At 45.0% G+C, this 72,089-nt stretch overlaps 1 protein-coding gene across 1 annotated transcript; it reads right to left on the bottom strand.

Moving 5' to 3' along the window:
- Positions 1–30,526: 30,526 nt before the first annotated feature.
- Positions 30,527–61,970, bottom strand: LOC144763490 (voltage-gated potassium channel KCNC2-like). Its single transcript, XM_078649130.1, has 3 exons — positions 61,923–61,970; positions 60,478–61,146; positions 30,527–30,595 (listed from the first exon to the last, which is right to left on the bottom strand). Exons 2-3 carry the CDS (start codon positions 61,075–61,077, stop codon positions 30,527–30,529), a joined length of 669 nt encoding a protein of 222 aa, XP_078505256.1. The 5' UTR covers positions 61,078–61,146; positions 61,923–61,970.
- Between the last annotated feature and the right edge of the window lie 10,119 nt (positions 61,971–72,089).

Genomic DNA, 72,089 nt, shown 5'->3' with positions numbered 1-72,089 from the left:
CAAGGCTGTCTCCATGCCACATTGTGGTGCTATGTTATGACACAAAGCCTGATAACGCCCAAGTGGGCACAAACATAAACAAGGTATGCTGAATCATACATTTGTTCGGTCTCGAATGGTTCAATTGGCATATATCACCATCACCCAAAATGTGCATTCACCTGAAAATAAAGAATAATAAAAGATATTATAAAAAATATCGTTCCAGAAGGCAGCAATTATAACAGTACAAATAATGTATTTATGCAAAGAGTTTCTATTTAGTTTATAAGGTTCCCAGGCGGAGTTCATTAAGCTACATTGCATACGTACATCACTACGGATAATATCACTTAATGTAGATGGATTGACAATTCTTCGCTCGAGTTAAGGCCCTGTGGCATCATGGTTTCCATATCAATGATATATTTGGACTCAAGTTTTCGAAGTGCCAATTTGCGGTCCCCCCCACGGATGTTAATAGGGATTTCGTCAATGACAACCATTCTCAACAGTTTCTCATTTTGAAAGTGTTGTTCGTAAAAGTGTCGGGCAACAGGATACTGTTTGTTATTGTGTCTGATAGCTCTTATATGCTCGAGAACTCTGTTTTTGGCACATTTGATCGTGCTGCCTATATAGGCCTTGTTACACGGACACAGAAGGACATACACACAATACATAGTGTTGCAGTTTAGTTTCTTTTTGATAGTCAGTTTCTTATCTGTGCCTGCAATAGACAAGATTTTACAATCAGAGCTATTCCTGCAAGCCTTACATTTCCTACACCTAGTAAAACCCCCAACACTCGCATTGCCCTTCATTTGTTTGTTAGTGATTAGGCTAGGGCTTAGCTCATCTCTGAGAGAATTACATTTTTGGAATGTGATCTGTGGTGTAATATTGAGGTGTTTCTCCAAATTCACGTCAGTTAGTAATACGTGCCAATGTTTGTGCAGTATTTTGCGTAGTTGTGATGCCTGCCCTGAAAATTTGGTTATAAACCGCAAGGTATTTTTTGCTGGAATGTTTCTATCAGGGTGGAGTAGTTTGGTTCTGTTCACCACATCCACTTTGGCACAAGCTTCTCGGATAGTCTTCTTGCTGTACCCTCTTTCTAGGAATCGACCAATCATGGTCTCTTTCTCCAGTTGGTAGTTCTCTTCCGAGCTACAGTTACGTCTGGCCCTTAATAGCTCACCATAAGGGATACTATACACCAGTTGCCTCGGATGAGAGCTTGCAGCATACAAGATACTGTTACCTGCTGTACTTTTGCGGAATAGTTTCGTTTGCATGGTGTTATCTACAATCTCAACTAAGACGTCTAGAAATTCAATTTTGGTGTCACTCATATGATCAGTGAATCTCAGATTAAAATCATTGTCATTCAGACATTTGACAAAGTTATGTGCAGATTCCAAGTCCCCATCCCAAATCAAAAAAATGTCATCTATGTATCTAAGCCACAGAACACAGCGATCATGATCTTCCAACTGGGCGGCCACCCGCTCCTCCCACCAGCCCATCGCCAGGTTGGCGTAGCTGGGGGCAAGGCAGGTGCCCATCGCTGTGCCCTGTGACTGTCGATACACCACCTCATCAAAAAGAAAAAAATTGTTTTCTAGACAGAATTTCATCATGTCAAGAATCATTTTGGAATGGGACATGAAAGCCACCGGCCGTCTTTTCAGAAAGTATTCCACCGCTTTTAATCCAAAGTCATGTTTAATGGACGTGTACAAGCTGCACACGTCCAGGGTAACCATGATGTAATTGGTTTCCCAATGTATTCCCTCAATGATGGTAAGGAAGTGGGTGGTGTCTTTAAGGTAGGCGGGCAGACTTACAACATATGGCCTCAGATAATGGTCAATGAACCTAGATGTCATTTCTAGGAGCGACCCAATGGATGACACAATGGGTCTCCCTGGTGGATTAGTGGGGTCCTTGTGAACTTTAGGTAGCAGGTATAAAACAGGGATGCGGGGGTGTGGACATTTAAGATAATTCAATTCCTCCCATTCTAGTAACCCCTGTGCTTGCCACTCATTAAGCATTTCCCCATAGATCCTATTCGATTCATTGACATCTGATCTCCTAGATATCGTGTAGCAAGTGGTGTCTGATAGTTGTCTAAGTCCTTCCCTTATATATGCCTCTTTGTCGAGAACCACAACGTTACCTCCCTTGTCAGATGGCCGTATCACAATTGAGGTGTCTAATTTAAGTCTGTCCAAAGCCTGCCATTGTTCTACAGTCAAATTTTTCTTGCCCCCAGGTGTTTTGTAGTATCTTATCCTTTTCAAATCCTTCAGTACTCCCCTCTCAAAGACATCAATAGCGTCACATTCCACTGGAGGTAAAAAAATGGATTTGGGTTTAAATCCACTACCGGGGTTGCTGTCACCACTTAGATTATACTGTGACAAATCAACATCATCACTGTTCACATTATCTTGTGATGTCAGTACATTCAATATCATTTCTATTTAGGTTACTATATACTTCATTTTCCATAACACTACCTGAGTGATGTTTAGTATCAAACCATTTTTTTAGTTTCAATTTTCGTGAAAAATAAAACAGATCAATACGAGTCTGAGGAAAGTTAAAATTGGAGGTAGGGCAAAATGACAAACCTAGTCCCAGTAGTTCAGTCTCTTCCATCGTTAGCATCCGCTTGGAGAGGTTCATCACCGTCATACTTGGGCCTTCTTGCCCCTTGTTACCATTCCCACTGGGGTTGTTGTTTCTTTTCTTGTATCTTGTTTTGGCTTGTTTGTTCCTCTGTTTTTGCCTCTGCCTCCTCGTCCACCTCCCCTCTGGGAGTTTTGACCTTGTTGATGAGAGTGTTGTTCTGTCCTTCCTTGATAGATCATCTGGAACTGATCTAAAAAATTCGGCATCTTTTTTTGTTTTGGTGTGGCAAGTGTTGATTTGGCTAAGCCATCCGAAATATTGCCATCAGATATATCACTTTCTGAAATGGTAATGCTTATCTCATTTGTCAGCGATTTCTTGAGACCCCCTCCATTTTTCTCAAAGAGGTGGTCATACTTTTTGTGAAAAGTGAGTGTACGTCCTGAGCGTCTGTAGCGTGACCAAGCCGAAAGGTGAAACGCGTTGCTGTGCAGTCGGACATTCGAATAAACTTACTGCAAACCGAGCAAGGTGTCCGTGTTGTCTTTCCTGGAGTCGGGGAGTGCTGATTGATAGTACACAGGGCTGCCGGTGCCCTGAACACGGACCGCCCTGCCAGACGGCTTCCTTCGAAACCGGAGTTTGCGGTCTCTCATATATATATATATATATATATATATATATATATATATTCACTGAAAAAAACATAGGTTTCACACCAGTTATAGTTAGGAATTAGCATTTAAAAAACCTATTAAATTCACTGAAAAAACCATAGGTTTCACACCAGTTATAGTTAGGTGGAAAATTTACTCGCATAAAACCATTGAAATTCCCACGTTATAGTTAGTTGGACTCACTATAACTTGCGCGTGCAATGCACTGCTGATGACGTCACATATTACATCACTCATTACATGGTCAGTGACATCACTCATGACATCACTGATGACATCTCAAATGACATCACTGATGACATCATCCAGTGAATGTGTATCTTTCTGAAAAATACATATTTTTTATATATGTATATCTAAAGGTTGATGGAAGAATACATGGGTAAATAAATGTCTAAATAGATGTTTTTTGTGTAAAATTGATTGGTTAACTGACTTATTAAATGTATCTTAGTGAATACATATATTATCGAGTAATGTTTAAATATTTAAATATCTGTATCTGTGTCTCACTTTGTGTATAAGTGGCTGCATGGGTTGGTGAGTAGCTACATGAGTGTGTATATGGGTTATTAGTTGTTTTTTTGAGTATCAGTATCAGTGTCTGTATGGTTCGGTGGGGGATATTACTTAGAGCACAGATGCATGAATGAGTGACTCACTATTTGTATGTATTTTGAAGACAGCATGTGTGCAAGACTGTATGGGTGGATGATTGTGTGTATGGGTGGGTTAGTGAGTATGTGTTTTTATAATTGATTGTTTAAGAGAGTAAATATGTTTCCGTTTCTGTAGAAGTATGTGTAGTGGTGTGTATATAGCAGTATATTCAAGTAAATGTTTTTTTGATAGTTTATTTGCATGTGTGAATTTGTGTGTGAGTAACTATATGGATGAGTATTAGTGTGGAACAGGATGTATAGGTGTATGAGTACATATGATGAGTAAGTACATGCATGAGTGACTATATAGAACTGTTGGTGAATGAGTGGATGTGTATGTAGATGTTGGAATTACCTAATAAGTTGTTGTAATTGGTATTGGTTTCTCCTTTTTTAAGAAAATGTTAGTTTCTATTTTTGAATGTGTGTGTCAAAGGTTATTTTATGCTGATAGGAGGTCTGCCACTTTGTCACAAGGATGTTGTCATCAGTGATGTCATTTGAGATGTCATCAGTGATGTCATGAGTGATGTCACTGACCATGTCATGAGTGATGTAATATGTGACGTCATCAGCAGTGCATTGCACGTGCAAGTTATAGTGAGTCCAACTAACTATAACGTGGGAATTTCAATGGTTTTACACTAGCAAAATTTCGACCTAACTATAACTGGTGTGAAACCTATGGTTTTTTCAGTGAATATATATATATATATATATATATATATATATATATATATATATATATATATATACACACATACAATGAAGAAGCGGGCATGGACTTCAAGATTTGCAGTGCCAAACTGTGGGTTTATTTACAGGTTAATGAAATCTGTCCATGGTGCATTTCAGCCACTATATATATATATATATATATATATATATATATATATATATATATATATATATATATATATATATATATATATATATATATATATATATATATATATATATATATATATATATTACCTACTGGCGATCGCCAGTAGGTATATATAGTTAGGATTTTTTCTCTATGGGTTTTTTGAAAATTCTATGTCTAATAACTTTGGCGTTTGTGGACGGAATTGGCTGAAATTTTCAGGAAAATGGCACATTTTGTTTCTGAGCAGCCCTTGAAAATTTGGGGGGGGTTCGTCAAGGGGGGGCCGAGAAAAAAGGGGGGTCCCAAAACGTGTTTTTAACATTGAGTTTTCCATAGGGCGGTTGGCCTCACTTTTAGCCCGAACGGCTGAATGGATTTGCACGAAACTTGGCAAAATTGTAGGGACTGGTAGCCCGATGTGCCTTTTGTAGGTCTCAATATATGTGCTCCAGTGGATTTTGAGAAATTAACGTTTAAAAAAAGATATATATCTGTAACAGCGGACCTGGCAGCGTCCCAGGACGCGTACTTTACGCGCAACGGAGCTTTGTGAAGCGAAGCTGATTGGTTCTCCGGCGTCTGTCAACATTCCAAAAAGTCCGTAGCGGCCGCCATCTTGTCTCTCGGTAGGATCGAGAGACAAGAGGAGGTCAAAACAAAGGGGGAAATAACTATAAGGGGGCATAGTAGATCCTCGCTGACCCCCTAGGTTTGATGTGGAGGTTTTAAAAGGGCCCCGCGGGGCAAAAAAAAAACAAAATAATAATAATCGAACGGCTGAATGGATTTGCACGAAACTTGGCAAAATATTAGGGACTGGTAGCCCGATGTGCCTTTGCTAGGTCTCAATATATGTGCTCCAGTGGATTTTGAGAAATTAACGTTCAAAAAAAGATATATATCTGTAACAGCGCTCCGCTTCGCGTACTTTTCGCGTTACGGAGCTTTGCGAAGCTGATTGGTTCTCCGGCGTCTGTCAACATTCCAAACAGTCCGTAGCGGCCGCCATCTTGTCCCTCGGTAGGATTGAGAGACAAGAGGAGGCCAAAGCGAAGGGGGAAATGACCATAAGGGGGCATAGTAGATCCTTCCTGACCTCTTAGGTTTGATGTACCATTTCGCCAAGTTTGGTGTAATTCCGTTCAGCCATTCAGGCTGTAGACGTATGTAAATGTCCTATGGAAAATTGCATGGGGAAAACACATTTGAAAGTGTTGAAATTTAGAACCAATATAAATGTTACTTTGGTTTTGTATTTGTGTGTGATGAAAGTTAATTGGTTATGTATATATGTCAAATGAGAGGAAACCACAGCCATTTTGTGATACTACTGTCTGAGGTACATTTGTGAGGAATTTTTGGTGGTGAATTTCTGGTGTTTGATTTACACAGTACTAACACTTCTGCTACTTTTAAAAAGGTGAGTTGTTAATTTGTAAGGGGAACTATGTTGTACACTTGAAGATAATTTGAAAAATGTTTTCTGTTATTTATTTGCAGTCCTTCTGTTATACTAAATACTTGATAAAGTTAGTTTTATATTATGTATTACTAAAAACGATAAATGAAAGTGATTATTTTTTTCTGCAATTTACAGCAAGCAATTTCAAAATAAAATGGCTCACAATGAAGAGACCGTGGCAATTTCTTTTGAATTGTCCAACACATTGATTGAAATTGAGAGCACCAATAATGAAATATTGTCACAAGGAGGACATGACTTGTATGATTCCATTAGATTGATTGAAATGGACAGCACCAAGAATGAAATATTGTCACAAGGAGATGACTTGAATGATTCCACTACATTGATTGAAATTGAGAGCACCAATAATGAAATATTGTCACAAGGAGGAGATGGCTTGTATGATTCCATTAGATTGATTGAAATGGACAGCACCAATAATGAAATATTGTCACAAGGAGGAGATGACTTGAATGATTCCACTACATTGATTGAAATTGAGAGCACCAATAATGAAATATTGTCACGAGGAGATGACTTGAATGATTCCACTACATTGATTGAAATTGACAGCACCAATAATGAAATATTGTCACAAGGAGGAGATGACTTGAATGATTTTTTTGATCAATCTCTTGATGGCGAATTTATCGAGTGTTTGGAGACCATAGAGTTACAAGAATCATCATTGGAGACTTTTAATGAGGACATTGCTGATGAGGACATGTTACTAGTTCTTTCAAATTTAGAAAATTCTGAAGAATAAATTTATATTTAGAAATCAAAAATTGTTTGAGACATTATTCATTTTTATTTTTAATTTATGAGGTTGTAGCGAAGTGATTGTAGTATAAAATGAGACTTATAGTATAGAGTGCAACATTTTTATGTTACATGGTAAGTTTACTCATATTTACTTCCCTTCTGCCACTATATTATCTCCAATGTGTATTTGACATGTCTTCTTCATCTCCGGCCTCCTTTCTCTCACTGTGTGTCTCCGATGCATCTTATCGCTGCTATTTTGTGTAATTACAGAGGAGAGTAAAATAAAATAGTTCGGAACGTGAAAAGGGGGCAAAGTAGAGTACTCCTCACCCCCTAGGCCTTTTTAGGCGGTCCCAAAAGGATCAGTTTCTGCTTTCCTGAGAGATTATGGTATGAGTTCCATATACCACAATAACTTGCATTACAACATGCAAGATATCTATCTCCTATTACCAACTTTTGGAGATATTCGCGCTAAGCGCGAATATCTCCAAAAAGTAACACCTGCCCTGAGCAGTTCTTAGCCATGTTATCCAATGGGAGGTGGATAACATGGCTAAGAGCATTAGCTCGGTAATGCATGAATATCGCTGAGTTTTTAGCGATATTCATGCATTGCGGCCGTTTATTATCGCATTTGCGATAAACCTTGATAATAGTAAGGTTTATCTTCGATAATTTCTGACGATGCTTAGTGGTAAAAAATTGGTTGGTAAGCATCGTTAGCGATAAATATCGCTTAACTTTGGTAATATGCCCCAACGTCTGTTAACGTTCGATTCGAAGGAAATGAGGAAGTGTTGAAAAACATTGTCTGCGCCATCTTGCCTTTTTTGAAATGCCACACTTTTGTCGTGCACGGCAGCCATTTTAGATGTCTTGACCAGACCCACTCTCTGCACGCTGTCGATTCGTAGCATGGCTCCTCACCCACGCAAGCATCTTCCCTAGGCACTGGTCACCACCGCTCTCTGTCTTATGCATGGGCAATAAACCTCCCCCCATCTGCGCTGCTCTTCCCTGAGAATCACACTCTGTGCCCGCCCGACACCTCCCTTTCGCCCTATTCACTACCGCACCCTCTGACACTCCTCTTTCTCTGTGTCCGATTGTCCAGGCTATCAGCTAGCCCTGCAGATGTAGTTTATGGCCCCAGCTGTAAAGAATCACCCCTCTTCAAAGGAGTTATAGTAGATCAAGGCCCACACCCGATGAGATCCGTCACACCACACGTGTTCCTACTATCTGAAAACCATCCTGTATTGTGATTGGGGAGGGGACCGAGCCTGAAGCGGAAGATTCCAGGAATGACTCTTTGTACATCAAAGTTTTTACAATTATGTGTCACATTAAAAATATATAGCACTCCAACAAAGTAGTAGGAATATAAAACTTTAATAACATATAAATATATACAACAAAACAAAAACAGTAAAAACATTTAAACAACGAAGAGACCGTGGCAATTTCTTTTTAATTATCCAATAGATTTATTGAAATTGACAGCACCAATAATGAAATATTCTTGTCAGTAGCGGTCTGTTGTGCGAATAGTTCCAAGGCAGCAGAACGCGCTGAAATCTAGATGGCACGAAAGTGATGTCTAGTAAGTTGCCGCCCAGCAAAAAACGGCGTGGGGCGCCGCGGGGGTGAGTGAGTCCAGTAGGCACCACAGCTATTCTTACCGGCATTGCAGAATTACTGCTGGGGACAATGCCTGTGCTGTAGCAGGGTCACAGCAGAAACAAAAAGGATTCTGTTGAAGATGTTGTTGGTTTTCAATTTGAAAACAGTTCTGGTGTCAACTGCTATGCTAATGTAGTGGTTAATGTTTTGTTTTCTCTAGAAAATGTAAAAGAGGGGGAGGCAGTCCAAAGTTCCGTTAAAAGGGCAAAGGAAAGGATCGGTGGTTTGAACTATCAGTCAAAAAGGGGAGGGGGTGCAATAATTTTTCCTACCGGGTCACACTGTGCTTTCACCGGAAGTGAGGTCTGCAGGATTCTAGTAATTCAAAGTGAGGCTGGCGCCAGCATGGGAGCGCCGACGTCCCGCGGATACAGTTTCGTCACTCCACGGGCGATCATGGCAGTCATTCCCCATCGGGGGTCGGAGACTCCCGCGGCTCCTCCAGAATCTTCAAGGTCGTGGAGGACTACGGTGGTGGAGTCAACCAGTGACCGGGCCATTTCTTTATGCTGGGCCCGCTCTTGCCAGGTCGACCGCCATTTTGAGAGTTCGGCAGCTACCGGCGATCGCGGGGTCACATGAGCGGACGGGCTCCACCCTGCCGGGCGAGACGTTGCAGCATGGCCACAGTGGAAGAACCGTTTTCCGGGCGCCTGGAGCGCTGAGGGTGCAGCTGGGAAGTCTCCACCTGGGGAGGCGGGAGAGGCCTGTTCGCACCGTCTCTCCCTCCCAGTGCACCCCACGGCGTCTCGCTTGAGATTTGTTATGGCCGGACCAGGCGATGAGGACGAGGGGGGGGTCGGAGGCATGTGCAAGACATCCCCCCCCAGTGTTGTCGCAGCCATTATAAAAGAAAGAAGTGTCCCGTCCGTCTTCGGGCCGGGCTTCCGGTGGATGTCGGCCGGACGCCCCTGGCTCTGGCCCCATGAACGGGTTTCTTGGTTTATCGGCTGCAGCCGGATCCCGTCGGCCTCGGCCCCCCGACCGTTGGTGGTCGGACCGGAAGAGCATGTGGCGGGACTACCTGCAACTCTCAAGGGCCACCGCGGCCGGACTGGGAGAGAGAGGGGAGGGTCGAGGAGACATTCCCCCCCCCTGCAACTGTTCAGCGTTGTAAAGGCAATCCCCTGGCCGGGTCCCGCTGGCCTCGGCCTCTCCTTCGGCTACACCCTACGTTAGGATCTCCTGGCCGAGGCGTGGCAGCAGGACCTGCCTTATATGGGCTGCTCCCGGCTGGGCGTAGCCGGAACCCTGCCCCACCTTGGAAGTTTCCAGAGTGGGGGTGGATGTTCTACTGACTTGCATTTTCCCTAGTCTATCGATTTTTTTGGCGTGGCAGGCGGTGGGACAGCGAGGGGTGATTTGGTTTCTCTTACTGTTTTTCTGGTCTCTCACCACTGGCATATTTTAATGTTTTCTTGTTTCTAGGACATTAATAGGTTTTATCATTACGTTATGTTATCGTTTCTTTGTTCGTTGTTTAATAAAAGTTCATGTTCATCAGTGGCCTACTGATTTTCGTTTTCCTATTTTTTTCTTTCCAGGTTGTTTCATGGTAAAGTTTCTGTTAACAGGATACAGTGATCACTTCGTTATTATTGCATATGTCCTTTTCACTAGGGGTGCTCTCTGGTCGGGCCAGATGACGTATCTCTAGTAAATGGTCCGGGTGAAAAAGGTGCATCAATCAGTGGGGAGTAGATAGGCATGACAGATTACAACGGGGGAGAACGGTCCGCATTACGTACCCTTTCACTACTTGCAAAGATTTTCCTACGTTTATTTGCAAACAGGGAATACCTCCAAAAAGAACTAATTCCCAAACAGTCAATGTTCGGACAATCAATCAATCAATGAGGAATGAAATAGGTACGACGTGTTAAAGGCTTGCGTTACCTACCCTTCACTATCTGCAAAGGGAGAGAGAATATTCCTATTCTTCCTCGTTTGCAGGTAGAGAAGATCCTTAAGAGAATTAACTTCGAACAATTCAATGCTCGATTGAAACAATCAACAAGGGGTACTGTGAACACAAATGAACGCCGCTTATATACATACGCATTGCTATTTTCAACAGGTTGTTCCTAATGTTTCTATTTTAGCGAGGTCAAAAAGAGATCCCATTAGTGGCCTACTGATTTTGCTCGATTCCTTTTGTTTTTTTACACGATTTTTCGCTATCTGCAAAGACTAAACAGAGTATTGCGACTCTGTGCTTGTTTGTAAATAGAGAATGAACCAAAGAGAACAATCAATCAAATGGAGAGAGAAGCAGGCACGACGGATTACAAAGGGGGCAAAGGGCTGCGTTAACTACCCTTCACTATCTGCAAAGAGAGAGTACTCCTAATAGAAATGAGGGGTGGGGGGCAGCATTCAAAGCAGATCAGTGTGCATAAACACGAAAATGTTTTTACTTACCACGTACTTGACATTCGACAGCTTATGATATTTGCTATTAAAAAACCATTGAAATTCACTGAAAAAACCATAGGTTATAGACCATATATAGTTAGGAATTAGCATTTACAAAACCTTGAAAATTCACTGAAAAAACCATAGGTTATAGACCATATATAGTTAGGAATTAGCATTTACAAAACCTTGAAAATTCACTGAAAAAACCATAGGTTATAGACCATATATAGTTAGGAATTAGCATTTAAAAAACCTTATTTTACTCACACAAAACCATTGAAATTCCATATATAGTTAGTTGCACTAACTATATATCGCGCACCCGCAATCCACTGCTGATGATGTCACATATTACATCATTCATGACATGGTCAGTGACATCACTGATGACATCACTGATGACATCTCAAATGACATCACTGATGACATCACTGATGACATCTCATTTGACATCAATGACCACATCACTGATGATATCATTCATGTGACAATACAATGCATCTCCTCACACTTTAATATAACCTCTGTTACACCCAGTGTTAAATACAGAGTATAATTTTTGAAACCATTGACACACCAATACTAGTTACTACATACGCACTCAGTGATTCCTATGTTTACACACACATTCACTCATTTACCCATACAATCATTCATACATACAATCACTCATCTTTACAACACTATCATATGCACTCATACACCTATACAGATTCTCACACTCTGTCACTCATCCATGGAGTTACTCACACACCTAGTCAGTCCTGTAAAGAATCAATCACACTTCCATTTTCTAATCTATACAGTTAAACATAGAGCACCTTACATTTTGAAACATATACTAACACATAATTACTCTCTTATACAATCATTGATACAAGTACACATTGATCTGCACAGAGTCACACACCTCCCAGCCAGCCACACACACACTCAGTCTCCCATACAAATACTTGGGCAATCAATCAATAACCCATATAGTTACTCATATAGCTACTGATCAACACATGCAGCAGTTTACAGAACAACAGACATAATGATGCACAAATTAAGACAGTTTAGTCACTAACCCATGCACTCAGTGAGACACATTTAATCACTCACTCATACAGTCAGTCACGCACCTACTAAATCCTTCATCCAGACACTTCTACATCTACTCATTCTTCAATATGTAAAACATATTTAAACTTTACAGAAACACACAGTCACTGGATGATGTCATCAGTGATGTCATCAGTGATGTCACTGACCATGTCATGAATGATGTAATATGTGACATCATCAGCAGTGGATTGCGGGTGCGCGATATATAGTTAGTGCAACTAACTATATATGGAATTTCAATGGTTTTGTGTGAGTAAAATAAGGTTTTTTAAATGCTAATTCCTAACTATATATGGTCTATAACCTATGATTTTTTCAGTGAATTTTCAAGGTTTTGTAAATGCTAATTCCTAACTATATATGGTCTATAACCTATGGTTTTTTCAGTGAATTTTCAAGGTTTTGTAAATGCTAATTCCTAACTATATATGGTCTATAACCTATGGTTTTTTCAGTGAATATATATATATATACATACACATTTCCATGCGGCCCAAGGGGGAAATAGGGATATTATTTTAGTGTTTGCCTTTGTGAGGTTTAACTGGCCAGGGAGATCTTTGAGTTCTTCAACAGCACCTATGACAGTCTTTGGCTGTTCATTCTACAACCTTAGCCTGCCAGGAGAACTTCTTGCACAAATGGTGCTGACAATCCTCAGCAAAAGAAAGCTAAGGTCAGTAGCGGCCCGTGGAGGGAGTTGCGGTGAGGCAGGCAGAATTTCGTAGCGCGCACTGCATTGCATTTTGCGATGCAGGGCACGGAACGAAATTCGTTTTTATTAATTTAATTGTTTACTTACCTGTAATCATCCATATTCCGGTGTTTATCACCCCCCACACTGCCCCTTCCCCGCCCCGCCTGCCTGCCCCACTGCAACTCCCTCCACGGGCCGCGGCTGGCAAAGGTCATTTGAGCAAAACCCGAAAAAATCACTAAGAAAATGTTTTATAAAAGACTTAAATATATCTAAACAGTTGAAACATTCACAAAATAAAGCACTGAATTACTCCCTTAAATCCGCATCCATCAAAGTGGGCTCACGTTTTAGAGAAATTAAGCAATATGCAGAAAAGCTAGTTGGCAATTTGGTAATTTTCAGCCACTGTAACTTTCACGACCAACTGTGTCATTTTTTTCATATATCTTAAGAGAGACAGACAGATAGACAGACCACATTTGAACACTTGACAAAAAAATATTGACTTTCTACTGGATGAGTGTCAGCCTTATACTAAATGTACAAAACAATACGTAAATAAAATATATGACTGCATAGATTAAAATGCAATATACTAAACGTTGGTGTCAGACTTCATGACAACGACACATTCTGTGAGAGGTTATTTTCACTGTTGCAATTTAATTTGCACCTAATGATTCTTTTACCAAGAACTCGAATTTCAAATAATATGTAAGTTGTTTTATCTGCACACTATGAATACAATTTCATTTGCATCACCATAAAAATTGTAAATTTAATTGGATGTGTTCGTGTTGTTAAACGAATACTGAAGTTTTCAGGGTGGAAAGGCATCAAGATGTGTTCGCTTCTTGTCACGGTCATGGCAACAGTGTTTTTTTCAGATAAATAAACGACTGTGAGAAGGCTGTTTGAACTGCAAGCAGGAATCGGCAACTTCTCTGTTGTCATGGTAACGGATGCAGCAGCCACAACAGCTGATGAACAGTGACACAAATTAAGCAGACTAAAATGTCTTGTTTGAATTGATAGACAAAGCAATCCAACGTGCACTGCCCAAATGTTGTGGCAATGTATGCGGTGTCGGACTCAAAATATACTAATTAAGCTCAAAATTCTCAACACGCAAGGTCGTCTTGAAGGTAGAGGCTTTTAGACATTCCCGGAATTATGCAGTGAACAGACGTAATGTGCAGCGTGACACCTCAAATTAACAAAGCAAAGTGGGTGTAGCAGGTAAACACCCAGGATTCCACACAGAGCCAGATGCAGCACAGTAGGCGTTTGCTTTCGCGTGGAATTCTTCCGCCAAATGAAACCAGGCACAAAGAATCAGTAAGCTACAGACTGTGGTATTTGCCCCCTTTATATATGTTATTTCTGAGAAAGGACACATTTTATTTGGCTTACCAAGGGGTGATAGTCTAAGGATAGAAATTATTGCTGAGTGTGCCTTGAATACAAATTTCACGCAAGACATCACTCGCTCACCCTAAAGAAACTCAAAGTACCCCATTAAATAAATCCATATGACCAATGGATGTTAAACTACAAAAATAACTGGTATTTCAATTAAATCCTGCTACGCTTCTACACTGTCACTTGTCATAACATCTAGCTTTACATTGGTCACTGATTGGCGTTTAGGGTGTTTTAAGGACCTATGGAACAGCAAGCCCTGGGCATTCCACTGGGCATTCCAGTGCCACTCAGGATGACTATTTCTCTTTAGAATAATATTGTGGTGGCCTGTCACCAGGGAGTGCTAGAGAGGTGCCCTGCCACCTGTGGCCACCATACCACTGCAATGGCCTCCGCCCACATTTGCTATGTATTTCATTTACCAGTGAGTGCTTCTGAAAACTTAAGGTGTCAATTGAACAGTGGCAGTGCCCTTGTTGGATCTCTCTGCCCTTCAGGTTTTGCTTCTCATGACAGGAGTCAGAGGGAGCAAGAAGGGGCTAAGCCACGATCCATGTGCAGAGCACTACTTCAAACAGGCACAATACATATTATTTGGAAGATATACTGCCTATGTCTCAGGCACAGTGCCATATCTGCTAAAATAGGGCTGTCAAGGCACTAATCAGTAAATCTCTGTGTTCAACTAGAATCCACACAAAGAAGCTGGGGTTGTATCCCAAGCCCTGTCCTGGCTTTTGACCGAACTGGAATATCCATCCAAATCAGAAGCCGGAAGAGAGCTTGAGGCGGGACTTCCTCTCATTTATTCTATCCCTGCTGCCCTGTCCTACCCCTATGCTGCAGAGGAAGAGTCCTATTTTGCTGGCTCATATTTTCAGATTCCAGCACCAAAATCCTTCCCTCCTACTGTCATCAAGGGATGGAGACCCCCCCCAGCACCCTAATCAGAATACAGTACCAGTGGAGGAAAAAATTTAAGTAAATAAATGCTTGAGTGCATGTGTGATTCAGTGAGCATGTGAGTGTAAGAGTGTGTGTATTTCAGTGTGTGTGTTATACTTGCAAGTATACAGCTGGCCCTAACATACTGGAGTAAATATTTCGATTAACGGGGGGTATCTGTGGCATACGGTGGGTTGGGCACACATGACAAAATGCCGGTGCTGGCACAATGAAAAGAAGGATTGGCATATGAAAAGGCACCTAAAAGTCTTGATATATAGGACACGCTGTAACAAGAGACAAAAGGCAAGCTCCCTCTGCCCCACATGTAACTACCACTCCTACTGACGGAAAAGGATGCAGAGAGATCAGCAGAAACCAACAATAAGACCACACCCACTCCTCTTACAAGGTGGCACCAGGTGGACATCCAGCACCCAAGTTTTTTCCCAGCCTTGCAAGATGAGCGCTGCAACAACAGCAGAGGTCCTAGGCCACCTGCCCCCTACTGTTAACACCACCACATCAAGCCACAAATTAAGTACAGGCTACTCTGGAGAAATGTAATGGGTTTCTCATGTATCTCCTACCCCTGCTCTGCTCATGGTGAAAGGATGTACTAACATACACAAAATAACATTGTAGAAGAATCATAGTGAAATGAAGGGGATGTTATTCACCTTTTTCAGAGCGACATCTCAGACTACTCAACCGTCACTTCTGTAGCATATATGAGCTCACCTAGAACTCCTCGGAGATGGTGGGAGTGAGGGAGTGGTGTGGAACATGGAGAAGAGTGGGGGCGGTTGGCATAGGTAAGTTGAGGATGAGGCCTGGTTGGTTAAATGCTCCTTTATTCCTTACTTAGTGGTCAGGTGGATGGGTGTGGACCCGGATGTGATGGGGTCCCGGGTTCCCGCACATGAAAATCCAAAAGCAGGAATTCTGGGCCACTTATAATTGGATGGAGCAGAATCCCACAGAGGAAATCATTCACTCCAAATTTATCGGCCCCCTCAAATGTACAATTAGGGTGCATTATACCACAGGCAATAAGTGTGAGACAATAATTCCTAAATAAACTCCTGGCCTTAACAGTTTTGAATATATTTTCCTATATATTATTAGAGCTCCTAGTTTTATAGGATTTATGGGCCATTTGTATCATTTTTGGAAATATCGATTTACTAATTGTGATTCTCTGCAAATCCCATTTAGGTAATCTCTGCAAATCGCAATTAGGTAATCGCTATTCCTAGACCACCATGTCCGTGATTGCTTTTAAATAAAGGAATCCTTTTTTTTTTAATGCAGCCTGTTTACCTTTTTTTTTTGTAAAACATTTTTTATTGCAGATTTCAATTTAAGCAATACAGGTAAATTGCAGTAGTGTACATGCGGGATCTCAATTTCTCATATTTCCCCCAACAGAAATTTACACAGCCTCAATACCCGCATTCCTGGGGCTGGGTGATATTTGTCTCACCCAGTGCATTACCTCCGCCATTACTCTGTGGCGTATCTAGTGATCATGCAGCCTGTTTACCTTAAAGAAGAATGTGTTGTGTTTAAAAAATAAAAATGAAAAGTTTTCTTTTCATGTATTTAGGAGCAGGCCGTGGTCCTTGGGACCAATGCCTGAACCAGAAAAATAATGTCGCTACCATTCCCAAAAGGGAAGGGGTCCCTTGGAGACCCCGTCCCATTTGCGAATGGATTACCACCTACTTAAAGTAGGTGGTAAAATGTGAATGTTTTGCAACTACATTCAGTCACAAAATATTCTTACATACCGCTTATATTCAGTACTAGGAAGGGACACCCTCAACATGCCCCTAACTAATACAGAATCGGTATGTATTAGCAATACCAAATTGCGATTCAGTAACATCACAAATTGGAATACATATATACCAAAATACATTTTACCTGTCGCAAACGGTCGGATTCTGCAAATCGGGCTGTTTGCGACCGGTAAAATGCATGATGCATAAGGTCCTATGTTTTTTATCATTTTCGTCTTTATCCATATTTACTTTTTTGGCTATCCTAATGGCATTTATCCACATTTAATTTGTGCTTTGAGAATAATTGGAGTCGTACAATGGTATATTTTGATATTTCTTTAACTGATAAACATGTGCTAATAATTTGATGTCTTTCGCATTTTAGCAAATTCAGGAGCAGAGAAATATAGCAAAACACTACACCCATAGGTAAATATCAGCATATACTACAAATATATTAACATATGGCTGAATTTAGGGAAACCTCAACCTGTGTTTTTTAAGTCCCCCTTCTGTCTGTCTGCTCAGTTGTTGTCCTGGAATTCACGAAAGACAGCATTGTGAGTCACTCACAAGAAGCATCATGTTCAGTATTTTTCTACTTTTAAAAAATAAATACAGATGGAAACATTTTGTTTTCTGTCTGTATTTATCTGTAAAAATCCGGAAAAACTGAAAACTGGGAGCCTTATACAAAATTTACCAAAACATTTATTGAAATATGTTGGCTCAGAAATATATATATATATGGTATGTTATGTTACCCAATTTGTAAAGCACAACATATACCTGAAGGTGTCTTGGAGCTAATTCTGTGCAAGGCGATGAGCAGAGTTTTAAACCTACTGATTGAAAAGCCAGGTTTTCAAAGCTTTCTGAACTGAAGCAAGGAAGGGGAAGATCTTAAGGTGTATCAAGTTCCACATTAATCACAAACTGTCTGTCTGCCATTACGATGTTGGCGTTTGTTCGGGTGTGAGGCCTGAGATGCAAAGTAACAGCAGATCCCACTTGTGTATCAAAGAACCCACACACACTCCAACTGCTAATTAATCTTGGCAAGCAAAAGCGCCTCTTTCACTTGTCATTTGCTGTATATATATATATTAAGTTCAAGAATGCGGCACTTGGAGTCCAGGTTGATTATTAAATATGACACTATGCACCCTATGGTTTTGAATAAAGATGAAGAATTGGCAGTCCACTTGGGTTGAGTCTCAGAATCGAATTAGTTGTTTAGCAAGAAAACAATTTTATATTGTTGATTAAAAAATCTTTAAGTGTTAGTTTGCTGTTTTTAATAGGGAATATAAAGATTGTAACTGATTGTGCACTATTTTTAACTTCTAGGTAACATAGGAATCATTTGATGAAGAAGAGAAATGCAAAAGAGACAGTTTATATCTGAGTCGCTTCAGGATAGCTGGGTGACTTTTTGTTAATGTTGATCATTTCTGTGATGTTTGGTTATATGAGCATAACAGTAGTTTAAAATAGTAATCTATGATGGCCCACTGGGACAGAATTGGATATTTGAAGGTCGACTTGTGGCAGGGTACTGAATAACTTAAAAAATGGGGCAGAATTGTTGGATAAATCACAAATAGTGATAAATAGAGAGTAAAGAAAGAGTCATAACAAGTAGGCACTAGAAGTTCATCATTATATATAATTGGTATGATTTATAACTATCTTAAATTGTTGTCATGCATTCCAAACTTTGATCGACTTGTTAAGTTGAACTGAAATACGTTTTTAATGTATTTATATACACTACAATGTTTCGGTGTTACTATGAATAACAATGCTATAAGATGGCTGCCATGAGTATTCACAGGTACTCTAGATAATGCAGTGTATTCCTACTTTTATGATGTCAGAGTCAGCACCTGTATTTGTGTAAAGAGAGTAAATGTAAACTGCCCCGTGAACAAGGAGTGGCTGCTCCGAAATGCGCCGGGCATTTTCGCTGTCAAGAATAAAATAATCACAGTGGTGGAATTGAGCTGCAGCTTGTCTTTTTTCTGTGCGAAAAGGACTGGCATCCTGAAAGAGGTGACAGTTGTGTATATATATATATAATTTACATGTGAGAATAAGGTCCTGAGTGCTGCAGAGACCCCGCAATATAATAATAGGATTGGCCCCAGAACATTACCCACCAGGGGGCTCATTTAAATGAACGGCTGAGACCCCGCTTCATTATTTTTTTCTCCATTTTTACCATCCGGATACGCTTTATTGAAGCGATACAAGGTTTTCCTCCTCTCGCTGCAACGAGGCAAACAAGGATTTGCTATCACAGGGTGGAAGCCATGCTCCCGCCCTGTAATAGAAAACATAAATGTCCCGCGGATGTACACCCCGGGACATTGTATGAGCTGCGCCTGCGAGGTGATGCTCCATATGGCCATGATGCATTGGTTACTGCATAACTACAGAATTAGTATAAATGCATACTAACTCTACTTGCACACGTGTAGTACAGTGACCAGAGTGTAGTGAAGAGGCAGAGGAAGCCCAAAATCAAAAAATATAAATCCTACCAGAGATCGGATGACATCGTTCAATGAGCCGATGACCCTGGGATGAGTAGAAACAGCTTCACGAATAAAAAAAGTCTTCAGCAGAACGCAAGGAAGCTCGAAACATTGGTGAGTGCTGCCTTCTTTTTACCTTCTCCCGCTTGTCGCCAAATTTATGTAGTGAAGAGGCAGACAACAGTGGATCCGATAAGTAGATTTATTGCAGGAAAACAAGACAGCTTAAACCGCCACCAACAGGAGCAGACAGCAAGTCAACCGTCTTCTCCAGCACTGTGTACAAACTCCCCAAGATTCCCCTCATGACAGCCCTACATTCTAACATTACATACTTACATTCTAGTAGCATTACATAGTAACATTCTACTATGACTTACATTGGAATACTACACAGAGCACATGACTTTACAGCAATGAGCTCATGGTTTCATCCACGAGTCTTGAGACCGGTAGGGGTGAGTAGTTTGCTTCCCACTCCCTGTATTGTATAAACACAAACTAACACTACTTCCACAGGTATGCTACAGCGCCCAGAGCACATAACTTTACAGCAATGAGCTCACAGTTTAGGCTCACGGTTTAATCCCTGAGTCTTCAGACCAGTAGGGGTGAGTAGTTCGCTTCCCACTCCCTCTATTGTATAAACGCATGCCAACAATACTTACACAGTTATACTACAGCGGCCAGTATGCTACACCACCCAGAGCCCATCACTTTACAGCAATCAGCTTGATTTGATCCCCGAGTCTTCACACCGGTAGGCGTGAGTACTTCACTTCACACTTCCGGTATAGTATAAACGCGCAGTAGGGGTCAGTAGTTCGCTTCCCACTCCCTGTATGGTATAAACACCCACTAACACTACTTGCACACGTATGCTACAAAGACCAGAGCACATCACTTTACAGCAGTGAGCTCACGGTTTAGGCTCTCGGTTTCTTACCCGAGTGTAGTAGCATCTCATCTCAGCACCATGTCACTCTGAGCAACACTGCACTTTCAGACCGGTAGGAGTGATTACTTTGCTTCGCACTCCCTCACAGAGGTTATAGTACTCCTACCCTCCTTTCCTATTTTTTTCCCCTTTTTTTCCCTTTACTCGCTTCAACAGAATCACAAAAAGGCTGCCAACACTTCCTAGTTGCAATCGCTCGCAGCCAATAAAAAGCAAGGTCGTGCTCGTAACGCCTCAGTTAATCAGATGGCAGAATTCCCAAATATCGATATCTGTGAATTTTGATATTTCTCCAAAACTACTGAACGGATTTACACCAAATAAACAAAAGTGTGCTTTCTAGACCAAGACCCTTCTCCCTGCCAAATTTGGGTTAATTCCGTTCACCTGTTCGACCTGTAGCCTTGTCTAAAGTTTCCTATGGAAATTGCATGGAGAAAAAATGTTTAGGGACCCCCTTTTTTTGCCGCCCCCTTCTTGACGAATCACCCCCAAACTTTCAAAATAGGAGCCAGTGAACCCAGGCCAACGCCTGTAACGCACCTCTGGCTGGCGCGTGCAATATCACACCAAAACTCCTCCAGAAGAATGAGCAGAGGCCGCAATGGGGGAAAACAAGGAGACACCTTTTTTCACGTACGCATTTCGGCCCAGTCAGCCTTCGTCAGCGCCAAAAGGTGATCAGGAGGCATTCTTAACATCACTTTAAATATGTCCCGCCCCATTCTGGTTGGTCATGGCTCGCCCCACCCCTGATGTACTTGCTCATCAAAGACAGCTCACGTATTCCTCGTTCCATAATTCAGTTTTATATATATATAAATAAATATATATGAACAAGCGGCTGCGGCTGCGAAACGCGTTGGGTGTTATCACTGAATAAATATTCACCATGAATGCAACTTTGGGCCTCAGCTTGTTGTCTTTGTGAATATAATACGAGGACGACTGTGCTGTGGATATATATATATATATATATATATATATATATATATATATATATATATATACAGAACTCATTACAAATGGGCTAGTAGTCGATTTGATATTACTCCTCCCAGTATTAACGATACAATGGGCATCGGTAATTCCAGGGGGAGTGGAATTACTTCTGATTACAAGATAATGGCAAATAACATACGGGTACTGGTGTTTCCTGCTTGGTTTTTTTTTCTTTTAACATGTTTTGCTGTATTTTCATCTGACATTAGAAGTCCGGACCGGTGTTAAAGCACGATTTGTGATTTGCAATCGGGCTATTTACTTTCATTACCAGACCATTGGAAATGACGGGCCACTTGCAATAGGCCCTCAACAGATATGTTTGAGCTCTTAAGTGAAACACTCATCTGCGGAGGAGAATAACCCGACATTCACCGAGTATATCCTTATGTTCACTCATCTCGTGCAAGAGTGGCTGCCTAAAGAGTCGCTTTGCAGCCTTTGAACCACAACCTCTTATCTAGCAATTAAAACATGCCTATTTCAAGCTCCACAGCCCTGAACTGGAGACTGGGAGCATTTGATTTAATGAACCTATTAGTGGACGTTCAGATAAAGACCACAGTATCAGTTTATTAATTCAAATATGTGGCATTGTAAAGGCTGTTGAAGAAAGGCTATCAGGACAGCAAGAAAGTAATGACATATTTAGGGATTTAAAAAAAGTGTGGCATTCGTTTTTCCCATATAAAGAATACATCTAGTCCAATTTTGTGATAGGCAATACACTTGTTGATATACTCGGGGCCACTGAAACAATGCGGTAGAGGAGGACCAAATTAGGGGACAGGGTTGGCTAAATTATGAGTCAGGAAAAGGCCATTTTTCCGGTGTGAGCTGCAAATGTTGGGAATATATTACTTCATTGTTTTGTGCGCATGGTAACACTGTCTGAGGAAAGATTTTCTTCATTAGTACCAGTTTAACAACCAAATACATTAATAAATAACTGAAAGGTGACCTGTCAACCTTTATTTAGGGACAGCCACTGTGCGGTGACACGTCATCATGTTTTTTTAATGGGAAACATCCTTTACAACGCGGTCAGTACACCGCAGAGCTGTTACATCGCGGTCGTTACAACGTTACAACGACCGCATGTAACAACGCTATGCCTTTACAACGCAAGTCTTTACATCGACTTGCGCTAGATGGCGTGCTAACATTAAAAATAGTGTAGTTTACTATCCCAACACCTTCCCTACTAATAAGTGGACTGGCGTTGGAATAGTAAATTACACTTTTTTAATGTTAGCACGCCACCTAGCGCAAGTCGATGTAAAGACTTGCGTTGTAAAGGCATAGCGTTGTAACATGCAGTCGTTGTAACGACTGCGATGTAACAGCACGCGTTGTAATAACACGCGTTGTTACGTCGTACATCCTTTTTTAATAGCTTTTGATCCAACTGAGCTAGAAACAGGTTTTTTGATAAAATCTGAAGATCGTGCATCTGAACTGTGGATTAATTGGAAAATACCGTAAATCCAAAGCTATGCGGGAAAACACTGAGGCATTGCATAATTCCAGTGGCCCTGGAAATACTCCACCATAGAACGATCGATTCAGTCATTCGTGTGCAGCATGGAAACCAGGGCAAGTTAGGAATACCGGGCAGTTAGGAATGCTGCCTAGCTGCTGGCTGATTTTACTGCAGTGGGAGCTGATGTAGCTCACGGAGACCTGCGTGTGCTTCGAAATAATGAAAGCAAACCCAATTTCGTTTAGTACATGCAGGTCCCCATCAACAAAATCAGCGCCCAGCTCAGCAGCATTCCAAAGTGCCCGGTAGCCAGTCCGGCCCTGATGGAAACCATAGGATGATCACAGCCATACAGACCGTCATTCTGGGTGACTTACAGACTTTCTATTATGTGATCTTTGCCATGAACAAATCTAGAGTTCAATAAAAAAAAGAATTCTGTTTTTTTGCAAAGTGTTAGTATTGGGAGGAGTGAAATTAGTTGATTCTCAATCCCAGGTGGATGTGGAGCTCAAATTGAAAGAATTACGTTAAACATTTCAGAAATTGCACTATCAAGACTGTTGGATCAAGCTATGCTGTAATAAAGATCTTGTAACAAAGCAAGCACTCACTGTGATTCCACTGATTAAAATAAGGGTCTGAAACAAATTGTCACCAACTTCCCGATATGGTTGCGAGAAGGAATAGTGCAATAGCTGAACTGGATGGATTGGCAAGGACAATATAAGTAGGGTGGGTGCTTGTATGAGAGGCCAAAAGACCCATGATACCTTGGAGGCCTCCATTTTGTCCAGCTCATGAAAAGCAGAACTTCCAATGCAAGTATCCAAAAGTCTTCTCCTTAGGCACTGTCTGAAGGCCAATGCAGAGTTTGCCCAAGTATCAGTTTACCACAATGCTACTCTGCTGTTAATCATGAAATGTAATGAAATGACACCAGCATCTAGTGATAAACCATGAGCATCTTTGCTAGATAAATACATCGCCCAATGCATGCACAGGAAGTACTTCTGCAATAGAAAGTAGCTCTATTTTATTGATAAAGTTTTATATAGCACGGACTAGACCCGGGGACGGCATCAGAGCGCTTTACAGAAGTTACATCACAAGAAAAGTTGAGCGCTAGTCACATATAAATGAGCATCTAAGATGCGACCTTGTAGATTGTACGTTCTCGTTGAGAGTCAGGATTGTGTTGGTCATTCTCGTTTAGAGAGTATCATGTATCTTGGTAGAAGAGCAGCTTCAGGTGGTAACAACTTGCCTTAGGGCGGGAATCCGCACATAGATGTCAGATAAGGACCAATAGCATCAATCGCAATTCTATGTATCCTAAAATCATGCATAAGGATGGATCGTTCGCAACGTCATGGCAGATACTACATCATCATCATGGCTTTTATGTAGACACGGCATGTTTGCTATTCAAAATCTACTCTGGGCTAACTCGGCCCTAGAGTCGTATAGTTATGGTATGTTGAAGTCATAGCCATGTTGATGATAGCGTTTTGTTGGTGTACTGGTTGATATACAGAGTCAATCCACGTAGTCAAGCTGCACCTTTGGAATTCATATACCTTCATGGATCAAGTATAGGGAAATTAGCAAGGTTTGTGAGCAGCTTATCAAAACTTTCCCCGCAGCTGGGGAAATGTACTTTAGGTCCCTGATATCTGCACTGGTGGTGTTAGAGGCGCACATGTGGGGGCAATGTTCTGTGGTGTGTGTACACTCTATAATTGTTTCTGAAGCAATTATGGTTCAGGCACCCGGCAGTGGGTCCAGGCACCCTGCATTGAGACCAGGCACATTGCACTGAGGCCAGGCACATTGCACTGAGGCCAGGCACCCTGCACTGAGACCAGGCACCCTGCATTGAGACAAGGCACACTGCACTGAGACCAGGCACCCTGTACTGAGATCAGTCACCCTGCACTGAGACCAGGCACGCTGCACTGAGACCAGGCACCCTGCACTGAAACCAAGCACACTGCACTAAGACCAGGCACCCTGCACTGAGACCAGGCACGCTGCACTGAGACCAGGCACCCTGTACTGAGATCAGTCACCCTGCACTGAGACCAGGCACCCTGCACTGAGACCAGGCACCCTGCACTGAGACCAGGCACCCTGCACTGAGACCAGGCACCCTGCATTGAGACCAGGCACACTGCACTGAGACCAGGCACCCTGTACTGAGATCAGTCACCCTGCACTGAGACCAGGCACGCTGCACTGAGACCAGGCACCCTGCACTGAGACCAGGCACCCTGCATTGAGACCAGGCACACTGCACTGAGACCAGGCACCCTGTACTGAGATCAGTCACCCTGCACTGAGACCAGGTACCCTGCACTGGAACCAGACACGCTGCACTGGAACCAGGCACGCTGCACTGAGAACAGGCACCCTGCACTGAGACCAGCCACCCTGCACTGAAACCAGGCACGCTGCACTGAGGCTGCACTGAGACCAGGCACCCTGCACTGAGACCAGGCAGACTGCACTGAGACCAGGCACCCTGTACTGAGACCAGGCACCCTGCACTGAGACCAGGCACGCTGCACTGAGGCTGCACTGAGACCAGGCACCCTGCACTGAGACCAGGCACCCTGCACTGAGACCAGGCACCCTGCACTGAGACCAGGCACACTGCACTGAGACCAGGCACCCTGTACTGAGACCAGGCACCCTGCACTGAGACCAGGTACCCTGCACTGAGACCAGTCACCCTGCACTGGAACCAGACACGCTGCACTGAGACCAGGCACCCTGCACTGAGACCAGGCACCCTGCACTGAGACCAGGCACCCTGCACTGAGACCAGGCACCCTGCACTGAGACCAGGCACCCTGCACTGAGACCAGGCACCCTGCATTGAGACCAGGCACACTGCACTGAGACCAGGCACCCTGTACTGAGATCAGTCACCCTGCACTGAGACCAGGCACGCTGCACTGAGACCAGGCACCCTGCACTGAGACCAGGCACCCTGCACTGAGACCAGGCACCCTGCACTGAGACCAGGCACCCTGCATTGAGACCAGGCACGCTGCACTGAGACCAGGCACCCTGCACTGAGACCAGGCACCCTGCATTGAGACCAGGCACACTGCACTGAGACCAGGCACCCTGTACTGAGATCAGTCACCCTGCACTGAGACCAGGTACCCTGCACTGGAACCAGACACGCTGCACTGGAACCAGGCACGCTGCACTGAGAACAGGCACCCTGCACTGAGACCAGCCACCCTGCACTGAAACCAGGCACGCTGCACTGAGGCTGCACTGAGACCAGGCACCCTGCACTGAGACCAGGCACCCTGCACTGAGACCAGGCACCCTGCACTGAGACCAGGCACCCTGCACTGAGACCAGGCACCCTGTACTGAGACCAGGCACCCTGCACTGAGACCAGGCACGCTGCACTGAGACCAGGCACCCTGCACTGAGACCAGGCACCCTGCACTGAGACCAGGCACCCTGCACTGAAACCAGGCACCCTGCACTGAGAACAGGCACCCTGCACTGAGACCAGGCACCCTGCACTGAGACCAGGCACCCTGCACTGAGACCAGGCACCCTGCACTGAGACCAGGCACCCTGCACTGAGACCAGGCACCCTGCACTGAAACTAGGCACCCTGCACTGAGACCAGGTACCCTGCACTGAGACCAGTCACCCTGCACTGAAACCAGGCACGCTGCACTGAGACCAAGCACACTGCACTGAGACCAGCCACCCTGCACTGAAACCAGGCACGCTGCACTGAAACCAGGCACCCTGCACTGAAACCAGGCACGCTGCACTGAGACCAGCCACCCTGCACTGAAACCAGGCACGCTGCACTGAGGCTGCACTGAGACCAGGCACCCTGCACTGAGACCAGGCACACTGCACTGAGACCAGGCACCCTGCACTGAGACCAGGCACCCTGCACTGAGACCAGGTACCCTGCACTGAGACCAGTCACCCTGCACTGAGACCAGGCACCCTGCACTGAGAACAGGCACCCTGCACTGAAACTAGGCACCCTGCACTGAAACCAGGCACGCTGCACTGAGGCTGCACTGAGACCAGGCACCCTGTACTGAGACCAGGCACGCTGCACTGAGACCAGGCACCCTGCACTGAGACCAGGCACCCTGCACTGAGACCAGGCACCCTGCACTGAGACCAGGCACGCTGCACTGAGGCTGCACTGAGACCAGGCACGCAGCACTGAAACCAGGCACCCTGCACTGAGACCAGGCACCCTGCACTGAGACCAGGCACCCTGCACTGAGACCAGGCACGCTGCACTGAGACCAGCCACCCTGCACTGAGACCAGGCACCCTGCACTGAGGCTGCACTGAGACCAGGCACGCTGCACTGAAACCAGGCACCCTGCACTGAGACCAGGCACCCTGCACTGAGACCAGGCACCCTGCACTGAGACCAGGCACCCTGCACTGAGACCAGCCACCCTGCACTGAAACCAGGCACGCTGCACTGAGGCTGCACTGAAACCAGGCACCCTGCACTGAAACCAGGCACCCTGAACTGAGACCAGGCACCCTGCACTGAGACCAGGCACCCTGCACTGAGACCAGGCACCCTGCACTGACACCAGGCACCCTGCACTGAGACCAGGCACCCTGCACTGAAACTAGGCACCCTGCACTGAGACCAGTCACCCTGCACTGAAACCAGGCACCCTGCACTGAGACCAGGCACCCTGCACTGAGACCAGGCACACTGCACTGAAACCAGGCACCCTGCACTGAGACCAGTCACCCTGCACTGAAACCAGGCACCCTGCACTGAGACCAGGCACCCTGCACTGAAACCAAGCACACTGCACTGAGACCAGGCACCCTGCACTGAGACCAGGCACCCTGCACTGAGACCAGGCACCCTGCACTGAGACCAGGCACCCTGCACTGAGACCAGGCACCCTGCACTGAGACCAGGCACCCTGCACTGAGACCAGGCACCCTGCACTGAGACCAGGCACCCTGCACTGAGACCAGGCACCCTGCACTGAAACCAGGCACCCTGCACTGAGACCAGTCACCCTGCACTGAGACCAGGCACCCTGCACTGAAACCAGGCACCCTGCACTGAGACCAGGCACCCTGCACTGAGACCAGTCACCCTGCACTGAAACCAGGCACCCTGCACTGAAACCAGGCACCCTGCACTGAAACCAGGCACCCTGCACTGAGACCAGGCACCCTGCACTGAGACCAGGCACCCTGCACTGAGACCAGGCACCCTGCACTGAGACCAGGCACCCTGCACTGAAACCAGGCACCCTGCACTGAGAACAGGCACCCTGCACTGAGACCAGGCACCCTGCACTGAGACCAGGCACCCTGCACTGAGACCAGGCACCCTGCACTGAAACCAGGCACCCTGCACTGAGACCAGGCACCCTGCACTGAAACCAGGCACCCTGCACTGAGACCAGCCACCCTGCACTGAAACCAGGCACGCTGCACTGAGACCAAGCACACTGCACTGAGACCAGCCACCCTGCACTGAAACCAGGCACGCTGCACTGAGGCTGCACTGAGACCAGGCACCCTGCACTGAAACCAGGCACGCTGCACTGAGGCTGCACTGAGACCAGGCATGCTGCACTGAAACCAGGCACCCTGCACTGAAACCAGGCACCCTGCACTGAGACCAGGCACCCTGCACTGAAACCAGGCACCCTGCACTGAGACCAGGCACCCTGCACTGAGACCAGGCACCCTGCACTGAGACCAGCCACCCTGCACTGAGACCAGGCACGCTGCACTGAGGCTGCACTGAGACCAGGCACCCTGCACTGAAACCAGGCACGCTGCACTGTGGCTGCACTGAGACCAGGCACGCTGCACTGAAACCAGGCACCCTGCACTGAAACCAGGCACGCTGCACTGAGACCAGGCACCCTGCACTGAAACCAGGCACCCTGCACTGAGACCAGGCACCCTGCACTGAGACCAGGCACCCTGCACTGAGACCAGGCACCCTGCACTGAAACCAGGCACCCTGCACTGAGACCAGGCACCCTGCACTGAGACCAGGCACCCTGCACTGAGACCAGGCACCCTGCACTGAGACCAGGTACCCTGCACTGAGACCAGTCACCCTGCACTGGAACCAGGCACGCTGCACTGAGAACAGGCACCCTGCACTGAAACTAGGCACCCTGCACTGAAACCAGGCACGCTGCACTGAGAACAGGCACCCTGCACTGAAACTAGGCACCCTGCACTGAAACCAGGCACGCTGCACTGAGGCTACACTGAGACCAGGCACCCTGCACTGAAACCAGGCACGCTGCACTGAGGCTGCACTGAGACCAGGCACCCTGCACTGAGACCAGGCACCCTGCACTGAGACCAGGTACCCTGCACTGAGACCAGTCACTCTGCACTGGAACCAGGCACGCTGCACTGAGAACAGGCACCCTGCACTGAAACTAGGCACCCTGCACTGAAACCAGGCACGCTGCACTGAGGCTGCACTGAGACCAGGCACCCTGCACTGAGACCAGGCACCCTGCACTGAGACCAGGCACCCTGCACTGAGACCAGTCACCCTGCACTGAAACCAGGCACGCTGCACTGAGACCAGTCACCCTGCACTGAAACCAGGTACCCTGCACTGAGACCAGGCACCCTGCACTGAGACCAGGCACCCTGCACTGAGACCAGTCACCCTGCACTGAAACCAGGCACGCTGCACTGAGGCTGCACTGAGACCAGGCACCCTGCACTGAGACCAGGCACCCTGCACTGAGACCAGGCACCCTGCACTGAGACCAGGCACCCTGCACTGAGACCAGTCACCCTGCACTGAAACCAGGCACGCTGCACTGAGGCTGCACTGAGACCAGGCACCCTGCACTGAGACCAGGCACCCTGCACTGAAACCAGGCACGCTGCACTGAGACCAGGCACACACTGCAAGTGACACGTTGAAGCTGCTGTGCATCCTCTGTGGACTACGTGTGAACTGCCGGATGCTGTTGAGGGTGGCAGAGAAAGACAGCTCCCTCTTCATGGAAACACTCAGCTGCCAAAAGGCTTATAGCAGTACTTTTGCAACTAAGGCAGCTACCGAAATGTAAGAACCAGGTTGGCACCACCAAGAAAGTATATTCTATGCCAGGACCCAGAGGCGGAGGTACATAAAAATGACAACCTCTGTACTCTCCGCACATTAGATCAACATTCTTAGACCAACTCCAATTGCCCACGCCTTTCTCTGTTGTGAATGCCTGGATGGTGATGAGGTGCTTGGTGAAGGCCATTGTGTTCACCTACCATAGGAGATGGTAGGGGTATAAACTACTAACATTGGTAATAGGAGAGGATAGCTGTATTGTATGGGAGCCACACAAAAGAATGTGATTCATCAGACAAACAAGGCTAGCACACTAAATCATGCAGAAAGCTGTAACTGAGTATAGGCATGGCAATGAGAATACTGGCAGATACCTGGCAAAAAAGGGAAAGAAGCATCAGCAAAGTCAATAGGTCTAGCTTTTTGTTTAGAGACATTTTTGATAATAGTTAGACCACTTTGTGTGTCATTGCCCCAAGTTGTCCAAGAAGGAAAATCCCATAATCTTGGTTTACAACAATAAGGAAGCTGGGAGTAGTACACCTTTGCCGAACAGACTACATTATCAATGTTAACCTGTACCCAGCATACAGCAAAATATTGCACAATAAAATACTTTTGAATAAGGGCCAGTATTTTCATAGCATATTTACAAATCCTATGTGCGCACACATATCCTCTTTGTGAAAAGAAAATGTAAACTTGTTTTTAAAAGACTCAAAGACATATTGATTTTTTTAATTGTTTTATTAATTTGTTTTAATGACAATTACTTGTATTGAACATTGAACTTTGTGATTAATTAAATATACATTTCATCCTAATTATTGGTCTTTTTCTGAGAAAGACAATATATGTGCTTTTTATGTCACAATATCCTGACCCCTTCATAAAGCCAATAGGCGGACTTTCTATATTTTGGTATTCTGGCCCTTTGACAAAGTCAGTAGCTCTGCCTTACTTAAAATGACTCCTCTTATGTTAAGCTATGTGCACCTGTGGAAGTTTGGGCACCAACCCCTTCGTCCAACCCTTTGTTGCTTGTGTGCAGTGGGGGCAGGGTTGGGGACCATTGTGGGTTGGCCTGAGATCAGAGCCAGCATCTAACCGCACACATGTCTGCCCATGAGGGATTAGTCGTTATTCAGCCCTGCGGTCAACCGCCAAGGGCCATGCATGGTGTGTGGTTGGCTGCCCGAGAGTGGTTGGTTGCAGGGCCTGACTGCAGGCCAGATCCTGTGGTATTATATAAGATAATAAAATATTAACTTTACATTAAAATAAAACCTAGAAATTCACCGGAAAAAACAAAGGTACCCTAAAGTAACCATAACTCACTCCCTCCTCATGCACTGCTAAATATCCCACATATTACATCACTCATGACATGCTCTGTGACAGCATTGATGACTGCAACATCTGAAATGACATAATGGATAGCAAGATTGAGCACATAGAGGTCACAAGTTCCAGCAGGAGCAGCATAAATATTATATAATTGTGTCTGTTGGTTGACTGTTGAGTTCTCAGCTCTTGCCCCCCCCACACACACACACTAGCTCCTTGAGAAGTTTAGCTATCTTTCTCTCTCTCTCTCTGTGGTGCGTATTTAAAAATGAGCATTAATTGCCCACTCTTTAACACTTTCTCTAGGCTTCCCTTTTTAGCCGTATGCATGTCAACATTTGAACAATTTTGCCTTTACTGCCAATGTAACCTGCTGATAGCTTCTCACACTTTCCTTTCCTCTGCAATTCCGCTACTGCCTTTTTCTGCTTTGTCTGAGCATGTTGGCTCTGAGAGAAAGAGAGAGTTAATACAGAGGAGGCACGAGGGTTAGAATCATTTATTTCCACAAATAACCCCCAGTTCTGCTTCCATTCTACTTAGGGACTTATGAAAACTTCTGTGTTCATTCTTATCTAAGTAGGGAAATGGTTGAATCAGGCAGCTTAAAAGAGGGGTTGTAAAAGAACCAGTTGTGGGTAGCCAAGAGGTGATTTCAAAGACTGCATGACTACCTAATTCTATTTCACCTCAAGTTTCCAAGAAGGTTTTGGGAAGGGCCCCCTTGTCCCAATTTTTTTAAACCACCAGAGTGTAGCAGCACACTTCTGAGCAATTTGCCAGGTCTATGTTCTCAGGAGCCACTAAGAAAAGCCCTGCTGCCATCTTCTAAAAGCCAACATGAACATACAAATTGACCCTCACACCTTTGTTTTCAACTTATTATTAGAACAACAATAATCAGGACTGTTTCTGATTATGTGGGCTTAATTAATTTAGCCCTTTACTTTATTATTCATTCAAGTAAAAAGATTGTTATGTATGAGAAACACACGAAACATATGACAATCAATCAAATGTAAAAATTCACAAATAACAACACATTATTTTCAAAAACATTGAATCATACAAAACAAACATGAAGGAAAAATTAGAGAAAAACTTTGCACATTATTTGCAGTTGTAGCATGTATCAAATGGTGAAAAAGATGATGATTCTTTGGAAGACAAAGAATCTACAAGAAGGCTAGTGGATACAAATCAATGAATGTTATATCACAATAATTTCTGTGTGTTTTGTAGCCTTCTTGCTGCCGACGCGTTTCGACCCGTTAAATCAATAAACGAGGTCTCATCAGGGCCTTTTCACTTCGTTCTTTTCGCTATCTAAAAATTTCGTGCAAAAGAAGAGAACAACGTCTTAGTTCTATTGTTCTGACCCAAATAGCCATCCTCAGCCTGAGTTTATGGCAGTAGTGTACCTGTAGCGTGAGTGTAGCCGGATCCAAGGGGTTCAACAGCTTCCTTTTCTTTTCTGTATTTCTGGGGACTCTGTAAGAAAGTTGTGTTCTATTAAGGTGGTGGTCTTTGTGGGGTCCCTGCACTATTGTCTAATATGTGTCTTTCGTACCTGTTTAGGGCGCCGTTGTTCTTGGCGTCAGTCTCTGTTTACTCTTTATTTTCTTTTTTCAAACTTTTGGGTCTTAGGCTGACTGGATTTTGGTTGTCAGTGCGTTGGTGTCCCTGTATGAAAGGAGAAAATCGTTTGTGTGTCTAATTATCTTACGCCTTTGTTGTTGCTTAAAGCGCTTTCATTCAAAGTACCTTGCGAGGGAGACGTCCCTCGGTAGACGAAAATCTTGTCCCTTCAGAAAGCGGCACGGTTCCACATTCTATTGAGTGAAAACGGTGTGTATTAATGGGTGTCCTGCACTCGTATATCTATGTATCGGATGAAATATTTGAAGCGACCGGTTCTTACCTTTTGAAAAGCGGGGGTTTATTTGGATTCAGGAGTCCTCAGTGCGCTCCGTCTGGCTCAGTGCAACTGGCGTTTTTTGGCAACAACAGCCATGTTGCTGTGGGCATTGGCTAAAAGCCAACAGTGGGATAAAGAAGGGTTCAACACAAATCCCTTCATAGAAGGAACTTGCTTGCCTGTCTCTCTGGTACGCTCGGTGTCCCCATGTGGCTTATTAAAATGTGTTTGTGCCATGCTCCCCTAAGCAGCTGGATCAAGAATATCCTTGTTAGAAGGAGCAGGAAACAAAGAAACTTGGAAGGCAAGAGAGTGGAGGATCAGACTCCAGAGTTGAGGAAGGCTTTTCTGGAATCCAACAGGCTGGGTGGCACAAGCATCTGGGGCGGGCCACTATCTATTCTTCCAATCAGTGGCCCTTCATACCACCGCAGAGACTGCGGTTTTTCTACATTGAAATTTCCTACTGCCAGAGGGAAAAGGGAGAACTGAATTATCAGCCAACTTCGTTGGGACCCTAGAACAGGCCAGTGTGTGGCAGGATTCCAGACTCACTGGAAAAGGCAAGTAACATTACTCACTTGGGGAGTCATCGGGGCCTGACGTCCATGAATGAGCAAGAAGACCCCTTTCCCTCGTCTAAAAGACCAAACTGTACACTAAGAGCAGAACTTCAACCCCCCCCACGGCAATTTATTGTTGTTAGAAGAGTCACAAAAATACACGATCACTAGCATTACAGAGACGAACAAGACACGTGGTGAAAAGAATCAAAACATGAGCCATCAGAAGACTGTGAAGCCCCCACTGAAGATGTTGGCATCACAAACAAAGTTCACTGGGTCATTATCATCAGTGGACATCCAACAGCAATATATTCCAAACCCTTAGGGTCTCTCGAACATTGTATCAGGGCACGCAGTGGAAAGTTAAACAGCTCTGCTCTCTTAGGACTCTTTTGCAGTCCCTAATTTCATCTTTACAGCTAAAGCCACCTTCTATGCTTAAGACGAGCTTAGCTCGTCATGAGGCACAGTGGAGCTGTGCTCATGACCAGCTGATTTCGTCATAACGGCTGCGGCACTCCCACGCGCTACTAATTCCCCGCCTGTGCGGGGGTTCTATTGCAGTGGGCGGAGTCATGACGAGTCCAGCTCGTCATGAGCACAGCTCCACTGTGCAGCATGACAAGCTGGACTCGTCATGAGTACCGCGGAGCCACGCGCGGCCCCTCCCCCCCCGTACCGCGGGGAATTAGCCCCCGCATGGAAGGGCCTAATAAAGAATCAGGCAGGGCAGCAAGATTGAAGGAAGATAGTTACTAATGTAATCAAATTCACCACAGAGGTGTCGCCTGCAAAGCCAAGAGCAGAGCCTGATTTTGCTTTCACAGGGTGGATAATATTCCAGAGGTCAGAAAAAAAAAGTCATCTATGCTGCAGATTAGAAAAAGGTCAAATTTGTTTCCTGCTATACGGCACAAGACATTTTGTGATCACCGATGAGCCCCGACCAATGATAAGGGAACTTCCTGATGTTCTTTGGAATACTATGTTTTTCTGGCTTAAAATGACGTTGGGCAAAAAAAAATATTTTGGGCACAAGGCTTGAAATATGCAACCGGTGCAACAACCAAACTGTTAAACCAATCTGAATGCATTGTAAGAAGGTGTAGCAGTAAACACCTGTTAGATGTTCTAGGATGCACGAACAGACTCCTGCATTTCACTTCAGCCATGAAACCTCTTCTAAGTATGGAAACTAGGATAGGTGTTCAGGAACACCACAGACGTTCAACCCCCACCACTCTGATGCAATCCATTCTAATGTGGCAGGTTGGGATACACCCTCTTCAACCGTGACTGACTGCTTCCACCTTTCAATGGCTCTCCGTAGTTTCTCTTTAATTTTTAGGACGTTGAGTCCAATGGATCCTGGGGAAAACCTCAACCTGCGATCCAGGTCCCTCTCTTGTAAAGATTAGTGATCTTTCCTTCTTCCTAAAGTCCTATGTAACAAGCAAGAGCGTTTCTGTTCCCTTAGATTCCTATTTTGTGTCGTGATGTTGTTATGCTTATACACAGAAGCTTGCTGGATGAATGCAGAACAAAAACGAAACTAAAACTAGGGCCTACCCGTAAATACATTTTCAGAAAGTGCAAAGGTGGAATTGCCCTTGCTTTTTTCGCTTGAGTTTATGTATTTGAATGGGAATTTAATGTGCTAGATGGATCGAATATATCTCCAGAGAGTGCAGAACTTTTGAAATATTCAAAAAGTAGAACCAGGCTATTAGGTGTAAATATATAAAGACCATTTTGGTATTTTTCAATCCACTATCTCGTCATTTATCCGCCAACTCACAGGTGTGAAGCTCAACCTAAAAATCAATAAACATTTACTTCATTGAATCAGAAGGATAAACTGACACTTATTAGTCAAAAGGACTTGACCGACACTTTTAAAGCCACAATGTACCAGACAAGCTGTTGCAGAGCATTTCATTCCTTTGATGCCGGCAATCTGTTGTTTATTTTAATTATCATGTCTTTCTAGGTCTCACATTTAGCTGTCTGTGAAAGCTCATGTTGTCACACACTATACATCACACGTGCTTAAACAAACACACAGATACCAGAAAGGGGGTTTTGCACAGCCCCTTTTAGTCACTGGCTACCGTGGTTCAGCTGGCTCTAGGCATTGGCTTCAGGGCTTGTCTATCAGCACTGGTATCAGCCCACATCATTTAATGAATGTGAGCTACTTGAAGAGTAAGTTACTTACATTCAGAAATGCCCTATCTGGTGGAGACAGGATCTAGCCGCATATTCCTTATCTTAGAATTCTCCCCAGGTGACAGACTGGATCTGGACATTTTTTACAGCTGTAGCTCTGCCCATTAGCAAAGGGCGTCAAGCAACTTTGTAGTGCTGTCTTCCTCTGGATATGACATTGACGGAGTACATATAAGCCCTCCCCAGACACGCTGACGTCTATTTCATCTGTGAATATTTTTCACGCCAACACTGCAGAGCCACTTATAGAAACTGCCTATGGTAACGGTGTGCCAAAAAAGAGGCATCTTTGTGTCAAACAAATACGAAGTCCTAAAGAAAGGCATCAGAATGCCAAGAAATGTACTTGTAGGTAACAATATCTGCAATTCACAGAGCGGGGACTATGGGTGGGTCATTAAGGAATCTGTGGCTAGATTCTGTCTCCACCAGATAAGGCATTACCCAAGGTAACATTCATTTTATAGAGACATCTAGTCACAGATTCCTTATCTTAGAATAAGATACTCAAGCAATACTATCCATGGAGTAGGGTCAGCAAACTGAACTCACGAAAGATCCCTGAATAGGACTAGCTGGTCCATAATGTGACCAGGCTATCTTAAAAACTATAGGTAAAGCAAAGATGATGCTCCACCAGAAGGACTGTGGATATCTTGTAGGGAGCTGATGTCTGCAAAACCTTGAGAAACATGCGGACAACATTACCCACAGCCGAGGAATAAGAAAGTGTTGGAAAAAACACTTCCTAGAACAATTATACTATAGCCCTGACGAAGGTATTCAGCCCACGACTGGAATTGGCTACAGGACCAAGGAGAACAGCCCATACAACTAAATTAGAGCTTCAGCTCCTTATCGTGGAAACTAGTATGTGAGTTAACCCTACTCAGTGAGACACAGAGAAAAGGGAATCTCAGAGCACGTCCATGATGGAAAGAGAGAGATCCCATCAATGCTGAACAAAAGAATTGCAAGAAAAACAATATCAAAAATGTTTGGTAGAGACCACTTTCAGTAGGAGAAAAAACCCTCCTAGAGAAAAAGGTAACCCTCCGGGGCTATGCAACGTTGAAGCCCAGAGGAGAAAAGAAAAGAAATGCACAAGAAATGGCCAAGTTAAGCTCAAACTAGAACACCAAGAAAGGCATAGCTACCAAGCAGATACATATGCCCTTTGGTATATATGAATATAGATATATAAGCTTACACACAAATGTATCAGAATACACCAAAAGTAGCATCCTTCCCATCAGGGAAGCAAACCAGAGACTCCTGCGGCAAGCAGGGGAGACTGACCAGTGTAGGAACGAGGAACACCCATAGAATAGAGGTATCCAATGAAAGATAGATAAAAACACAGCCTACATTGGTAATCGTATAAAAGGAGAGAGGGAGTAGAGACACCACCCACCCAGAAAAATATTGTCAACCACCCATTACCAATGCTAATGACTGACAAGGCTACCATCAGGCGGTTAACAGAAAACAGCAGGTGTAAAAACTTCTCTTTGAAGGGAATGAAGCCCACCACGGGGTCCATCAAAAGGTACAGTTGACTTTCAGGTCAACACACGGAAGGCCTTGACAAACCACCAATTTCCAACCAAAAGACAGAGAAATCAGGCAGCAAGATCTGACTGAAGCTTCTGACAAAAGATGGAGTACATAGTCATTAATGGCTCAAGCCTCACGAAGTGCAGAAAACCCCCAAAATATTGAATTGCAGTGGATACAAGCACCGCAAGGATCGATGCAAGTAAGAAATATCTCAACAGGAGAAAGGGTATATACAAAGCAAAGCCTCTAAATACAACCACTAAAAAAGAAGGAAAGACCAACATCTCTCAAAGGAAAAGAGGTAGATAAAAAGAAAATAATTCCTTCAAGCAGAAATAAAGCGGAAGTGGTATAACAGACTTCTGAGGGATAGAATGCTTATCACCTCCTATGAGGAAGAAGAAGAACCTTCAGGAAAAGGATTCTAAGGGAGACCCTAGCTTCCTTGGAAACCAATCCTCACAGGGATGGATCCCTAATGTCTAAGGGACACATGTTCCCAAAGAAAAACTGAACATGAAAATTAACCACAACACAAACAAAAGGTGACAGCTGAAGAACCAATGCTGTAAGCAAATGCTGAGGCTGTGATTTGAATTGGTAAATAATAATAACCATAGGTAAAAAGTACAAGGTATTCCAGAATGTGACGAGTAACAACATCGTCTCCAGGGATGAAGCAGAAAAAGGGGAACAAGGTTGATGACAAAGGACCACCGTAACCTTGTGGCAGTGGCAGGATTTGAACCACTGTATTAGAATGGGAATTTGATACCCAATGCACCACTGACCTATAGCCTAAAAAGGGACTTGGAAGATCAGTGGCAGGAAACATTCTTGCCAATGCATAGCAAAAGCAGAACAACAAGAAGCGTCAATGCACTAATGAAAGTCCTAGGCCAGAGCTAAAAATCTACTCAGGCCAAGGATGCTGCCACTCATTCTATTACCTCCTATATGGAAAGAAGGATACAATTAAAGGAATGAAATGTCCATTGATATGAGAGATAACCCTTATGATAGTTGCAGGGGAGGTTATATCACGCTGATGACCTGTGGAACTCACAAGCACCTGATGTTCAGAGACAGATAAACTGGAGTCCCTATATGGGATACTAAGCTCCAGAGGTAGATTCTAAAATGCCTATACAGCATACAGAGGATGGTCCCATAGAACAGGGAACAAGGCAACAGTGCATCCGCTGAAGAAAGTAAAGTACTCTCCATGGAATAAATACTCCAGTAGAAAAATTTGCTTCAGAAAGAAGCCTATAACAACAGGCGCACATATGGCCACAAATTAACATACGTCCCAGATAACTGGAAATGTAACCTGCCACTGACCGTATAAGATGAATAAAAGTACCTGCAGCAAGCCGGAACACCTCAACGGGTGACACCCTGGAAAAAGAGGAGGGGTTAAAAAAGAAAAGCCAATGGTCTCAGCCCTGTGAATGGCTCATATGAGAAAGGGAACTTCTACCACACAAATCTAGTACAAGAGTATTAGGAAAGCAGATGACAGAGTTAAGAATTTTCTCCACCCAAACTATCTTGAAATCACCACAAAGCAGAGTCTGCACCATCAAAAAGCATATCAAACAAGGTTGCTTGGACAGCCTCTGAAAACCCAGAGGTGCACAACCAGGCATGCCAACTCAGTGCCACTGAAGAGGGCTAATAGTCTGACCTACAGAATCAGTGGGAGCCATACCACAGCAAATGATTAGCTTAGCCGCTTGTTGCCCATCCTGTACTAATGGAACAAGATCCGGGGTCTAAGCCTGCAGCGCCCACATCTACCTTTAGCTGTGACGCTTAGCACATCACCAGTGGGACTTTCATTGAGACTTTTCTTCCCGGCTGGTATTCACAAGGAGCAGCGCCCACAACTCGCGGTACCCGCTGCGCGGGTCCCGCTTCATTAGGAGTGGGAGTTTGGAAGGCTTGATCCACGCTGGGTGTGTGACAGGGCTGCGAGTGCTGACCGGGACTCGCTCTCCCAGGAGCCCCGGTCTTAAGGCCGAGTCAGCTGGCCCGCTCTCCCTGACCGCCCCGCCCAACCTGCTCATAAGGACGTCTCCTCTTTTTTCAACGTGGGACTTTCATTGAGACTTTTCTTCCCGGCTGGTATTCACAAGGAGCAGCGCCCACAACTCGCGGTACCCGCTGCGCGGGTCCCGCTTCGTTAGGAGTGGGAGTTTGGAAGGCTTGATCCCCGCTGGGTGTGTGACAGGGCTGCGAGTGCTGACCGGGACTCGCTCTCCCAGGAGCCCCGGTCTTAAGGCCGAGTCAGCTGGCCCGCTCTCCCTGACCGCCCCGCCCAACCTGCTCATAAGGACGTCTCCTCTTTTTTCAACGTGGGACTTTCATTGAGACTTTTCTTCCCGGCTGGTATTCACAAGGAGCAGCGCCCACAACTCGCGGTACCCGCTGCGCGGGTCCCGCTTCGTTAGGAGTGGGAGTTTGGAAGGCTTGATCCCCGCTGGGTGTGTGACAGGGCTGCGAGTGCTGACCGGGACTCGCTCTCCCAGGAGCCCCGGTCTTAAGGCCGAGTCAGCTGGCCCGCTCTCCCTGACCGCCCCGCCCAACCTGCTCATAAGGACGTCTCCTCTTTTTTCAACGTGGGACTTTCATTGAGACTTTTCTTCCCGGCTGGTATTCACAAGGAGCAGCGCCCACAACTCGCGGTACCCGCTGCGCGGGTCCCGCTTCGTTAGGAGTGGGAGTTTGGAAGGCTTGATCCCCGCTGGGTGTGTGACAGGGCTGCGAGTGCTGACCGGGACTCGCTCTCCCGGGAGCCCCGGTCTTAAGGCCGAGTCAGCTGGCCCGCTCTCCCTGACCGCCCCGCCCAACCTGCTCATAAGGACGTCTCCTCTTTTTTCAATGTGGGACTTTCATTGAGACTTTTCTTCCCGGCTGGTATTCACAAGGAGCAGCGCCCACAACTCGCGGTACCCGCTGCGCGGGTCCCGCTTCGTTAGGAGTGGGAGTTTGGAAGGCTTGATCCCCGCTGGGTGTGTGACAGGGCTGCGAGTGCTGACCGGGACTCGCTCTCCCAGGAGCCCCGGTCTTAAGGCCGAGTCAGCTGGCCCGCTCTCCCTGACCGCCCCGCCCAACCTGCTCATAAGGACGTCTCCTCTTTTTTCAACGTGGGACTTTCATTGAGACTTTTCTTCCCGGCTGGTATTCACAAGGAGCAGCGCCCACAACTCGCGGTACCCGCTGCGCGGGTCCCGCTTCGTTAGGAGTGGGAGTTTGGAAGGCTTGATCCCCGCTGGGTGTGTGACAGGGCTGCGAGTGCTGACCGGGACTCGCTCTCCCAGGAGCCCCGGTCTTAAGGCCGAGTCAGCTGGCCCGCTCTCCCTGACCGCCCCGCCCAACTTACTCTAGGCGTCCATAAGAAGTAGCGTAATACGCTGCGCGGGAGCGCGCGGGAGCGCCCGGGGCTAAGCCCGGGCAAAGGGCGGGCCCTCTGTGGCCCTCAGAGGCCTGAGGAGCCTGGGCTGGGCCCACTCTCTTACTGCCGCTGTCGGACTCACATCCTGACTTTGCTATTCTGCGTATCTGGGACTGTACATACTGGGAACATCCGAAATGCCTTCACCTGCGCTGGATGGGCCTACCCCTAGGGTGGGAGGTACAAAAAACAGGACATTGGATACTTACTTCGCACGAACACCAGGTGGTGGGGAAGGGGAGAAAGAGTCTACCTTAGCTGAGCGTAGGGCCAAGCGACGCCGCTCGATTGAATCATTAAAAAATAGGCCCCTGCCAGAAATGCTATTCTCTCAAGAGGGTGAGTCACTCGGTATTAGCGAGGGGCCCTCTTTAGATGAGGGCGTCCCGCTTCTGCTGAGGGATTGCATTACACCCCCTTGTCCATCTACAGACCTATTCCCTAGCGTTAACGATCTAATTACCCCTAGTAAGGCGCCCATTGACTTAACCTCCCAAATAACCACAGCGAACAAAGAACCCAAAGTTGTGAAAGGCAAGATAAAAACAGGTGTTGATGTAAAGGTTCATGCCCCCCCCCTAATAAACGGAGAAGGAAAACTAGGGGAGGCCATGCCAAAACAAAAATTACCTTTTCTGATTTCGGCAAAGGTTGTAAATCTGCTTCAAATCGCGATAGATCGACGGTGGAAGCGCATAGTCCACCTCTTGATGGAGGCGCCAATCCCCCTATTCCTGAGGAAGTCCTCACGATTAATACACCTAATGCTGTACCCACTGTTGCTCCTTTGAGTAATCTGGAATTTTTGCTTAGATCGCTACTTTTACCTATTAGTGAGAGTATAAAAAAAGTGGAGATCAGGCTCACCATTTTAGAAGCCACATTGACTAGTCTTAAAACCTCAGCTACTATACGAGATAGACCTCCTGAGTCCAAAACCCTCCCCAATCCACACCCCACCCCATTACTCCCAAAACGGAATGTAGAGCCCTCCTTGACAATCACCGACACCTCCCTTTCACACCCTTCCGCCCCTACCGCACTTCTTCCCACACTTAATAAAACTACAAATCCACCATTACAAATTCCACCTCCAGTCCTTCCCGCCATAATTAACCAAACACAACCCAATCCTCCTCTACCAATAATAAAATCTAATCCGTCTAGAAATTATATACCAACTAGAGATTCAACTGAATATCTCAAAAGATTAAGACGCAGAACCGTTGATTTACCCCCGGACTCAGCCCCATATACAATTGTTCTGACAGGAGTCCCAGAGCTAGCAGATGGAGCTAGAGAGAACTACCATGCTCTAAAAAATAAAACCATTTACTGGCTAAAGCAGAATAGACCTCTCCCAGCACATGTAAATGGAGAAATTCTGTCAGTGAGACGAGCGGTGTGGGTGGGCTCAAGGCCAAAAGATAAACGGGGAGACGTGATTATCATCAATATATCCCAACCTTTAATCATTTCTCAACTCTCTACAACCTAGAAGGTGTGGATTGACTCAATAGTAACCCTTCCCTAATTCAAGATTCTAAAATGGCAAAGGAACCCACCCTAGCTGGTGATACCAACACAGACATCATGGGTGATACTTGCAGTAACGAAGTATGTACCGAGTCAATACAATTGGACCAACTATCTGACAGGGAGTGGGAAGACCTAATCAGGGGGAATAATATCATCATTAATTCCACTCTAGTTTATGGGGCACACAATAGCGACTTGGAAGTACCTGCTATAAACATCCCAAATAGGAATACCCTTAACAGGAACAACGGAACACAGATCTCCGAAATTAGTGGAGATAAAGTCCACTTCATGTATTGGAACTGCGCAGGTCTTAGAGAAAATTTTTTGGACGGAAGCCTCTTAGAGTTTGTCAAAGATTCCCATGTCCTAGCCCTACAGGAAACTTGGCTCATAAAGGAAATGCATCTGACAGGGTACAAAACATATTTCTCAGCAGCAAACTCAAGCGCCCACGGGAGACCTAAAGGCGGGTTGACAATTTATATATCAAACACCATACCCGGCCTGGTAGTCACCCCAGTTAGCTTAGAAACGCACTATCAGATCTTGAGATTGACCTTTAAGAAAAAGAGGTCTTTTCTCCTTGTCAACCTTTACGATAACGCACCAGAAAAAGAGAGAATAAAAATTTTGGGGGCTTTATGCAGGAAATTAAACAGCAACATGAAACTATCATTAGGGGGGGAACCACCGAGTATAGTCTGGGGAGGGGACTTTAATCTTCACCCCTGTGAGAACCAAAACAGTAGTATTTGTGGCATGGGTAATGGGATGGAGGACCAAATAACCCACTTTGGTCATTCTGCGGTGGGAGATTTCCTAAACGAATCCCTGTCCAGTTTGGACCTAATAATATCGAACCAAATAAATCCTCTACTAGGGAAGCTGGATCCCACTTATCTTGGAAGGGGAAGTGAAACGACAATTGATTACATCCTCACTACAACGACCCTAGCAAATAAGATCTTGAATTTCAGAGTGAAAATTAATACACTAAGCGACCACTCAGCTTTGACTTTCGATTTAATTGTGGACCAATCTCTGTCATCACCCCATATGCTAATGTCTACCCTTTCCCAGAACAATATTCAGCTAACAAAAATAAATGGCTTTACTCTTGGCTGGGGCAAGATTGATCCAAATGATTTGACAAATAAGGTCGTAATTGAAACCCAAATAGAAATCCTGAAGTGTCTAGATATGGAGGTTTCTGACGAGGAAGTCCTGTCCAATTTCAAGACGATCCTATGCAAAGTAAATGAACATCTTACAGTGAAACAGAAAGGGAATCTGAAAAAAAGTAAAGGATGGTTTAATCACGATTGTTCAGTAGCCCATAAAAACTTAAAAAGAGCACTATCACAAACCATAAGAGATAAAGAGAAGGTTAAGACCTTGAGAATAGCATACAAGCTGGCCTGCAAAGCAAGGAAAAAAGAACTAAAAAAGGCATTGTGGGACCAGCTGCATGAAAGCTCTTTAAGCAAAGATAGTGAACTATTTTGGAAGGTGGTTAAAGCACCCTTTTTATCGGATCCTAAAGACCAGCCAAGCCTCGATGTAGCGATCGAGGGGCAAACCTGGATAGATCATTTCGCTAGGATCTTTTGTAAAACAACAGTGGCAGCTCCTGGCGAAATGACTTCTCCTAGAAATGATGATAAAACATTCCCAATTCCATTGACACTAGAATTATACGAGGTAACAGATGCACTGAAGGCAAGCAAGAGCGGAAAAGCCCCAGGCCCAGATGGGGTGCCAGTTGACTTTTTTAAATTTAGAATGGATCTCTGGGTCCCGATAATAAAACGGGTCTTTGATGCAGCTATGGCCTGCGGATTACCCACATCCTGGAGACAATCAACAATAGTACCCATCTTCAAAAAGGGAAACAGAGAGGAGGTGACCTGCTATCGTCCAATCTCCCTCCTGGACTCACTGGGGAAAGTACTGGGCAGAGTGGTTCTCCAGCGTTTACAGGAGTGGGTGGACGATACCGGGACCCTCTCGGATATTCAGTACGGTTTCCGAGAGGGCCATGGAACAACGGAACAGGCCCTGAATTTGGCCCTATTGATGGGAAAGTACGTCTCGGCAAAACGTGAGAGGTTATACATGGTAAATGTTGACCTCTCCGCTGCCTTTGATTGTGTTAGCCACGCAAAACTTTGGTCAGTGTTGATTAAAATGGGCATGGACGAGGTTCTCGTGACCTTCCTCAGAGAACTTTACTCTAATGCATCCGCGAGGGTCCGTTTTGGAGTACAGGGTGAACTATCAAATTCCTTTCCTGTAGAGCGTGGTGTTAGGCAGGGATGCGTCCTCGCCCCTTTCCTCTTCTCCCTCTACACTAATGGCCTTGAGGTAGAGATGCTACAGGGGGGGTTAGACCTACCCCGGGTAAAAGAGCGATAGGTCCCTGCGCTCCTGTATGCAGATGATGCGGTGATTATAGCACGTACCCCTCGACAGCTACAAAAATCCTTGGACAACTATGCAAAGTTTATGAGTGATTTAGATCTCCTCATAAACGTAAAGAAAACCTTTGTCATGGTAGCTGGAAGGGTTAAGAGAAATGCAAACGTAATTTTTCTAAATAATGAAAAGCTAGAATCCACTCCCCAATATCCCTATTTGGGAATCACGATAGATGAGAAGCTCAATTGGAGAGCGGCCATAGAAGCTCGCAAGCACCAACTTCTGCGATCCATCGCCGCTCTTATGAAATTTGCACAGAAATTAGGTAAAAAATCCCCAGTTGAGCTACTCCGAATCTATAAAGCAAAGTGCCATTCAATCGCACTTTATGGGCGGGCTTATTGGGCCACAAACACACAAAAAGCCTACAGGTAGCAGAGAATACCTTTATAAGATTTTTACTGTCAGTCCCTAAAAGAGCATCGACTTTTGCCTCCCATGTAGAACTGGGATTACCACATATTGAGGATCTGGCTAAAATTGAACCCGTACTCCTATGGCGCAGAATCTGGGTCTCAACAAAGAACTGCCTCACTAAAACTATTGTCGCAGATTGTATGACCTTAGATCATGCAGACAACATAGAGTGGCTAAGAAATGTAAAGAACGTGCTCACTGATCTTGGAATGGCTGAGTTCTATTACCACCCAGAATCTATCAATGGAATTTCTAAGAAAGATCTTAAGGCAAATGTGCTGAGTCACTTCGAGGAACTACGCATAACCGCGGAAGTTAAGAAACCGTCTGTACAGCATTCCCTGGCGGTTACAACAACAATGCAAATGGAACCATACTTAACCTATGTTGTCTCGCAGTTCGAACGATTCTTACTGGTAAGATTCAGGTTGAATATTTTCCACAGGGTTGTAGCATTCCCCAATAGAAACAGCTGGGAAGAGACCTTAACTCCCTGCCCCTGTGATGAACTATCAGTGCAGTCAACGATGCACACTGTACTGTTTTGTAAATATTATTCCGCCCATCGAAGACTCTAGCTAACTCCATTATTGAGAACCCTAGGCCTCAGAAAATGTCGTCCAGCCATGTTGTGGTTACAATTTTTAACGTCAGAACACGTTTGTAAAGTCGTCAGTAACTTTTTAAAATGTATTTTTAAACTAAGGATAAATCTTTAGAATAATAATCTTTTAAATTAATGTGTACAAATCATCATACTATAAATTTTTAAATAGGTTGATAATGTGTTAGTAATGTTAAATCTTTTGCAAATGTATTGTACAAATGCTTTTATGGTAATTCATGGAAATTGAATACCGAATAAAGATTTTACTACTACTACTACATCACCAAAGGGGGAGGCACAGAGGCGTTACCAGGGCTCCAAGGCCAGGGATGAGAACTCCCCCGCCCTGGTAATCTCTCGCTGAAGGCCGGTGTAGGCACTTATGTGCGCCTGCGCAGCCATCAAACGGAGACTCTTGACGGACCCGAAGGAGGTCGGCATTTTTATTATACCAAGAGTGAATACTGGTATTCTGTCTTAATACACGTTGATGAAACTGACTTTCTATTTACCTGGTGTTACTAGACTGACAGGTGGCCCATATGTTACCCTACAGTCGAGCTGGGCTCTAGAAAACGTTCAGAACGTGAGTCCTTCTTTTGTTGCCATAACGCCCATCATGGTATATATGCGCCGACTCTCAGACTTTTTTTCCCCCTTATTATATCCACTGTGGGGTGTATATTTGAGTTGTACCTGTTCGTGCACTTTGTAGCGTGAAATACCCGGCCCAGGAGGGCTGAAAACAGCCACGGAAACATCGATGCGCAGAGGGTGGTTTACTCACATCCTGACCATAACATGGCCCTTGCTCATCTCAGGGCCCATAGATGTATAATAAATAATTAGAGTCCTGACTATGTCAACGAGCGGCGGCTAAAAGGTGAGGACGCCTTTGGGCGCTATGCTGCTGTCACAGCGGAAGAATTTACACCATTCATTTTGGAGCAGACAGTGCAAATTAGCAAGAATCAAGCAGCATCGGAGGGGAGGATTCTTAAATGTGTGTAACACGCGGCATGGTACCCACTATGGCACAGTGTGTTAGTCAAGGTGCCACTATAGTTATGTAGAAAATAAACCGTTTTAATTTCACCATTTACGGCGCCGCTGTGTTTCCATGGTTACTGGGGATGCCTTAAAACTTTTAGAGCGAAGAAATGAATGTCTGTGAAAATGTAAAAGCCTACACGGCTTGAGCAATACAAACGAGGAGACGGGGGTTGAGACAAACACGCCAGGCTGGCGGCCCTGCCTAGAAAGTACGAGCCGTTTGTACTTTTTAATTCAGTGCCTAGCTGATAATTCAGCGTCCCAACATGCACCTGCTCGGGATGTCTTCCTGGTCAAAAGGTCTGAAACGTGTCTCCTGATCAATCACACGCACAGATGGGTTGTGCAAGAAGGAAGTCCTGGAAACAGCTGAGAGGCAAAGGGGGCATCGATAGATGTATGTGTTGAGCCAATATCTGCTTCTGAATGAAAGTACAAATCGTGCTTATTGATAATTTAAGTGTAGTAAAACTGACGTTAACAGTTGTTTATCGGTAGTGCGATCAGCTACTTAAGAATGCGTCTTGAACAAAAGTTGTACTTTTATTTATGAAGTAAGGTTAGCAGAAAGCATCTATAAGAGAAAATTCCAAAACCACAACACGTGCATATTAAGATAATGCAGACTCTTTATTGCTTGTTGGAACTTAAAGGGTAGAGTACTTTTTTTAGAGACAATAACATTTTGATCTTACAGCATTTGTGTATTTAAATTGGCACGCATGCCGGCACTGAAGCCAAGGTACATTACCTCCAGCACATTCTTCTTTACGTATAATGTTTACAATAAGGGATGTCTCAAGTTATTTTAAGGTCGCAGGCGAGTACACTTTCTGCATCTTTCTTATCTTTGAGCATGTGATGCGTCTGCTGCTCTCGTCTATATTTGTGCTAACTTCCAGGCGGAGCAGGTTAGATGCAGGACATGGCTGGATGAATGAACTGCTCTGAAGGTGGGCAAGGCACTGAAGCTACAAAAATAGCTCTTAGCAGAAGCCACAGCGACGATTTAATACACCATGACTTTAAGGCATAACATCTCCAGACGACTCCAAAGGGGCAGAAACCATTTTTCATATCCCTGGTGCAGTGCTGAAAATAATATATATCTGAGAAGTCCAATGCCAAAAAAAATGACCAAAGAGTAAAAAGTATACAACATATATATGTGAGAACCACACTTTACCAAAACCAAGGGGTCTCCATCATGAACATTGACAACCATCTGTATAACTCTTCACTGATGTTCAAGTAAGTAAAATAATCAAAATAGTTGTATGCTGTTGTATGCTACAAAATCTATCAGGTACCTGATGATTCAATTAGCCAAATCTATAGACTTTGTTATGGCCTGGGTATTTACTAGAGTCACCACTACACACACACTGGATTTATAAAATACCAGCTCTGAAAAGGAATGTCCCTCCTTAAGCTTTATTTCCTCTGACAGGTCATGCTTTTGTAATGAATGGACAAGAATGTGTTTTCAAACAGACCAGGTGGTAGATGGAGAGACTGTATAAGAATATCTGCCCCTCTCTAAGCATAAAAGGTTATTCCTACATTAATGTCATAACTAGGCTGGTGATGGACATAGAATTCATTGGCAATGAAAGTATATCTGACTTCTTTTACCTCACCATTTGCCCTGATTTGTTATAATATATGCTTCCAGTAGAGCTCATAGCCAATAACAATGGTTCATCTGCATCTTCATTACTAAGCAGTTTCACAAGTGGATATTGTGAGCTGCATCAAAGTAACCTCTTACAGTTTTTGAGACCAAGTTAGATTCCTGGTGTTGGATGATAGATTCTTAGTAGGGGTATGTATGCACCTACCGATAGCAATAAGGCCACCAATGCAATACAAGGTTAAGACAAGGTATCAATACATTATTCCCTGGCTTAACCCTTTGTAGCTGCGATGAGCAGGCAGGCTCAACTCAGGAGACAGGTATGTAAAGCATTGAAAAGCACCATTACATTAAAAAGTAAGACACAGCACACAATAAAAATCCCACATAATCTATAAAGATAGAAAATATTTGTAACTTTAAAATAACACCAAAGTGGCAAAATCCAATATAGGGAACCGGAGATTTGAATTATTTAAGATGAATCCCTTTATAGTGCTTAAAAACATATAGCACCAACTTTGGACATCTGGTCGCACTTGACGGGACAAAGTCAAAGTTTGAGGCCAACCACAATGCAGGTCTGCTTGAATACACTAAGTGGACTTAGAAACCTTTCTGGAGGATTTTGTCTTGAGATTGTGCTGTCCCCTCAAGCAGGCCAATTTCAATGCAACATCATCGATTGCTTCCTGGCGAGGCCCCAGTTAAATCCTGGAAGTCTGGAGCTTTCAGCAGGACAAATCTCAAATCAAGGCCGGTGCGATGGTTGAAGGTAGTTGGCTTGACTCTTGACGTCTTTTCGGGCCACTTATTAAGCATTTTCTAAAAGTTGTTCCTAACTTCTGAAACTGCTTCCTGAAGTTCCTCTTGAGGTTTCAAAGTGTCCAAAACACAAATCCAAGGGTTTAGAAGTTCTGAGATGGTCCTTGGATGTTCGCGGCTACAATTCCCACAATGCACCTGGCCAAATCCTTAATAGTCCACTGGATGCACTCTAGGCTGGGTACTTCTTGAGAGAGATGGTGCAGGGAAGGTCTGTTAACCTGTTGCTTTCAGGGAGTCTACTCCTTAATCCTTTTTAAAGCAAGGCAAAGTCCTCAGGGCTGTAGTTCCAAGTGTGCAACAGGAGCAGTCATTCAGATTGCAATCCTTTGGGGTGCAGACCAGGGTTCCAGCAGGGCAGGCCTTCTTGTAGTTGCAGGCAGCAAATCCAAGTTGCTATGCAGCTCTCACATATTTATTCAATGATCTGGGGCAACAAGCGAGGGGGTCACCCCTCCTCAATAAAGTGCCAGGTGCCACCCAAAAGCATGACAGCTTACTCCAAAGTGTGGATTGTTCTAGTCCCACAAAGTACTGCACTTTAAAATTCAGGATGGAGAATGTCTCCCCTTTGGACTAGAAGCTGGCTAAGCCAACTTACTGGTGTGGCTCATTTCCATTAACACTCCCCCTCCAGAGCTTCTGCAAATTCCAATCCCGGACCTGCCATCTGGATGGTGGTACAGGAAGAGCGGGTAGACCTGGCTGGCATTCCTTACTGCCCTGCTCTCTTTGAAGCCCAGTTTGATTTAATAGCCCTCAACCTGTCCTGTCCTCTGCAACTGCAGAGCTCACCCATCAGATAACCTCTGCTCAATGCAGGCCACTTTTCACCTCATCAAAGCAGCCTGGTTAAGTCTGTTAAGGCTGACCTACCAGGAAAGGCTGCTAGAAGGCTGCATTTTGGCTCACAGAAAAGAAAGTCCTATAACTTATTTTCTTTACCAGTTATGATAAGTTCAAAAGTGGCAAGTTGTTAGATTTATCATTGCCAATCTTTTAAGTCCCTGAATGACAGTTTGAGCCCCTTCCTAGCAATATTTATACTTAAGTAACATATTCCAGCTTTAGCCTATGCAGCTAATTATCTACAATGGGGGGTGTTCTCAATGGTCTAATCTCACTTAGTCTGTTCAGTTGATGGGTTCCTGTGACACCCACTGACTCCTCCCTGTGTGGAGCTGTGAGTGTGGTTTCAAACAAATGCCTCTGTAGGAAAACGAGATGACCTTCTCACTTAGCTTTTCAGTTAGAAGGTAGGAGAGATTTTTACCTGCTTAAAAAAACACAGCTTGTAATAGTTTTTTTTACCATCTCTAGGGGATTCCATTTGCCTTAAAGCACTCGCTCAAAACAGGAACCATATCACACCATTGGGTAAGTGGAATAGAAAAGGGGGGAGCTTAACTAGGAATCAAGTTAGATTCCTATGGCTTTCAAGTGTTACTCTTTAAGACTCCTCTGCTCTGCCTACTGGTACTTCTGTACAAGATTGGTTAAGGAGAAGAACGGAAGTGCTCCTTACAGCTGTCTGAGAAATCACACTTTATCGACTGGAGGAAACCAGGAATAGCTATCACTGCCTCTGGCCATTATCACTGCTTCATAGACGCGCTTCATTCAGGGTTGTGCAAGACAACTTCCTATACTACGTCTTTCTGCGCTCAGTGACTCTCACCTCTCGGCCATAGCATGCCAATCAAAGTTCCTAGTTATGTAATGACCAAGTAATCTTTTAGACAAGTGTACTCATGTAACATGATTTAAAAACAATCAATGTTCTGCGTATGTTTTCCAATTGTTTAATGGCATCTCTTTTCTCAAAAATCAAGACAAAATTCAGTTTACTCTATTCCTTGTGACACACACAGCAAACGCAGAGTAAGGTGGTCGTGTAATGGTTTTTCCCAGGTGCAAACAGTACATGTCATGGCAACAGATGCCTTGTCTTTGTACAGACAGAATTAAAGAGAGCTATCTGCTCTAATGATGACTCAGAGGAAAGAGGCGGGTAGATTCACTGAATGACTCCTCATGTGATCCATGCCCTGCCGCTAAGAGATTTCTGTAGACGCCAATCAATCAGAATGAGTCATTTCCGGTGGGATCTCTCTTTGCTGCAGCAAAACAGCGCTCAGGCCTTGAATCGAAATGTTTTCATTTCTTTAGTATTCTATAAGTGAAATGGCATTGTCAACAATAATTCCCACCACCAGAGAGGCGAGTAGAATAAAAGAGCAAGAAGGCTGCTCTCTAAGCTGGACTTGTGAATAGAAAAGACAATGTTAGACTTGTTTATTAAATATCCTAGAAATGTTGCAGCTGCTGTCCCCAGAGGATGATGGTACTCTCAATTTACAGTTGTGAAATTGAAGTAAGGAAGGTTAAGTCATTTGCACGCAGGACACTTGCAATATGGGCACGCGATGAATATTTGAATGAATGGCTCCTAAACTAGAAGACCCCATCTCGACCAGGCGCTAACAGTTGATATTACACCACTAGATGCTTAACAGTAACACCAGTAGGCTGTTTACATTTATTTGTATGATTTAGACAGCCCAGTGTCATAGCAAGGGCGATATGGGCCCTAATAAAGCACTGAAAAGAATGAACTCCCTTCTGTTTTGGGAGTAAAGGCAACATTAACTGCAGTACGGTGGCCCTTTAGATCCCCTGGACCAGGCGCTGGTGCCACTGCACCTGCTGCACTAATGATAGCCTTTTCCGGTCCCGTTCTGCAGGCCACATTACATGAAATGCCCAGAGTGGTGCCATTGTTTTGAGAGGTTTAAATGGTGTGCTAATCAGCTGCATTCGTTTCAGCGGCCGTCACTGTAGTCTTCAAGATGCTACACGTTGTTGTTTAGCTGCTGGCGGCAAACAGGGCTGACTAAAAAAAGATGTAGAGAAAAATAGCCCGCCACTTCCAAAAAAGAAACAAGGCGCTAAATAGCATCTCGCTACAAATGAGTGCAGACCAGTAAGCACCGCATCTCCCTGGGCAGCTCATGGGATGCTGCCATGGCTGGATGAGCTCTTCGTCGGGATCGGCTTATTATCAAGATCAGCTCGTTAGCTCTCAGCTGATTTCGCCCTTGCCACTCAGAACACACATTCAAATAGTAAATTCAGAGTTTAAATAAGACACGCGCAGAACTTCTGAGTATCATTGGCCGTTGAGGTGACCTGCGGGGTAACCAGTGTCAGTGATGGAGAAGGTGAGCGCCTTTTCAGCATTATGCTTCTTTTGGGGAGTTCTCAAGGTTACAATGTCGTCATGTCTATCACTCCCATTTGGCCCTTCCTAACGTCTCATTGGTTCCCGTTCTCTCCACGTTTCTCTACGCCCTTCTCTAACTCTGTCCACCGCCTCACTCTCCACCCCACGCTCTTTTAGTCCCTTTCTTCTATCGTTCGTTCTGTGTTCTGTTTTGTTCCCACCTATGTCTTTCCAATGCTATGTCTTCCATAGGAGCTCCGGCCCAATCTCTTTCGAGTCATGAATGAATTCAGAGCCCCCCCCCCTCTCTAGCCTTTCATTTTCCCTCCATCATTCTCCCGCCGTCCTTTCCCTCCGCCGACTCCTCTGCCCCCCACCTCTCTCTCCCTCCAAGTCCCTGTCTCACTCCCGCCCTCCCTCATCTTCCTCCCTGTCCTCCTCTCTTCCTCTCTCCACAACAGGTTACCATGACAACTTATATTTCAATTTCTGTACATTTCTATTTTTAGAGGCGCGGTTTAGGGAAAGAAAAAAGTCACAAATCATAAATACTAAATGCCTCCCTGATCATCGGAATCAAAGCACGTATGTCTCTTGCATGTGTACTTCCACTGCAGAGCGTGTAAATGATGGTTTCCGTCAAGGTTGCAGGGCACACGATGACACACGAAGAAGGCACGTGGTTCTGACTGAAGAGAGGAAACAGAAGAGCTACTTCAGATGCCACGCGGAACTCTGTAGGTAATAGGTCCGGATCTGTGGCAGATTAGCCGCATAAAAAATACATTTTATTACAATGAATCTAATAAAATCATTTTCGTAGTCAGTGGCTACGCTCTCAATCTGTCTTGGACCTGGCTTGTTTGAACCTATGATGCACACGCCAGAGTTAGATGCAAAAACAACAAGGTGATGGATGGAATATTTGAAGTAATCTCAGCTAGAGGCAATCGCTGGGACCACATCCTAATTCATCGTTTTTACCCACCATGCCACCTAAGGGGCCGATTAGGATGGCGGACGGACTTGCGTCCGTCCGCCACCCCAGAGGTGGAGAGACCGTCCGCAGGGGCAGCGGCGGTCCCTCCGTGCAAATTAGGATGTGACCGCCACCCTGGCGGTCACATCCTGTATGTTTTAACATTGCGGCGGGTGCTGCTTAAAGCAGCACCCGCCGCAATGTTAAAACTGCATGTGTTACATTTACATGCACAAAGCGGCAGGCACCGCGCGGTGCCTGCCGCTTTGTGCATGTAAATGTTGGGGGGGTACCATAGGTACCCCCCATGTGCACCCCCACCCCCCGACACACTGGGGGCCCGCAACGGGCCCCCAAAAGCCAAAGTCCACATGCTTTTCCACGGCGGAAAAGCCGCCGCGGAAAAGCATGTGTTCGTGCAATTCCTAATTTGGCTGACGGTGTCTTGCAGACACCGTCACCAAATTGCCCTCCTCACACCCCGGATCCGTCCGCCGCTGGTCCAACCGCACTCCCACCGCCATCCTGATCTGGCGGTGGGTCTTCAATTTCACTGCGGCGGATAATCCGCATACTCCGGGCCGGCGGTGGCTTCCGCCGGCCCGGAGTATGCGGTTTATCCGCAATCACAATGAGGCCCTTAGTTTGGACCCAGCCATATGTAAATCAGTCTTGACTCAGCTCCTCATGGGAACAGTCCGGCCCGAACTGCCAGGTCAGGACAGGTCCTTCCTGAACTGGAACACAAGCTACTAAGTCCAGTTTCACCCTAGTCACAGTTTTGTATACTTACTATGTGAGACAGGTATGCCCAGACCTGGCTCTTGTGCTCAGCGTGTCACTGCAACTGGAACTGGGCTGATATGCCCATAACTAGGGCGATACCCGTCCTGGGTTGCTTGTGTTCCGGTTCGGGAGGGCCTGACTTGGCAGTTTGAGCAGGACTGTTCCTATTGGAGCAGGGTCAAGACTGATCTGCATATAGCTGGGTCCAAACTGAGGTGGCATGGTGAGCAAAATAGCGATGGTCTGGGATGCGGCTGAGTGATTACCAGTGGCTGAGATTAATTCAAGCATTCCATCAACTTTTGCATACTTATTGTGTCACACCAGAGTTAGGTGATACTGTACAGAAGCCGCCATGTTGCAAAAAGTGAGCAAATTCATCCTTAGGTAGGAATGCTACTGGGCTACATAGCAATTACCTGCTCAGATATTAACAAACATCTGACCAATCAATGTGTCTTGAATGTACGGAAGTTAAAAAGCAAAAGCTTCGGGTCAGAAACTGACGCTTTCTTTAAGCAATAATTGTTCTGTTCTGACAATTTCGGAAGCAGAACCTTTAACGTGACACACCTGTGGGTGCATTCCATTAAAACAATGTCTATTAGTGATGTTTGCACATCCGCCAATAAGAAAAGTACGTATATTTAGTCAATTTATATTTAGTTAACATAAGTTCTGTACTCCTGCGACGTCTTTCCATGGTCGAGTTAACATAGCTTTCTGATGTAAGGACCAGGCTTGCCATCTTCCCCAAACAAGATGGTGCCCCCTGACATGAAGTAGTCTGACCTACTGTATAGATAGGTTGATGCAGAATTTCGAACTCAACAAATACGATTTTAATCTGCAAGCCTTTTTCATTTCACTACGTGACTTGTAGGAAATGAAAAATAAAATACTCCAATTTGAAGACGGGCTTGAGAGATGAAACACTGTGGGGTCATGGTAAGCAGCAACTTAGGTTCTTAGTTTGAACTGGACGCCCAACAGGACTTTCTATGGGGTGTAGTCTAAGAGTACTGAGGTAACATGAGTGTGGTGGTGTGCTCTCTGATCACTGTGGTGTACAGTGTAAGTGAGAAGATCTGCATGTAGAAAATGTTTGTGGGAGACACAGCCTTTACTACGCAGTCATTACATCGCGTTCCCTTTACAACACAGTTGTTACAACGACCACATCGTAAGAACGCAATGCCTTTACATCACAAGTCATTAGATCAACTTGCTGTAGGGGGCACCCCAACCAAAGGAATAGAATAATTTACTATTCTAACACCTTCCCTACTGTTGCGCAGGCTGGAGTTGGAATAGTAAATTATACTGTTCTTAAGTCCAGCACACCCCCTACAGCAAGTCGAGCTAATGATTTGCGGTGTAAAGGTATCGAGTTGTAACAACGTGGTCGTTGTAATGACTGCGTTGTAAAGGAACGAGATGTAATAGCATGCATTGTAACATGCTATATTCATGTGTGTTGGTAACCAGAATGAGTGCAGTGGCGTGAGGTGTTAGATCAATGGTGTAGAGTGAGTGCTCTTGGTGTGGTTGCTAAGGGGACAGCAGGAATGCTGGCATATCTGTGCTTGCTTTAGTCTGCAGTGTTAGTGCAGTGATATACAGGCTGAGTATAGGTAAATGTAATTTGAGTGCAGCTTAGTGTAAAGTAAAGTAGTATTTGGTCTGTGGTGCAGTAACAGTGTAATCGTGTGCAGTGTGAGTGCTGTGGTGTGCAGAATGAGTGCAGTCAGTGTAGCGCGTTTTCTATTTAATATCGTTGGAGTGTACTGGAGTGTTGTTTTACTACAATGGTATAGTGTGGGCGCAGTGAGTGGAGTATCAGAACTATGGGTGCAGTGCCAGTGAGTGGATCGGTGTGCCAATGGGTGCATGGTTATAATTGTAGGGTGAAGTGTTGAGTGTAATTGGCTGCATGTTTGTCCTATGGTCCAGGGTAAGAGATATGGGGTTCAGGGTGTCATCAAGGGGTGCCAGCAGTGAGTAAAGCTCTGCTTTGGTTATTAGGCCAAGCATAGAGGGTGATAGTGTCCAATGATTACTCCTTGTATGGTCCGCCCATTCTGGATCAGTTCTTGATCATGGAATCCATTAACCTGCGTTCTAATCACACTTTCACTATTACGGAAGTCCAGTGATCCTATCCAAGGACTTCCTCTGTCACTTCCCTTCACTGCAAAAACTGGTATTGCTTCAGAGCATGTGAGGGCACCAGAACAAAATATTACAGAAAACATTGTTTTTGTTTTCGCCGTGTTTGCCAGGAGTGGGAAAAAAACGTTAAATTTTCTTCAACTGATGGGAGCAATTTCCGTTTAAAATAACTGTGGGTTTGAGTCTTGAAATGCACGTTCATTCATACTTTGCCTCTACTGACAGGAGGCACACAAAATGTATTAAGTTGAAACATGTGAAAAACCCCATCAGCAACCAGATACCAACAGCACTTGGCAAAATCACAAATACGTAACACAGCGATTACATCAGCAAAGTAAATATGGCAGCCAACAAGAGATGCATATATTTAAGTGTTCCAAAAGTGGCAATCCCCCATCACATATCAGTTTGTAATTGAAAGGCCCTATCACCTGATGAATTTTTATAAGCTACTGACCAAGGAGATGTACTGTGCTAACATTCAGGGAGTACACGTAAAAACACCTTAAGCGGCTTCAGCACGTCACCTTTGTCGTCTCATGCGTGAGATTGAACTATGGCAATCATGCATGTGAAAAACAAAAGCAAAGAGAAGCATCGTTTCCAGTTTGAACAATTCGCTTTCACACCTCATCCACTGGCCTACTTTTTGCAGTCTACCTGAGGTTGGCCTTGTTTGTATTTCTTCTTTATGTTTCATATGCACTTGAACTAAGAGACATCATTCTATAAATTCAGATCAGCTATTCATGTCTACCAACAATGAGATGCCAAACAAACACCACACCAGATCCGCTTCCAAACCAGGGCCATTCTGCCTGAATGACCTCTGCTAACCTTCTGAGAAGTTAGGAGGAATTCGCAAAGTTAATGTTCCGCTGCCATGTCACAATCATTTACAAACTGATAGACTTAAACCTCTGAATGTAGTTTCGTGTGCCAGAAAAAAAAGACAGTAACATTAAATCACAATCTGGAAAAGCGTCTTTCCACTGCTAGGATGACATGATACAAGAGCTATCATGCACATGGTTAGAGCTCACGTATGTCCAGGTTTAGCTCACCACATGTAGTGAAATTCCCCCCATAAACTCCAAGAAAGTGAAATACTGCGATCACAAGTAATCAGTCACTAGAAAAGCCAACTTAACATTCTAAAGCTCAATGTATAGAAAAAAAGTGTGCACTAAATCCTACATTACATGAATGCATAATACACAACCAAACACTGCTTTTGGGGTACAGGTTTACATGATATACTTAGTGACTGCTTGCCCAGCAGACCCCAGTAGCAGGGAGAGCGGCCAGTTGATCTATTTTACTCACCATGACCCCGGGACAATTTGTTGCCAATCGAAAGTTATGTTAGGGCACATCCTTGTGCTCTTGGTGAACCCAGTACCTATTCCTATGCATAGAGAAAATGCAGAGGCGTCCCTAAAGTGGCCTGGGGTGCAGTTATGACAGGACTCTGCCTGTATATTGTGACTTTCGTGTGCACCTTCAAATGCTACTACTACGAATGGCTTCATTTTGGTGTACAATGCATATGTTATGGCTTGTAAAATTATATGCAACAGGAGTCCCCCATAAACCAGCAGGGGTCTGGGCAATATCTGTATCTTTCAACAATTTCCCAAGGGGCATTATTTTGAAAAAACAATTTTGTCATTCATACAATAGTTGTGACCAATATATTGCATTTGAAAATGAATTACATAACAGGAGATCTGATTATCCAAAAGACAGTAATTTAATCTTCTTATTCAATTCATTATTACCAGCATTAATTATAATTTTAAGAGGAGAAAGCGGTCAGTATGCAAAGTGAACACACTGTGCTTGTGAAGTTTGTGTTAATGGCGCAAAGTGATACATATAAAGAAAAGTAAATTAACTGTGAAAAATATTGATACTACAATATTGTGCATGAGTAAAAGTGAAGGTCAAAAGTTCTTACATCCATTATTGCACAATAAATATCCTTTTTCAGTCGTGAAACTGTTGATGGTGTTTTGATCGTCCTCATTTTGTCAGTACAGACGCTCTACTACTTCCTTCATTAAATTGTTTGAGCACTCTTGAATTCATCCTATCCATTGCAACTTATATAAGCAGTAATCAAATCATTTGTGCTCCTTTTTGTCCTGATGATGACTTGATAAACTAAGAAAGACTGAAACGCTGCCAACAGTTTTCTGGTTAAACAAGTTCAAGTTCAAATTTATTTTATTTGCATAGTTTGTTAAAACCATTGCAAGACAGAAATATTTCATTACAGATCAATTTTTGAATATAAAAACTCCTTAATTATAAAAGGATAAAAGTTCTATTAAAAAAAGCTGTACAATAAAATTACAAATATTAGAAGTCACTTATTCAGGCACGTTATAACCAGAAGTGCGTGTCACATTTGTGTACACCACGGTAATTCTTAGATATGATACTTAGTTTTTAAATGCACAGGTGAATTTAAAAGTTAGGTTTCAGCCAATATTTAGATTTCCGGCAATTTCTTTTGGCATGCTGTCAGCAATTTTACCAAAGAGCAGTTTAGTTGGAGGTCACTTGGATCAAGGCAAGCCAGGACAGCCTGCCTTCTAGTTCGAATTCCACGCTGGGTAAATTTTACTTTTAGTATTTGTAGCCGTTCTTGTGAGAGTTGTTTGCAAGAGCATAATAAATGCAGCAGATCTTCCGATGCTAACCCGCATAGGCGGCACCTAGGCTCTGCCTTCTCCTTCAGCCAGGGTGTAGAATGTTGAGTGCCAGGTAACAAGCCAAGTCTAAACTTCATGAAGCTGATTTTTGTATGCTTGGCGTAACCCGTGTTAAAGTTCTGGTTGAACAAGGATATTCATTGCGAAATTACGCATATATGAACTTTTGACCTTTACTTTTACTCATGCACAATATTAAACTATCATTACTTTTCGCCTTTACCTTACTTTTATTTATGTGTATCACTTTGTGTCATTCCCATGAACTTTACGTGGACTGTGTATGCACTTCGAGCATTGAGAACTTTCTCCTTTTAAAATGATAACTGTTGCTGTTATTAATTAATGTATTGAATAAGAAGGTTACATAATTGTGTTTTGGGTTACTGGCTGCTGGCCATAGCTCCTGTTTTTCAATTCCTTTACAAACGTAATCCATTGGTCTCAAATATTGAATGAATAACGATACTGTTTTTTTTCGCACAATGATGACTTTTGGAACAATGTTGTAAGATATCTTATGGATTGTGAACAAAATGCAGGTGGTGATTGAGGCCGGAGTAAAGGTAAGTGGATTCAGTGTCTAGTTAGGGCCTCGTCCTCCTTTCTAGAGTATTGAACCAGAAGCCAAACCTCTAGCTCCCAAAAATGTGGCCACTTCCTGCCACTCAGGACGACCTGGGAATGAGCTAGGAATGTTCTATTGCATAGATATAAAGAAGTGACTGGCCTTACCCTGGCGGCCCTGGAAGAATAAGGATCCTCAAAGAGCGCCCAGATTCGGGGCTGCAACCGCCGCCAGCGTCCAGGCTTGCCCTCGGGGCCCCCGAGCACGTCCTCGATCCCCAGCCTCTTGTCCAGTTCTTCTTCGTCGGGGTCGGCTCCAAGCCCTCCGGGGTCACCTCCAATGAGGTCAGGGGTCTCGAAGATGTCCAGGGCCTCCTCGGCGTCGCGGTGCTGGCGGTAGGTCATCCAGCAGCAGGGCTCCACGTCCGTCTCGTCGATGCCCCAGAAGGCCAGCTCCTCCTCGAAGAGGGGCCCGCACACGTCTGCCGGGCAGTGCAGCTTGCCCGTGCGGTAGTAGTTAAGCACATAGGCGAAGACCCCAGGGTGGCGGTCGAAGAAGAACTCATTGGACCTGGGCGATGGGGGGCTCGGAGGGTCAAAGCAGGCCGGGACCAGCTGCTGCTCGGGGTCGCCCGACTCACTCTGGGCCTCTGAGGCGAGCAGGGCTAGCCGAGTCCCTGGGAGGGTCTTCAGCGTGTTTCGGTAGGTCTCGTGCCGGGTGCCCCCGACGTTGAGGATTATCCTCTCGTTCTCGTCGATCTTGCCCATCTCTCTGGATCAGACATGACTCGGGCGACAGATCAAGAAACCCAGGATGGAATAATAGGAACCCAGATCCTAAAAAACGCAAACAAGAAAACGTTAGGGGTGGCATCGATTAGAGCAATGAAAACTCTAGTGTGCGACTTGGATTGAAACGCCTTAATGTCAGCCTGAGAGTTGAGCTCTCTAGCCCGCATCACTTGCCCTTGGTGAGTCTGGTCTACCTGCTTCAGGATTGGCCCTCACCCCGGCTTGATTTATATTCAGAGATTTTTCTTTTATCTGGCAGTTGGTTCGTCGTAATTCACAGTGCGCACGTGTAACTTATAGCACATACATTACAACCCAAGTCACCGCCAGGTGTAAACTACACCGGCATACTCCCACGCTACATGCATATAGTTCATGTTCTTTATTTTCAGTTCATGTCATTTCTGTTTACATATCTCCGCTAAATCTTTCGGTTCCCTCCTCCACATACTGTTCTTCTCCTCCATGTTATTCTCATTCTCTCGCCCCCCCACCCCCCAACACACACACGATCCCTGCAGACATGAAATAGCTCAAATCAAAGGCAGTGACAGCCTGCCGTGATCGCCCTCTTCCCTTGCTGTCTCCTTGGGGTGCTCTCAGACTGTCTGACTCAGTGCGGGCAGCTTCGGCTGCCGAAGCCTGCCTAGAATCTTTTAATGGCACTGACAGCTGTTGCTTTCTTGGCAGTAAAAGAAATAAAATCGCAGGCACATCCAGGCGGAAAGGAGGCGACAATTCAGAAATCTCAAATTGTATGTTAGAAAATAATCAACAGGCGCTGCGTGTGGAGACACGAGGGAAGGGGGCACTCGCCGTACCTTAATAGGCAGAGATGAAGTGCCCTTTCTCTCAGCAGGATGCTTTCCATGCAGGTGCTCGCGGAGACACAGCACTGTGTGCAGCGTGTTCAGGGCAGAGCTACTTGTTGGGCGAGTCCAAGTGGCCCTGTGCCCGGCTCCAGGGTCAGACCAAGCTCCTGGAGGCGGCCCTCCCCCAGCTCATTCCGCAATGTTTGGCACAGAGCTTCTCGCTTTAGAAGCGGTGGTTCCCGCCAGGGGAGGGGGGGCGAGCACGGTGATGGGTCATCCTCGCTGACACTTCTCTGCCGGGAGGGGCTGTCACTTCTGAAGCTCTGTTACGCTCGTTTGCTTTGGCGAGGGAGGGCGGGAGCCTCGGCAGCCCTGAGCCCTGCCACTCGCCAGCCGAAGAGCTGTCCCTTCAGCACCGCGCCCTCAGCGCTGCCAGCTTCTCGCGGAACGCCTGTCCCCCCGGGACCCGCCGCGGAGCAGCCCATTCAGCCTCCTGTCCCTTGTAGAGCCTCTCCGGGCAGTCCCTTCAGCACCGCGCCGATCCCCTTCGGAGCCCGCCGAGGAGCTGTCCCTTCAGCACTGTGTGACACGCTGCTATGCCCACGTCGAGCGCCTGTTCCTTCCTGAGTACAGCACTACAAGAGGAGCTGTCCCTTCAGCACCATCAGCAGTGCTTCCCGCCCATTACGTAGCACTGAGTAGCAGACATGGGAGCTGTCTCAGCAGCACCACACACGTCGCACTTATGCTCGGGAGCACCCACCACCCAGGGCTCACATGCCACGATCGAGTCCTCCTCCTCAGGGGAAGGGGCACTCATGCTCACGTCCAGTGATGGGTACCCTCCGCCATCAGCCCGCCGCAGTCTATCCATACAAAGAAGCGGGGGTGCCCTGAGCTACAGGTGCTCTTTACCAACTCTACCGAATACCTCTTTGTTCAGAATCGGACTTTTCCACCACAGCGGCAGCTTTGTGAAGACTAAATTGACACCCCAGCTAAAACAATATGGATTTAAAAAGGCGCATCCTCCCAACTCCTCAGCCATCAGTCATAGGCACGCTATAGAGACACTCCCCCTCCCCCCATAGAAAAGATTATTTCTTTATGGGAATATGCGTAACACAGAATCCCTTGTACCAAAAGAGGTAATTCCACATTGTGAGAAACCTGCATCCCTTGATTAGTCCATGTCAGCACCAAGAAACAAACACCCTACTCCACTTCAGAAGGACACATCACCCATGATAATCTACAAGCCACATTGCCCCCGCGGCAGTGAAAACAAGCTAATAAACACATCACCCTTTCCAGCAGCGAAAAGACACATTTTTCTAGAGACTCCGTGCACCACACATGCCCCCTGCAGCCGTAGAGGGATGTGTGATACATAGGCTATCATTAAGAATATGTGTTTTCTACTCATGTATACAAATTACATGAGCTACTTTGCATTGCAAATGTGTGTCTGGGCGTGCATACATCGCGTAATGTGAACATGTTATTTTTGTACAGAAAAGACATCCAGAAGTCAAGGTCAAAGCAGCCACTGGCCTTTTGGTAACATGCATAACGAAGAGCAGGTCTAACCTGGCCGTGGAGGGGCACACAAGAAAAACACTGGCAGGCTAGACTGGTGGACATGTGGCTGCTTTCAGGGTTGGATTGGCTGAGAGAAGCCTCGATAGATTAGCAGTATTACTGATCCGCTCATGTAAGAGTTGCTATTGTGGCGAGATTGCTTTGGAGTACTGCGCCAGGCACAGAAGTATTGAAATATTTCATTAGTAACTCTTTAGAACTGACTTTAAAAGCTATAGCTATTGAGTCAGTCTATCTGGAAAATATTGCTGCAACATGACTCATTCAGCATAAATGGGGCTCGTACTGAAACGTCTGCGAAGGATGTATTTTGGGACCACCGTTTTTCTTTGCCCGATGCTTGTCAAATGCTCCCAAAACTGTCCATGCTCACACTAGGCAAAAAAAGAGCATATTTTTGGAAGGTTTCGTGAAGATTCGTCAAACGGTGCCAAAGTTAAAAGCAAAACAAAAAAATGCATTACCAATGGAAATGCTGATCTAACTATAACTACCCAGTGGTGGTTGCCACTGGGAATGATATGTAAAAAAAAGAAATGTATATATTCACTGGAAAAATCAAATGTTAAAGTAATGTTATAATGTGGTGACATTTTCAGTAACAATGTATCATTCTAAACTCTAAAAGTGACAGAAATTCAGCAGTTATATTTATCTCAAGTAACTGTAAGTTGTGCCCTAAGGTAACTATAACTCGCACCTCTTCAATGCAGTTTTCTCATCAATAATTTCATTGCAAATGTTGCAGTGATATTATCAATGATGTCAAAGAAGATGTCATGGGTGATGTAGTATGTGAGGTAATTAGCAGTGCATGGCGAAGGTGTTAGATATAGTTACCTTAGAATATGAGTTACAATTGCTTGAGAGAACTATAACTGGTGAATTTCTGGGCTTTTAGAGTTTGTAACGTTATGTTGCGACTGAACATTAACACCTAATTATAACATTACTTTAACCTTTGGATTTTTTCAGTCAATTTTTAATTAAAAAAAAATTACAGTCATATTTTATTACCATACGTAAATCTAGAACACTGCAGCACACGGTCTTTAGCCTGAGGCCAACCCCTTGTATGCACCCAACCCGGAATTGCGCACTGCCTTAAGCCATGCATGGTGGGGGTCTGGCCTACCTCCCAAACGGAGCCAACACTACCCTGCACAGGACCTTCAATTGTGTACAGTCAGGGTTGGCCACAGTGTCTAGGCCCTGTGGCCAATCCCCCATAGGCAGCCAGCTCCATGTTTCCTAGGGACTTCGGCCACCACCCCTGCAAGTAGACAAACCCATGCCACCCACCGCCTCTGGCTGTCTGCAGCAGGGATTGAGCCTTTGCCACGCAGCATAGGATTGCCCTTTGGGTCCTCGGGACCTCATCCCATGGGTCAAATACAATTAAACAGGTAAGGGGGCATGTGGCCCCCATCCCTGAGCCTTTTATGACCTTGGGGGCCCATACCCTGGGACCAAATATAATAGAAAAAGGGAAGGGGGCATGCACCCCTGTCCCCAAGCATTATTATCCCCCAGGGACTGCATCTCCTGGGCCATACTTTATCTTAAATAGGAGGGTTCTGTGTGGCCCCCCTCCACTGAGTCTTATTAGGCCGGGGCACCCCATCTCCCAGGGCTGAGTAATTAATAAAGGGAGGGGATGTATGGCCCCTTTCCCTGAGCCTAATTGGGCCCCAGGGACCAGATCCCCCAAGGTCTTATATTTTCTTTTAAGGGGAGGGGAGGCTGCATGGCCCCCTTTCCAAGCTTCATCAGGCCCTGGGGGGCACATCCCCCAGGGCTTTTTTAATCTTACAGGGGAGGGGGGCCACGTGGCCTCCCTCTGCAAGCCCATTTTGGCCCCGGGGACCCCATCCCTTGAGGAACAGATTATTTATAGGTTGTGGCCTGGTGTCCACCCAGAGCACCCACCATTCACATGTTGGGGGCAGTGTGTGGGGACCCCGAGGGCCCTGCAGCCCCAGTCGGCTCCCTGCATGTTGCGGGAGTCCACATTGCTCCCGCCTGGAGAGAGCAGCTATTTATGCTGCTCCCGCTGAGCAAGAGCAATGTTTTGATCCGTGTTGGACTTGGCCCTTTTTGCAGGGTTATCCCCAAACTTTTTGTTTCTTCCTCCTATTTGTTTCCTGGCCTGTTGTTGTTGGCTTAAGGACTCTGGGCACTTTACTGCTGCTAATCAGTGCTAATGAGCATATGTTCTCTGTTTAAATTGTTATCATGATTGGTCATCCATGATTGGCATATTTGTTTTACTGCTAAGCCCCTAATAAAGGGCACTGAGAGTGCCAGGTCCTGTAAATCAAATGCTGCTAGTGGGCCTGCAGCACTGATTGTGCCACCCACATGAGTAGCCCTGAAAAGGTATCTCAGACCTGCCACTGCAGTGTCTGTGCGCAGTTAACTGTCATGTTGACTTGGCAAGTGCACCCACTTGCCAGGCCATAACCTTCCCTTTTCTTACATGTAAGGCACCCCTATGGTAGGCCCAAGAGTACCCCCATGGGCAGATAGCAGTGTACGTGAAAGGTAGGACAAGTCATGGTGTGCCTGACATGTCCTGATAGTGAAATACTACCATTTTCATTTTTCACTATTGAAAGGCTATCTTTCCCCATAGAATAGAATGGGAAATGCTTTGTAACATCGTACAAGGTAGAGAAATAAAGTTTAGGCTCTCTGAACTCAGAATTTAATATCACATCTTTTAGCAAAGATGGTTTTTAAATTGTGTGTTTGAAAATAACACTTTTAGAAAGTAGGCATTTTCTTGTTTAACCATTCTGTGTGCCTCTGCCTTTTTGAGTATCAACTGTCTGGTTTTGGAGTGACAGGGATTGGGGATGTGCATTCACTGTAGACAGTCACTGGAGGGGGAGACCGAGGTGTGCCTGACCCTTCCTGGATGACTCAGAGCTGAGTTGAATGGGGCTTGGCTGCATTTAGAGTAGTGGGAGGAGATTTCCTTGCACCTGAATAGGGCCTGATCTCCCTTGCACAATGCTGCCTCCACCCCCTATGGTCATACTGCACCAGTGAGGACAGAACTGGTTTGGACTGGGCTCATAGACCCTTGCAAAAAAAGAATAAAGACATTTTGGGGTATAAGTATTAGACCTAAATCCCCATAACTTTAGACTACTTATGGACTCAAGAGAAACCTTTGCCAAGGAGAAGAGCTGGAGAAACTGTAGGAAGAGCTTCTGCCCCTTTGCTGTATGCTGTCTGGGGTTGGACTGCAGTAGCTGTTTCTGACAAGGAATGGACAAAGACTTTGCTGTGTGCTGTATCCCCCTGCTTGAGGAAGATTTCCAAAGGGTTGAGTAGAGCTTGCCTCCTTTTCTGAAGTCTCAGGGACAAAAGACTCAACCCCCAGCTCCCCTGAGCTTCCTAGCTGGAAGGTCTGACCTGCCAGGAGGTGCCTGTGGCTGTGATGATCCTCTGGAGGTTGTTCCTGCTGTTGGGAGCTGGAAAAGCAACGCAACTACAAGAAAATCAGCACATCGCTCTTTGTGCAGCTGTGTTTCTGATGCAGCACCGCTGTGCTGCGAGAAGAATCTCCACGCATCGCCGCACCGCTGCCGAAACCGCCGCAGCACCTGTCACCACTGCAAGAACCGAAGCATCAAGGGATCACAGCTGATGAAACCGACACAGTGCTGCTTGATGCCGCCGCATCGATCGCTGGCACATCCTGGATTTCCATGCATCGTACCTGTGCGGCAAGTTTTCCTGATGCATCACCCACGGACCAGAATCATCTCGGAATCAACGCCTCTCTTCCCCCTATAGACCGGATTCAAAGCATCACTTCTCTTGCATGCAGCAGAACTGTCGCATCGCCTCCCCATGGTCTCAGGAACTGATGCATTTTTTTTATGCTTCCCATCACTGCGGCCGTTTGGCCTTGTGATTTTTGACGCAACTACAGATACTTAGAGGGAATAGTTTTCTATGGGCCAAGTTGTTTAAAACCTTTTTAAAGCCATAATCTTATTACAAGTATGTTGGATTTTTGTTGTTTTGGTCTTGTTGAGTTTAGATAAAGATACTTTATTTTTCTAAACTGGTGTGGTGTCCATTTGTGGTGTTATCACTGTATTACTATGTTTCAAGTACAAATACTTTACACAGTGCCTTTGGTATCAGTCTGTCTGCTCGTGCCAAGCTCCCCAGGGGGTGAGTAGGGGTTATCTAAAGTGTGTATCCCTCTTACCCTGACTAGAAGCAAGGGTCCTTAGTTGGACAATGGTACCTACCTCTGCCAACTGGAGTCCCCCATTTCCAACAATCTGTTTCCCTGCCCCCATCAGTGCAGGTAGGGAAAAATATCTCAACTCTGCTATCAGCTGTCTGGAGCATTTTTAAAGCTCCTGTCTGCTGGGATCAGACTTAATTTGTGCACCTGTTTTGTGGGAGTTAAAAAAAAATGCCAGGCAAGAATCTAATGAGGCTTGGATAAGGGGGGCTCCCTCTCCTTTAAAAAAGAAAAGGCCCTGGGAGATGGTGTCCCCAGGGCCTAATAAGACTCAGGGAGGAGGGCTACATGGCCCCTTTAAAATGCAAAGGTCTCTGGGGGTTGGGAAGTGAGGGCCCCGGGGGTGGCAGGCCAGGCCCTCTGGCGAATCCACCACGAGCACGTCCAACGGCCGTGCATAACATGGGGTTGGCTACATGCAGGGATTTGACTGCAGGCTCTGTGACCAGGCATGACCGAAGGCCCTGTGCTGTATGGGTTTGGCTGTCTTTATGGGGGTTGGCCACAGGCCTTGGCCATCCTCCCTCCGTGCATAGTCAAAGGCCGTACACAACATGGGGTTGGCTGTATGTGGGGGGTTGTCCGCAGGGCCTGGCCCCAGGTCAGGCCCTACAGGCAACCCCACCGTACAAAGCAAAAGGTTGTGTGTGACAGCGGGCTGCATTCATCTACGGTAATAAACTATTAACTAGGTTAAAAAAAAAGGAATTTCACTGGAAAAAACAAAGCTTAAAGTAACGTTCTAGTTAGGTGAAATGTTCAGTGACAATGTAACATTTTAAACACTAAAAACCACAAAAATGTACCGGTTATAGTTATTTCAAGTATCTATGAATCATGCCCCAAGGTAACAGTAAATCGCACCCTCGCCAGACCCTGCTAATTACCCCATGTTGCATCACGCATGACATCTTCTGTGACATAATTGATATCATTGTAACATTTGCAAATAAATTATTGATGAGAAAACTGCATGGCGGGGGTGCAAGCACTGCATTACTTTACAACTGCTGATACGCTTGAACATAACACTTACTTCTCTGAGGACTGCCTGCTGCTTGTGTGCTAGGCACATGAGGATAAGCAGAGATTTTGTTATAAATGTGTATTTACGGAACCAGATTATGTTCATTAAGTTTATAGAGGGGTCACCTCCTGTCAAATTAATGACCCAATTTCAGGCAGTGCTGTTGGACCCAGACGTAACCAGTGTTATTCGAAGATGCTTATGCTTGCCTTAGTATTACTGCATTGAGTTAGACACTACTGACGTTCTTAACAATGCAGATAGCCCCCATGATCCATCTTAATGCCATTAATTCCAGCCATGAATTTTAAGACTTCAAAAATAACCAACCACCAACAAGCACTTGTCCCCTGGATACCTTGGAAGAATGCATCTCCCTCCATCCCGTTACATGCCCCCCCTCACTCCCCCCCCAAGTACAACTAGGGAAATATGTGTAGAAAACATATAGGGCCTGATTACAATGAGGTTTGGACCACAATAAGCGGCTTGTCTGTTGCAGTCTGAACCACATCTACTGCTGCAGTCCGACCGACGCATTATGATGCATGCGGTCGGAGGCAGCAGTCAGAAGGACCAACCGACACACTCTGATGGGCTGAAAAAAGGCCTCTTAATCCCTTAAGGACAATGTTGCCACCGTTGGGATTATGATGTAGGACATGGAAAGGCTGTTGGGAAGTGACTTTGAGGGCCCCTAGCAGGGCACCCGTCCCCCATGGCCTTCCGCATAAGGGCTTGGGGGCACCCATGGTGCCCGCCTGAACATCCCTGCACCGTGTGGAAGGCACCGTATTTCGGTGTGCAGAAATATCGACCTATGGTCAGGCGATTTCTCCGCCAAAACGGTGTTGGTCGGAGGCAATTCCGACCGACATTGTAATCACACCCATAACGTCATATCTAAGATCGCAGTACCTGGCCCAAATATCCAGGATAAGAGAAATATAAATAAATTGGTCACCAGCACGGATGGCTAAGCCTGGGAAAACATATCCACCGGCTAGGCATATAGATCTGTTAACTCCAAAAGACACATTTTGGTTAGAAGCATTCATTGGGTGTCCTTAGACATAGTACAGCAAAAGCCAGAGAATGCTGGTAAAATACAAGTACTAATTCTGATGGAGTAATCCGGTGGTATAAGAGATATTGATCAAAAAAAGTCAGGAGACAGCAAAAGGTGAGGGAAGAAAAATAAACTCCTTGGGAACCTGAATGTTTTCACATATATCTTTGTAAAACATACAGAGAGTTCAGTCGCTGTTAATCAAAATCAAAGCTAGGGTCTCCTACCTGGTGGCGACCTGCTAATCACTAACCCTTCTCACTGTGGCTTAGCGTTACCAAAGGGACAATAGCTACAACTTTAGCTCCTATGAAACTGAGCTAATGGACAATGACCCTCCCATCAAGCTGCTCTATACCAGTGCCAGCCAGATCAACCAACGATCATGATTAATATTGCTTAGCTACCTCCACTATTTCTACCTAGGTTGTGACAACCCAATGAGAGAGACATAGACATTATGCAGGACCCTTGATATGTCCTGCAACACCGACAACTAGTTGCCCTAACAGCCAAAAGGCTTACTTCACAACTAGCTCCACAATTAAAATCCATGTTGGGACAGCAGAGGAGGAAATTGGAAGGTTCAATTCTGAAAAATAAAATAAAAATAATATTTGACTTGTTTATGTCTATTTGTATGATGTAATGAGCGAAAACGTACCTACAGAGCAACAGAGCATTGTGTAAGAACGGGGGCTGCAATATATGTGGCTGTAATAAAAAGAGGTATAAGGACGAATGAGGATCGGGAAGATATGGAAATTGAAGGGCGTGGTGTCTGACGAGATATTGGAGTGCAACAGAACGACATTATGTATGTGGAACTGATGGCCTTCTATAGGACAGGCAGTAGGAGATCATCTGTTTAAAAAAATGACCATTGAAGTATATGTAGTGTGTGGAAGTGCAGAGGCAAGTAGATATCCATTGGGAACAATGTTAACAAGTGACACACGAGAAAGAATATTGGCACAGCAAGCAGCCCAAAAAGAAATAAACCCACCGAGGCCTCGTCAGATATACCCCGTCCTAATGTCCACGCTAAGAAATGTTAACCATCAGCTCACAGCTAGCATTAGGAGAACACATTTGTGATTAGCTGTACAAGCAGTCTTGACATCCAACCTTGCAAAAGCCTAAATGAATAAACAAATCTGTCAATGCTGGAATCCTCAAACTTGTATAAAATACAACCGTGAATCCAGCAAACAACGTACAGTTAAATACAAGATGAACAAAACAATATTGTGAGCATACTTAGGATCCCCAGTTCTTACCCATCAAATGTATAGCATAATATACTATTAGCATGATTTGAAGGTTTGACTTGAATTCATTGGAAAAGATTCGCATCACCAAACGAAACCATCAAATTGGAATCCCATCAAAAGCTGTGAATAGAGCAATCTGATAGGGCATATCCATTTTTAAATTATTCAGAACCAATGGTAGTCATCATGGAAACATTATATTACATCGTTTTTAGCTTGTTGTTGCTATTTCAGAGAACAGCCATATGGCATTCAGTTTTGCCCTGCCCTCACACAAAAGGGGAAACCCATCCGACCTGCCAGGTCATGCATTCAAATATTGACATATTTGAAGGCTTGCATTCATGAGTATTAGATTGATTTCCAATATATTACAGGCAGCCTGTCTGTCTCATTTATTTGTACTTTCACAGATAAGTCATGAGGAGGAGGATGAAGTTTGCTCTGATGTGGTGTATGTGGGTAGAGAAAAATCTGCGGAACGTTGTGGTACTGAGACTAAATCTTATTACAAAAGTGTTTTACAAATATTGAAAGAAAAATGCATGTCTTCGCAAAAACATTAATGTGTATTTAAACAAATCTAAGCTGAAAATCGTGCTCATGTCTATTGCATTTCACTAAAACCTGGTAAAAGTGCTAATTAGCAGAATGTGCAGTTGAATGGAGTCACGAAGCATGGGGAAAATGTTGGCTTTAAAAGGCATACACTCCTTAAAATATATGCAGGTTTTGGAAAGTTAATGAATACATTTACATTGAAAATTGACTATTGTTTCAAGGCAACAAGTTGATTCCGGCATGCAGTCAATTTAGCTCCACGGGCACATTAAGAGCATTTACATTAAACTATTACTAAAATAAGAATAACAATTTTTTTCTGTTTGGCATCACGACAAAAAGAGGATGAGTCTCTAAGTCAAACATGTGT

The sequence above is a fragment of the Lissotriton helveticus genome, chromosome 1_1, assembly GCF_964261635.1.
Source record: "Lissotriton helveticus chromosome 1_1, aLisHel1.1, whole genome shotgun sequence".
NCBI classification, from domain to species: domain Eukaryota; kingdom Metazoa; phylum Chordata; class Amphibia; order Caudata; family Salamandridae; genus Lissotriton; species Lissotriton helveticus.
Note: the sequence above shows the minus strand (reverse complement) of the source record. Positions and strands in the feature narration are given on the sequence as shown.

Coding starts and splice junctions, on each gene's coding strand:
- LOC144763490 (XM_078649130.1), bottom strand. CDS start 61,077: ATGGGCAAGATCGACGAGAACGAGAGGATAATCCTCAACGTCGGGGGC. Junction 30,596..60,477: donor ATTCTTCCAGGGCCGCCAGG/GTAAGGCCAGTC, acceptor CTTTTTTGCCAG/GTATCTGCCAGTATTCTCAT.